Source organism: Lactuca saligna, chromosome 3, assembly GCF_052625555.1.
Source record: "Lactuca saligna cultivar CGN05327 chromosome 3, ASM5262555v1, whole genome shotgun sequence".
NCBI classification, from domain to species: Eukaryota; Viridiplantae; Streptophyta; class Magnoliopsida; order Asterales; family Asteraceae; genus Lactuca; species Lactuca saligna.
This window is the reverse complement of record NC_136419.1, coordinates 141,073,214-141,145,302: the sequence shown is the minus strand read 5'-3', so window position 1 is coordinate 141,145,302 and position 72,089 is coordinate 141,073,214. Positions and strand designations below refer to the sequence as shown.

The 72,089-nt window shown below is 38.8% G+C and overlaps 2 protein-coding genes across 2 annotated transcripts; both read left to right on the top strand.

Annotated features, from left to right (window-relative positions):
- The first annotated feature begins 12,819 nt into the window (after window positions 1–12,819).
- Window positions 12,820–27,147, top strand: LOC145033973 (acetyltransferase At1g77540-like). Its single transcript, XM_078982428.1, has 2 exons — window positions 12,820–13,074; window positions 27,054–27,147. The coding sequence occupies exons 1-2, from the start codon at window positions 12,820–12,822 to the stop codon at window positions 27,123–27,125; spliced, it is 327 nt and encodes a 108-aa protein (XP_078838554.1). The 3' UTR covers window positions 27,126–27,147.
- A 12,737-nt stretch (window positions 27,148–39,884) lies between these two features.
- On the top strand, window positions 39,885–40,508 carry LOC145036032 (uncharacterized). Its single transcript, XM_078984518.1, has one exon. The coding sequence runs from the start codon at window positions 39,885–39,887 to the stop codon at window positions 40,506–40,508; it is 624 nt and encodes a 207-aa protein (XP_078840644.1).
- The last annotated feature ends 31,581 nt before the right edge of the window (window positions 40,509–72,089 follow it).

Genomic DNA, 72,089 nt, shown 5'->3' with positions numbered 1-72,089 from the left:
ATTTCTCCACCTAAATTTGTGCATAGGAGAGAAACGAAAGTAAATCTACAAATTTAAACTATCCTAAAACAAAAATTTGTCTTTGAAGCGAATCAGAATAAGATAAAAATCAGGAGTATAGAGAAGAAAACACAAACGGCAATTCACCAATTGAATCTGCATTCAGAAGGTCTGAGAACAGCACGCGTAATCTCATAACAGATCCGAAAATTCTTCATATTATTAAGCACTAACCCCATGAGTGATCCCTTCCTTTCTTCCCTTCCCGCAAAGGACACATACTCTCAAATAATGTTCTGAGTGTTGTACAATTGAGAGATGTCCCCAATCATATGCCAGGAGCAGCCACTACCAACAAACCGAAGTCTGATGATATGCCTGCATAGCTGCTCCGACACTGAGCGGCATCAGTTAGTCTTTGGAACCCAGTCCATTTTGAAACTGGGTCGACCTTTGTCATCAACGCACGATACTCTCTCCCATGACATATCCTACTTATCACAAACAGAAGATGTAGAAACGTTAGAAGCATTAGGAGATTTGGGAGTTTTCACCTTTGGTACCCATCTATATTCGGGTTTAACCCATTTCTTGTTCGATCCGATGGGTGCCTCGGCACTTGCTTTGGAATTTGAAGCCGATCTTCGAGATGACTTTGACCTAGCCAGTCTTGGCTTCACTGGAGCATCTCTTGGATTGGGCTTCTTGGCAGGCATTTCCTTCTTTCCACTGGGATTCAGATCTTTGCCTTGTGGTTTTGATTCTTGGCCTTGGGAGTTGAATTCTTGGCCTTCATGGCATTCCAGTCGGTATTGTCTGAACGTGACCTTGAGGGATTTCTTTTGGAGTATCTCCCTCTTGGCGCGGTATGCCAGCCTTGTGCATAGTAGGGAACGTATGCATGATTTGGACAGTTTCTGGCAATGTGTCCAGGTGTTCCACAGTGAAAACAAGTCCTCTTCTTCACTGGGAAATTGTTTCTTCCTGCCCCTGGTGGCGTATCTTTGCCTTGTTTCTTATTGTTCCCACATGCACACTTGCGACAGTCACTCTGTTGCGTTGGAATTGGAGGCTTGTATTTCTCAACGACATGTTTATCAGAAGCAGCTGAATTCGAAGCAACAGACTCAGAGCTCAAAGATACATTTGTTTGTTCAGTAGTGCTCTCCTTGTTCTCATCTTCTACTACTTTACCTGCACATGAAGTAGCAACATTAGTATCTTCAATATTAATAACTCCTCCTGACACAAATCTAGCTTGTTTGCCATATTGAAGATGTGGCTCCCTGTCAGTTTCGTCATGTGTCAAAGGGATGGATGTGTAGTTATGATTATAAGGAGGAGGTACACTATCATACCCTAGACCCTTGTTTTGATTTTCTTTGAATTTTAATTGGGTTTCATATAAGGACTCGACTGTCTGACTTGATGCAGTATAATTTTTGAAACTGACATAAGTTTTTCCACACTTAATTTTTAAAGCGTCAAGTTCTTCAGTTACAGCAGCAAGTTGTCTTTTAACATAATCATAATTTTCACACTTGTTGTTGTACTCTTCCTGAAGTTTCCTAAAGTCCTTGGTTTTTGCTTCCAACTCAGCCTTCAGGGGTTTCTGTCCTTTCCTGAGTTGATATCCTTCATATCTCGGGTCCTCAACTACTCTTTTAAATAAATCAATTTGATCCCGAAGAAATTTAATCGTATCTTCACATGATTGAGAACATGAAACATCACATGAATGAGAACATGAAATTCATTGACCGGAAGGTTTACAGAACTCTTTAAAGCGTCAAGCTCTTCAATTACTTCAGCAATACTAAGACGATTGAGATCTTTTGTCTTCTTGATGATAGCTACATTCATATCCCACGATTTTGGAAGTGAATTCAATAGCCTTTCGTTTTCTCAGATTTGGTCAAAAAGATCCCACCAATATTCATCTCAATAGTGAGTGTGGTAAATCGCTGCAACTGAGCTTCCAGGGTTTCTCAAGGGATATAATCGAACTTGTTGAAATTTTGTCTTAAGATATCCTGACGACTCTCTTTCATGTTTTCAACTCCCTCATAGACCTTAAAATCAATTAAAAAGCACAACTAGAAGCTAAGATAAAAATTAAACGTCAAATTTAAAATGGTTTTTTTTAACCTTAAAAAATTTACTGTTTATTGTAAATTCCAAAAATTAATTAATTAAACTTCAAGACAAGTTTACTGCCGAGAGATGTTTACGGCCGTAAACTCCTTGTTTACGGCCCGTGAATTTTTTCGGATTCTGGAACAAAAAATTAAAGACGCAATTTATCTAAAATCGATTATCAGATAATCGATTTACGGCTAATGATTTTCTGTTAAAAGTTTATTTTATTTTTTAAGAATCAAATGCAGTGAAATATGATTATTAAAGCCTTAAATCAGGAACTCGATTTACTGGAGAAGAAAATCGTTTGCGGTGTTTGAGCCTTGAATAGCTTGCGGCTGTGAACTTGGTGTTTACGGCCGTAAGCTAGGACCGTGAACTTCTGAACACACGAAATTCGACTGGAATAAAACCCTTCTTTCGCTGTGAATATCGTTTTGAGCAAAATCGCAACTGTAGGACGTCTTTGACACTGGTCTTTCTTTGATACCAATTGTAAGTCCCTAATTTGCCCGTGTATCAGTCAGATCCGTTTGATGGTGCGGAATCCCAATCAAACAGATGATGTCAGATCAAATAGAAGAGAAGGAGAAGAAGAATAATATGAATCTTGAATGTATTGATAATATGAATTAAGTTCCTTACACAAGATTAACCCACACAAACGTTCCTTTTTCTCTAGCCGTAAACTCCTTAGGGTTCATCACTCTATACTCACACCCTAATACCTATATTTATACTAGGGGAACATGGGCCAGATAACACATGGGCCGTAAATGAGTTTACGGCCGTAAACTAGACCATAAATTCATAAATATTACAGAAAAATACAATTGCCCAGAAAAGTAAAGTATAAACCATATTTTGACCCAACACCTATAATGTTAAATTGATGATTCCTTAGTTTATACGTTAAGGGTTATTTATATATAGGGTCCGGTAGGTAGTAGAGTGGTTGATTTCCGCTTCATTTCCTATTCCGTGTTTGGTTGTGGGCTTAGAGCAGATTCACACAGTCTACTATCTATTCAATATTGGTTATAAATGACATGTATACACTAACTAATCATAGGGGAAACAGGTATGGGCAGGTCACTATTTACAAGTACAGTATGCTATTTTCTAGTACAAAACATACTTTCTAAAAGAGCGTATAACACATGACATGCATATAAGAAGGGTTGCATTACAAACACAACCGTATTACATTACTTTTCCAAGTACGGGTAAACTGAAGTTAGATTTCATTATATCAGAAATATAGCTTTTTCTAGAAGGATATACTTACATTTCAAAAAGGACCATTTACAGTTAACTCTATAAGTACTTAGTGAATGTGTTAGGGTTATATACAATTAAGATCTGACAGGCAGTGGAATGTGTGATTTCCGCCTCATTTCCTGTTTCTTGTTTGGTTGTGGGCTTAGGGAAGAACAACACAGTCGATTTTCTGTTCGATCCGGATAGTATATAACTTGTATACACTAACTATTTGTAGAAGGAACCAGTATGGGTCACATTTCTCACATTATATTACATTAGAAAATATAGGATTTTCTGAAAGAACATACTAAGGATTTCAAGGAACAAAGATCATGCTTTCTAAAACAAAATGCTTATGAACTCACCAACTTTAATGTTGACACTTTCAAAGTCACTTGTATTCTCAGGACACTAGTAGACAGGTACACATGCATGTTCTAGAAGACAGAGCATAGCAGCTTCAAGTCTTATTTTTCTATTTACTTTCGGAGTCAAATATACAATGATTCTAATGAAATGTAAACACTATATTGTTAATACAATGGTTTTTATTGCTTTGATTACTATTATACAATTATTTTGATACTATACATGACGTCCTCCGCCCCTGAACGTTTCCGTCGTTCTGGTTTGGGGTGTGACAGACAAGACAATTACAATACCAAATCCGGGATGATTCAGCTTTGACCCAGAACTAAATGACCATGGCTGACCGGAACTATCCACTGATATCCGCTAATATAAGCCCTATCTACCTTCCAATGCTTAACACCGAAGCCATATGCAGGATTGACTCCCGACCCAACAGTTGGACCGCCCAGGATACCCTAGCACATCCAGCAAAACGACTCCACAGTCGATCAATCCAACCGAGTTATCTCAACCAATCACACTGTATACACAATCACTAAGTTCGCTTTACCCCAAGAGAATATTACAACTGATATGGAACCATCTCATCTCCGACCACCACCATCTACTGCTTGCTAATTCCATGCATGTCATGGTCCTCCTCAAGCTAAACGAACCGATCAACCCAGGTCTAAAACATCAGATGGAAATCATAACCACTTATAATGGAACCCATTGAAAATCCAAAATTCCAACCTGACTATCCTTTACATAGATAGAGTCAAACACAAATACAAGATCCTGGACTGACAAAAAAATTTGGAACCAATCGTATCCAACCTGATACTCAACTCATGATCCGAGATCTGCGAATCTACACGTGCATTACTCTCTAATACTTTCAATTCGCGACACCCTCCCTAAACCAAGATATAACGGTTCCACACCATCGCTGAGACCCCAGTCTTGCCCTTGGTCATGCCACCAGGTTCCCAAGGAATCAAATGGCAAGTCTACCCAAGCCTAAGAACCCCTTCTGCGTCACACACTGACTAGTGAAGGCTACGGCTCCCCGCAGCTTACAACACTCTCTCACTGTCTAGTGAATGCTACGGCTCCCCACAATATTACAACACTCTCTCACTGACTAGTGAATGCTACGGCTCCCCGCAGTATTATGACACTCTCTCCCTTGCCTTGGGATCACCCCATGGTTTTCCCCGACAGTCCCAAGTGATTACTCCCACCTGGATCCATCCACTCTCTTATCACCTCACATCCGCTAGATCATCGAACAATCTCATAATCTCATCATCAAACCATCACCATATCGAGTTCGCTAAACTCATGCGCCGCGATCCAACATAGATAATGCACACACCCATACAGATTAAGTATCACTACTCTTGGCGACAATCCAAAACCCCATCCTCTACTGATCAAAACCCATGCAAAACTAGAACACGCCTTACAATGCTCATTTGAGGTGCATCCTTGTCCTTGCCTGTCACAATTTCCACTTATGACTCCTTCCTGAAATACGAATAACTCAAAGCACTTATACCGTATAAATCCCTTTGGTGCTAGTATCGCAGCTATCTGGTACCCCACAGAGTCTTCCTATAATCTCTAAAATCAAAAGGTCACTCACCCTTCCTTCCAAAATGGAAATCGGGAATAATATAATCCTCGTAATAGAAATTTCCATCACAATCCATCAGCGAATCACTCAACTCAGACTACAATCCTCCACAACGCATCATCCCCACTTCCTTTTTGAGTCATGCGAATCCAACTGGCACCTCACCAGTCAAACTCGTCGAGATCTAAACCCAATTTTCCTTGTAAGGTATACTCCATTTAATCTCGACCGACATGGCCCTCTGCCCTCACAATTTACCATATCCACTCTCAGTTTGAAAAACCACCGCTAGATAACCGGTAAAGATGGTACATAATCTGCTACGAATCATGGTACCCAAACAATGTTATCTTCCCTCAACCTGCTACTTAGAACCTCTTAAATTCTCCTTGTTTCGAGTATAGGTCCTATGATTTTAGTAGTACGGGCTAAATACTACCTACCACATCTACCCATACTTTCCGCAAGGATCGTCCTAGATTTCCTAAGTAGCTGCTCAACATTCCCGATTGACCTATCCCATTCTACATGCTCGCTGCCCAGCGAATACTCACCTCTAAGCAACGTACTCCTAGGACTGCAATTACTTCCAAAGCTCTCCTAGGTTCTCACACTTCTTTGCCATCAGCTGTCGAGGAACTCCCCGCAATGTCAATTAGTTATTCTAGCTAACTCACATCACTCATGAGTTCCACCAAGCACAAAGCAAGCAACATTTGGGCATCGAGCAACCTCCACCATCTCATAGGTCCACTCTAGCATACAACTCCAATTTCTCTATCCTCAGCACAGAAGGCATTACCGAACTCAGGTAATCCTACCTCTCAATTCCTTGGACATCTCTAATCATATATATGTGACACTACCAGCTTACATAACAAGCATAAAGACATCTCTCCTAAGTATGCACACTAGCATGCAATTCTGAGCAGATCTCTAGCCCTAAACTAGCATGCAGTTCTATCATCTCATAATAACAACACATAATCAAGTAAGGGTATTTTGGGAAATCAACGATCGGGCTATGGCTAATTGTACACACCTCTTTGGAACTGCTTTCAAAACTCTTTAATCACATTGAAAAATCGTGTGATGAAAAAATATTCTCTTTTGAAAAGTTATCAACTCCACATTTTGAGTCCAGACATACCCGAGGGTATGCCCGAATCCCTCAAACCAAGGCTCTGATACCAATTTATAACGCCTCAAATTTCAAGAAAAAATTTTCAATTTTAATTCTTAAAATATTTCTCATAAATTCAAGCCATCACATATTATTTAAGTTATTATCAAAACAATATCAAAGTATCTCAAAATCCTCAAATCTCCATAAATCGACGGATGTGTACAATCATGCCTCCACCTTCCTACCATCCTGGGATGTACCTAAAACACATTTTACACAAACATTGTAAGAACGAAGCTTGGTGAGTTCCTCAAATACCTCATACACAAATAATAAGACTCTCATGGCTATGTCTCGATATGGACCCTTCGATCATGTGTCTCAGTGAAGACCCTCCGGTCTCACGGCTCAATATGGACGCTTCGGTCATATGTCTATGTACAGACCCTCCGGTCTCACTGCTCGGTATGGACCCTCAAGTCATAACTTAATATATATACAGAATAAGGCAACAACATAAGTCACAAACACATAAAGCAGATAAGACCTTCCAGTCAGTAATACAAGCAAGACCCGACGGTCAATAATACAAATAAGACACTCCGGTCAACAACATAAATAAGACCATCCGGTCAATAAGACAATAAGATCCTCTAGTCACTCATGCATTACCACACATGTAAGTATAGTGAGAAGACTCACCTCAACCGCTACGTGCGAAATCCTAAACTCCCGCTACCACTGCACATTGGTTCGTAAATTAGCCAAAACAACCCAACACATAATCAAATATTGTGCAAGGCTATACCTCATCACTAAGCCCCAAGGGTGACCTGACTAACCAGGCATACTACCAACCCAACTCATTGGGCCCACCATGGCCCAAGTCTATAAAGGTTCACATAGGCCCACTAACAGCCCAACTTTCCAAATTAGGCCCAACCACCATATGGCCTTGTCCTAAGCCCAATGCTTCTCTTAGTCCAAAAATACTCCAAGATGGTCCAAAGGCCCAACAATAAGTCCAACAAACGGACCAAGGATGCGAAACCAAAATGCCAAAAGCCCACAACGGGACTACGCGGGGCGTACCTCCCCTGGTACGCTCAGCGTACACGCAAGTCCTGATCGGGGAAACTAGACCAGTACGCCGGGCGTATTGGGACTTACGCAGGGCGTAATATTCAGAATAAAAAACTCCATTTGCGACTTAACCACTTCATCCAAAAACATCCAAACCTCAAGGAAGCTTCATTACAAGCTCCTAACGGGTAAAGTTGGCGACTTTATCAGTTTGCATGTCTTAATGGGACCTAACTTCCAAAAATAACCATTATGACTCTCTTTACTCAACTTAACACATGCATGTAAGGTCTAGACGACCAAGATCTCATTTTTTTGAATCTATACCACCAAATACTCATGAATGGACATGTATTATGCTCTGGAGTTCATCAAACTCATAAAGCTTCAAGCTTGGGACATAAAATCCTAGAAATGGACCCAAAACCAAAACTATCACAACAATGAGCAAGTTTCGAACTTTATACCTCTGGAGGATGCACCAACTAGATTAGAACTCATATCCACCAACTAGAAGCACAAGCCTTCCTTCCTTCAAGACTCCTTCTTCACCATAAGCTCCATAAGAACACTCAAATGAGCCATAAACCCTCACACAAGCAAGAGAAATGGGATTAGGGTTTGAGATGGCTTAGATACTGGAAATGGTGGCTAGAAATAAGGCTATCATGTTCCTTAAATAGGGACACTCCAAGACATTAGGGTTTTCGTTCTGGACCTAGTAAGCCCAACATACCCTCTGGTATGCCCGACGTACTAGGCGGTGTTCCCGATCATACAAGGTGTATAAGTACGATGCGCGTACTCAAATGTGCGCCCAGTGTACCCAATTGCTACCCATTTCTCAACAAGGACTAATCTTGCCAAAACTTCAAACTACCATATCTTCTCCGTTATGAGTCTGTTTCCAACGAATCTTATATTTACAGAAAGGTAGCGAGAAGAACTAAGCTTCAAGTAACTCATGACAACCTCAAAAATCCACGAACCAAAACCCAAAATTCATAAAAATCGAGCCAAAGCCTTCTCTGATACTCTTGGACTCTAAAGCACAACCCGAACCCTTTTATCACTCAAGCTACCTTATCCATATCCAAAGTTGGCCTAGACTTTCTCTCTTAAAGCCTCAAAACCTTCTCATACCTGGATTACGGTCCACGAGCCTTAAATCACAAAACGATCCGGAACAAGATGTTACATCATGGCTATTAAACCCACTAACAATCTGATGCAAAGTCAAGATATAGTTCAAATGTAAATTGAAACCCCAATCTATGAGTTCCTGATTCGATTAATCAAACCCAAAAACAATATGGGGAGAAAGAATAAGAGAGGTGGTGTCGGTTTTCTTCTGGTAAACTTCACTTTCTATGACTACTTCCTAGATTGCATTTTTCTGGTGACGAGGAGTGACGGTAGTCTGGTGATGGTTAGTGGAGGTTGTAGAGAAAAGTGTGTATTTTTGCAGCAAAATCATCATTCATGCTTGGTTTTTGTAGAAGATTGAGCTTTAAAGATCAACATTCCTAATTGGTTTTTGTAGCAAAGTCGTCGTAGTTGAAGGCAACCGTTGGAGTTAGGGGCAATTTCACTTAGGCTTGGAAGAATACGATGGTCGATGGTCATGTGATGGTGGTAGGCAGAGGTTTGGTGAGGGTGGATGGGTGGCGACGATCCGTTAGAGAAACAGTTGACAATAGAGATTCATCATTTAGTGTTTTATGTGAGATAAGAAAGAGGAAAATAGTTAACAGGTTTAATGGGTTGGGAGGTTTAGTGGGGTAGGGTAAGGATAAAGGGAGGGTGGTATATCTTTTAATTTTTTAATTAAAAATAGTATATCAATATAAAAGGAATATCAAAAAAGAAATAAACAAGAGTATTGTTGTCATTTCAAGTTTAATAGGGACCAACTACGCAACAAAACCATGTATTAGGGATCGTTCGAAATAAGAAAATAAAGTTGGGACAAAACACGCAAATTACCCCAAACCACAAGGACATTCGTGTAATTTAGTCTTTATTTTATTTTATAACTCTTTGATATTTGTTTTCTATCAACCTTCTATATATTATATTAGAAAACATATATTTGTTTTTGTTTTTCTCATGGTTGTAAAAATCGTTCGGCGGTAGCTCGGCAGTTGACTGGGGTCAAGCGATTAATCGATTTGGCGGTGATTAATCAGGGATTAATCGGAGACCCTAAATTACTAATAAAAATATTTTAAAATTTAATATATCCTAAGAAAATTAGTATTTGAATATTTAAAATTTTGAAATTTTGAAACTTTTAAATATTTGGTATAATATTTGAAATTTTGAATATTTAAAAATTTAAAATTTTCAAATTTTGTTAATTTTTGTGTAATATTTGAAATCTTGAAAATTTGAAAATTTGAAAATTTGAAAATTTGAAAATTTTCCCGCCTAGGAACGCCAAGGACCGCAAAGGACCGCCGAAGACCGTCGAGACCGAGTATAACCAATTTCCACCAAACACCCCTAATCGTAATCAGTTCCAGACCATCAAGCGCCTGGGCGGCCACCTAGACCGATATTTACAACACTGGTTTTTCTAAACCATTTAATAAATATTAGTCAATATAGTTTTATGCTTTATAACTCCAACTTTTTCCGATTAATTCTATTTTAGTTCGTTATATTATTAATTTTAATTGTTTCTTACAATTTACTTATATCTATTAAAATAATTAATGACATTTTATGTAAGAAATATAAATTTTAATAACATAGTATAGGTTGGTCATTGAAGATCCTTTTACGATGAATGAAGTCGCAAATTTGGTGTAGTATCTAGGGGCAATATTGTCTGCGTATTGATTCCATCCGGTGCATGGTACTATCGACGTATTGATTCCGAGAAACATGTATCTTAACCTATTTGTACTCTCTCTCTCTCTCACACACACACATTAACAATCCAAAATACAATCTTTTTTTTACCAATATAAATAGCAAATACCCATCTCCACCTTTAAAAATCATATATTTTCCCATTCTATTTCATCATTCTTCAATTTAATTCATTTTCTCTCTAATTTCATTTGTTTTAAGATTTTCAATTATCGTGTTTGAATTTTATTTGTTGTCTTTTCCATTGTAATAATTTTTGATTTAATAAAAAATATTATGTTTAATTTAATTTTAGTTTTTTTAATTTCAAATTAATAAAAGTTTAATTGAAAAAAGATAAAAATAAAAAATTGAATCAAAGCATGAAAAAAATATTTATATATATTGTAAAATAGGACCGGCAAAATTCAAAAGAAAAGAAAAATAATAATATGACTGTGATATGAGAAATTGATTAGAAGAGATGAAAAAAATATGTTCTTAAAATTATGAAATTTAAAAGCCTAATTTATAGATGTAAACGAAATCTATGTTAAATGTTACTGAAGTTTATTTTATCATTAAAATATATTTATTTCATAATTTATTAATATGAAAATTAATAAAATTATATATTTAAAAAAACGATCATCTAATGATCAAAATTATAGAAATATCGAGGACCGATGGTTGTTTATTTTCGTTTTTTATTTCAAGATTTTCTTCTAGCTATCTCTATAGTTGGGATTGGCCAACATATGTTTCCGGTGGAGTATCGTACCATCCTCAAATATCGACTCATAATTCTAATATTCTTAGCCGATGGGATATGTCCAGTGTGCCGCAAGGCATGTTTGGACTCTTTCGGCTAGCATGCAGTTCATTGCAAAGAACTCTCGGGGTTCAAATACAGGCACGATATGGTTAGAGATATTTTAGTCGACATATGTAAGTGTGTCGGGGTTTCCGCCAAGAAAGAGGCTCTTGTGAATTTCCTGACTGACAAGATAGAAGGAAAGTCAACTCTTAGACCGGTTGACATTTTGATTTTTGGATGGGTTGGAGGGAAACACACATGTGTGGACCTAATAGGGATATCCCCTCTCGTAAGCTTGAAAGTTGGGGGTTTCACGACGGGACAGACTGCATTAAAAGCTGCTACATGCAAGGTTACCAAACATGAGAAACTGTGCATGGAAAATCAACACGTGTTCATACCATTTGCATTTGATACATGGTTGAGCTTCTTAGTAAACTAAACTGGATCATACATAACAATGTTATATCTCCTAGATCTATGAATGTAGTCTTCAAAAGAATTGACTTTACCATATGAAAGGACTTAACGGCACAACTTGTTGCCCGTTTGCCTTCTCATTCGTTGTATGATGATAACTAAATACATCTTATATTAGTGTTTATTCACAAGGTCGTGTATTTTACTAAAAAATAATTCAATAAGGTACTTTTAAATATGCAATTACGACATATATACATAAATAAAAAATGTATTCATTTTAATTTTAAAAGTACATTTGTTTAATAAAATCTCATTATTTATTATTATAAATACATTAGAATGTATTTTTTTTAATAAACATTTATTATTTAGTGTTGAACACTTTAAAATTCTGAATTAATAAAACATAGAAACCGTTGAAAATATAATAATTACCATGTGTTTTATTTTATATATACAAAAAATAAGCTTAGTTAATAAAACAAATAAATAAACAAAACAATAAAATAAAGACTATAAAAGTGGAAAGTGAAATGTAGATTTTGGGAATATATATATATATATATATATATATATATATATATATATATATATATTAAAGATGAGCATTATTTTGAATAGTAAACATTCTCTTTTTTTTTGGGCAAAATGACCCGTAGCTTTTCATATTTTTTGTGGATAGGATTTTTTGCACTAAAGTTTGGTATATTGGCATTTTGGTCCCTTAAATTATTAATAGAAGTGTAAAAATAAGGATGGGCCTTGATACGTGTCATTCACATGTCTCCTCCATCGGTTCTGCCTTATCTTCCCCCATTGAATTTTTAACACCGGATCTCCAATTCTTCTGTTTCAATGTGCCATCCATACCCTTCATGGCCTCTCTCTTCTCCCTGCTTCACACCCCCGGTCACGTTATCTTCCCTCTTGCTCCAACGTTTCTACTGACGCTCATCCCCGACACTTCGCCACCGTCTCCATCGAGCCAACTCGGAGACTGCTCCATAGTTATCAACCCCGGCTTCCAGGTATGTTCACTTTACTCTACTTTATCTCCTCATCCATGTCTCATCTCTTGCTTCCCATCTGTTTCCACCGCTTTCCCTCAATCGATTATATATGGCGACGGGGATCGGCAGCCCAGCGGCGGCGAAGATAGTATGGAACAAGAGACAGAAAATGTTTGAAATAGAGGACAAGCAAGCATACTTGCAGTACGAGTTCAGAAATGGTGGAAAATTGATGAATATAGATCATACCTTCGGTCCATCAAGCAAGAGAGGCTTAGGTTTAGCTTCACATCTCGATGTTGCCGCCTTCAATCACACTCAATCCAACTCCTTATCCGTTATCCCTACCTGCTCTTACATCTCCGTAAGCTTATCTAGCTCCATCCTTCTTCAATTTTGTAGATCAATTTTTCAGGTTTTTTCGATTGTATGAACATTTACCCCCGCGTTTTATCATCATGAGTGTCTTTCCTCTGCGATTATATCAATTTCACTCGAATGAGAAGTTGTGACAATCCGATATTTCGAGACAATGAAATGTAACACCAGTCAAATATAGGTAAAAATTTAACTTTCCTAAAATCTTATTTGGGTTAAATAAAGTGGTAGGAATCGTATCAGGGTTTTCGTGCATATAAAGAAAACTAAATTCCGAGTTATAACGAAGAAGTTATGACCAATCTAAGATTCGCAGCAAAAATCGGCAACACCGATAGACGTAAAACGCGAAGTTTCAATACAATAATTTTTAGCCTTAGGTATCTAAATGAAAGTTTTAGATATCCTAAAACCGTAAGCATATATAAAAAGAATGCCCAAATCTAACTTCATATGAGGAAGTTATGATTTTTTGAAGTTTCAGACATAGTAGTATATACCTAAAAACTCGAAATCGAGATCGAGCGGCTTTTTGCCAACATGACCTAAACGAGAATCGAAGATCTCATCAATGGTATTACAACGGTAAAAAGTCTGGCGAAAACAGATATCGGATGAAGGAGTTATGGAATTTTAACGTACTTTTCTTGTCTCAACCTATTAAAAATACAATATTAAAAATAAAATCAAAATTAGCCGACGGAGTCTTAACAAAAGTTGTAGATCGTAGTCTCACCTACGTGTGGATATAAAGAATATCGAAAACGGAGTTCGTATGAGGAAGATATGATTTTTTGAAGTTTATTAAATAATTAAAATATTTAATTTAATTATAAATACCCGATATTATCCGTAGGAGGAGGAGTCACCGGTCTGATCCGGATTACGCCCAACGTAATACCTTGGTACGCCCAGCGTAATCCGAGGATTCAGACCCTATATAAAGGGTGCGAGGGTTCCGGGGTTATTTGCTCATTTCCTCTATTTCTCGTGTCGAAGCTCTGCGTTTAAACCCTCGGAGCCATCCCGAAGTCCCGGTTGTCATATCTAAGTTTGGAAGGAAGTTTTATGCTCCCGAGATTCCCGAGAATCCCGAGAAATCCGCTTTCTCGAGTAGAAGTTCTGCTCGGTTTTCGTCTCGCTTTCTTCAATCTATCAAGTGAGTTCATACCCTTACAATTATATTTTTCAAATACTTTATAAATGCTTTTATACACTTTTAAGGGGGGGGGGGGGGGGAATACAAGTAAACATACGATTAACCTCGTACGAAAACATCAATCTTTTGCTATACTTGCTGTTAATTAATCAATCATATGGGATTTATAAGTAGTATATAAATGGATTTACTACACGTTTAGCAGTTTTACCAAACATATTACTTTAAATGACCTTCTTAAACGTTTCTAAATGTTTAAAACTCTTTATCAAACTGTCTTACACACTGCAAGTTCCTTTCAAACTCTGTTACAAAGGTGTTTTCAAACAAAGGTTTTCCTTATACTTAAACTGTCTTATCAAACAAAATACTTTCAATCATTTTATAAACTGACATCAAGTCGATCTTTTCTTAGATATTAATCTTTTTCAAAGGTTTTACAAAACTTCTTTTATGCTTTTATATTTTCAAATGCATGCCCATATATGTATAGTTATATAAGTAATGTTTAAAGGACTTAGGGAGGCTAACTCACTCTATTTCCTTTTCCTCGTTGGGATGTGTCTATGGGATATCGGTTATCCATCCGAATGTCGTCTAAATATTAGTTATCTGTCACACCCCAAAACCGGAACGGTGGAAACGTTCTGGGGTGGATGACGTCATGTCAAGTATCACAACATATGCAGTATAGTCATCAAAGTACAACAACCATTGCATTAATAGTAATAGTTTTACATGGTTTACATTACATTACATCATCAAAGTAATACAAGTAATAATATAGGTGCAGCTTGGTACTAAACTGTCTTCGCCAAAAGCTTCTGGGATGTACCTGTCTATTTCTGACCTGAGAATACAAGTTATTTGAAAGCGAGTATCAGTATTTTTACAAATTTTGGTGAGTTCATAAGTATTTAGTGTTGTTTTAATTCAAATAACTTTATACAAGTAGTAGTTTTAGAGTACACAGTGAATTAGAGTCATTTCCAGAAAATCCTATATTTTCTAATTTAAAAGCAGTCTTCTACCAAGACTGCACGGAGTGATGATGTAAATTTGATTTTTCCATTAACACTATCATTATCAAAATAGGGTATTAAGTGTAAAGAAAGTAGTAGAATATCAGGCAAAATAACATATGCCTCAGCAGTGAAGACTGCTGACTAAGACAAAAGAAATCATAGACTCCAGGAGATTATCGAATGAATGACACGCCTGGCTCAGTCTAACGAGAGAAAACACAGACCCCAGCCAATATCAAATGAATGATATGTCTAGCAACGTCTAAAAAAACAGTGAACACAGACCCCAGACAGTATCAAATGAATGAAAAGTCTAGCAAGGTCTAAAACAAAGAGTGAATGTGAACTTGTGTATAACCATGCTGATCGACAATAGAGTATCCGATGACCCTCCAAGTCACACGTAGTGGTAGTGGCAATAGTAGTGGCAGTAGTAGTAGTGGCTTCATGTCACCCATGGGCCTTACCGGTGCAGACTGTAGCTAGTAGTCAGGGCGTGGGAGTGTCAGTCCCGTATAGATCTATACACATGATGTTCGCTCTCCTTCCCGGAGACTCTGGTTACACGAAATTAGCGCAATGAAGTGACGTAGTGAGTAATAGTGTGTCACATTCTAAAGTAAGAGAGAGATAGAGAGAGTGATAGTATAAGAGATAGGGTGAGAGATAGAGTCCCATAATTATTCCTATAATAGTTACTAGTGTCTCTGATCTTATGAATGACGAGTGGGAGGATGCCCTTGCTACCCAAGGGAAGTGAACTGATCGATGTAATCTTATATATCTATACTTGTATACATAATATATAATTAATGATCAAACGACCTTCGGACGGATATCCGATCCCACCAGACCACATCTCAACGAAGAAAAGGAAATAGGGAGAAAAAACCTTCCTAAGTCCTTTAAGCATTATTTATATAACTATACAAGCACAGGCATACATTTAACTAAGTAGAACCATTTCTCAAGTAGAAGTGATAATAAGGTATAATCGTTTACGAAGTAGTAGCATCAATAAAGCAGGAGTGGTTCGTGAAGTAGTAGTATTAATGAAGTATGAGTGTTAATGAGTAGAAACGTATCGTGAAGTAAAGGCGTTAACAAGTAGAAAAGTATCGTGAAGTAGAAGCGTATCGTGAGGTAAAAGCGTACCATGAAGTATAAGTGAATCGTGAAGTAAAAGCGTATCACTAAGTAAAAGTGTTAACAAAGTAGTAGCATTAACTACGAGGAAGTATAACGAAGCGCTAGTATCTAACAAAGTGGGAGTATAAAACGTGGAAGAAAAGTTTGATGAAGTCTTTGGAAAACCTTTATACTTTTAAGAAAATCATTCATAAACAAGTTTTGATTGTAACCTTGATAAAATAGAGAAAACCTTTGTTTAAAATTTTGTTGTAGCAGAGTTTGAAATAAAACATACAGCACGAGTGGTAATTTGAGAAAAGCTTTGGACACATAAAGACGTTTTAAGAAACCATTTACAGTATTATACTTAGTAAAACAGTTAACAGTGTAATGAATCCTTGTGCATGTGGGTTATCAATCACATGTGATTGATATGATAACTGGCATGTTTAACTTGTATGCCCCCCCCCCCCCCCCGCCCATAAAAGCATGTAAAAACATTTAAAAGGTTCATTCAGGGGTATGAACTCACCTGATGTAAGCGGATCCGACGAAGGTGCCGGTTGGGTGCTCGGTGTCAAGTAAGGACGTGGACACACTTAGTGACCTATTAACATATGATAACATACGTTTACATACAATTAGTACATATAATACTAATTAAACAAGTATACGCATCCTAAAGTGCGGAAAACACTTTGATTAAGTGTTTGGAGTGTCCCGGGTAACATCTAAGGGTGTGTATGGCTTAGATAGGGAGTTTACTCTTCAAGAGTAAACTATATATAGAGTTCACGGCACTGGGACTAACTCCCCATGAGTTTACGGCCGTAAACTCATGGTGAGGGTGTTCTAGGATGCCTAAATGTCTCATATCATTTGTAGATTTATGCTAGGTCCAAATATAAGGCACATGAGTGGATTTAAGGCATCTAAATGGACCAAATAGGAGTTTACGGCCGTAAGCTCCTATGTACATATTCCTTTGGTGTTTTAAGGGCTTAAATGATAGAGAATAAAATCCTATGAATTTTTCTAAGTCAAATGGGGAGTTTAGGGCACCATTTGGGCATTTTCTAGGAGTTTACGGCCCATAGAGCTTTCCTAGGGGGGTTTACGGCCATAAACTCCCATGTCCTTGGATTTATTGAAGTTTAATGCCTTTACATCAATGGGATTGCTTCTAGAAATTTTTCCAAGGCCATAGGAAGTGTTTGTGGGCATTTCTAACACATAAAATTAAGTTTACTCCCCATGAAGAGGAGTTTATGGCCCAAGCATGTTCTTGGGCAGTAAACTCATGTTTACTCTCCAAAAACTCGTTTCAAGGTGTTCTAAGTCCGAGTGTGTAAGCCTACAAGTCATATCTAAGCCTTAGGGGCAATTTGGAGGGGTTTTGGGGCATAAAAACCCCATTTAGGGGTGTTCACGGTCCAAGAGAGTTTTTGGGGCGTAAACACATGTATTGGCCCCTAATTCATGTTTTAAACACAAATTTGCATGTTAGTTAAGCTATACAACAAGTTAGGGTAGATTGCTTACTCGTTTGGGGCTCAAAACGGACGATTTTTGGCTCGAAATTAAGTTGTAGAGACAGAGTGTAGAGAGAGAGTAAAAAGGGTGGAAATGAAGTTTAATCTCCCTTATATAAGGGCTTGAGTTGAGGCTCAGTTGAAATCTACCCGATACTGCTGTTAAACAGGGCTTTTGGTCGCACCCGATTTAGTGGTCGTATTTCGACTTGGTTGAAACTAGAACTTTTCAAGGGATTAGTGAGGGTGGTTCTAATTTGTTTTCAACCTTAACAAGTCATTATAAAAGTCTCTCATTAATTAACCAGTCCAAAAGTTAACGGACATTTAAATAAAACGAGGCTTATTAACGGAAAATGCGGTTAAAAATGACGGAATAAATTTCGGGTTGTCACATCATCCCCCCGTTAGAGGGAATTTTGTCCCGAAATTCAGTTTTAGGCAAGGAAGTAGGTATGAATGACCGATTAGAGGCAGGAGGGTACTTCTTATTCGGTTTGTCCTCGCACTCCTAAGTGATCTTTGACATGTGTCTGTCATTCCAACAAACCTTCAACTATGGGATGCGGATTCCGTCTCGTGTAGTTAGCGATTTCCTACAGGTATGTCTACGAAGTTAGGATTCTCAATGGTTTCTATCAAGATGTGTGGGATACGAAGAGTGACATCGGGCAAGCACTTATCAAGTCTAAGAAGTGGATCGATCTAGGATGAAGCTTGTGGAATATCCGAAAGTAGTAGTGGTCTGATGAGGGTTGCACCAATCTCCGTAAAGGATCTTGGATGGTCCAAAGCTCTCGGAAAGGTAGAGCTTTTTAGTACTTTAGAACATAGTGTACTTCTATGGCAAGATCATCACTAGTGTGATCGCCATTCCGAAGTTCCTAACATTCTCTCTCATACTGGAAGTGTAGTCCTTTAGGTTGTTTCTAGATCATCGGATGGATTGCGTGTCTATGGGTACTTGTTTGTTGCAGAGTGTCTATCTCAATCTTGTGCAAAATGAACCTGCACTTCCGATTCTTGAGATATTTCCAATGGAAACCCTCAGGGTCGGGGATATAGGGTTTCACTAAACGAGTGTTGGACTATTCCAGGAGGTGGTTCTACTATTTCTGCGCAAGATAGTATTCGTGGAACACTTAGTAGTCCAATGAATCTCTAATACATTTGTTTATTTCAGTGCGGAAAGCGGTTGCTCTTGTATAACCCATTGACTAACACCTAGACAGGTGTCAAGTCTATAATCTCTTCGGGATCTGGATTATGAGGCTTAACGTGACTACTTTCGCACTTTGATCAAGTATTCTTGGCTATGAAGGTTATCATGTGGTTCTCGGTATTCTAGTGTTTGCTTCGGAGAATGCAGGCTATCGCCTACAAGGCGGCGGTGACTTCCTCCATGCGAGGGGGCGGAGGATCCTAGGCACTACTCGTCTGTAATGGGGTGGACGAAGTGCCTGAGTAGTGCGAACACCTTCTGCAACTACTCTTCTGAAGGTTCTGAGTTTTCTCAGTCTAGGTCAAATCTAGTGAGTATAGGTTCCCATCATTCGGAACTTTAATCTCTTCATCCACTCATCTCAGGGTTTAACCTATTTCAGTTTCTGGATTTCCATGATATCCACTGAGATGCTTAATTTGTGGGATTAAGCGTGAATGGATGGTCGTAGTCAATGTCCTTAGCTCTTACGACAGAGATTTCTTTATCAGCTGAGGGTGTTAGCTACTATGTTGGCTTAATAGGGATGACATCAAACTTCGGATTTGTGGTCATTATAGTAGCTCAAACCGCAGGGGTTCTCTTAACTCTAGTTCCTATTCTATGGGATAGGACGAAGGGTCTTTCTGAGGGATCTACGAGGTATGCTTTTGGTGGTTATCGTCTTCTGGAATGCCTGCAATGTCTTTCACTTCGGTTTCTATCTGTCTAAGAAGGGTTGGTTAACAGCGCACTGTAGTCTTCTCCCAAGGTACTTCGGGAGGTTTGAAATAAGAGTGACGACTGACGGAATCGCATTAGTCTTTATAATTTTTATTTTGCTTAGGTTTGGAAGAACCTTTATTTGCCGAAATGGCTACGGTGAAAGTTCTTTTTACACAACACTAGGGAGTTACACACGGTTGCACTAAGTCAAACCATGATCGATAGAGGCGTCGAAGTTGGCATACATCGACATGATATAGAATGAGGGTCAATAGAGTCATGTGCCGAACGGGCACACCAGTTCTTGGCGTCTCAGGTTTCGTCCCGTGTATCACTGTCGTGGATACTTGGACTGATAGAGTTGATGCGAAACTATAGAGAGTCCTGAATGTTTCTGAATAGAGTGCCTTTTCATGAATGGATTCTTACAAGGCATTTCTATAATCGCGTCACATATACTAGTCATGTATAATGAAGGTGGGGGAGGACTGTTGACTGAGCGACTCCGCTTTAAATCCACAACCAAACGAGGAGCAGGAAATGAGGCGGCCTTCACTCACTCTAGGTCTATCCATCTCAATTATACATGGCCGTAATGTATATCTTTAGCCATTATAGTTTTACCTGATGAAAATTTTTAAATTTTATAACAATGTTGCGACTTTCGCTTTAACGGGGAAGTATTTACATTTAGAATTAGCCTTTTTATGTTTTTGGTTAGTTATCTGAGATCGAGAGACGTACCAAAATTTACCAGGTTCCTTGATGCTTTTCCCTAAGCATTAGAGTCAAACTCCTCTTGAGTCTTTGTTGTTTCCTTTAGTTTGGATAGTTCTTCTTGAAGTGTCCATCCTTACCACATAGGCGGTAAACTGGGTTGTCTGCCACATTGGTGGTTGATGTAATAAACTCAACCAGAATTCTGCAGACACGAGCAGTATGGCCCTTCATATTGCACCTAGCACAAAAGAGTTCTCGACAGCTATCACGATGGTGGTAACCGTACTTGCTGCAGTGGGGAAGGTTTCCTAAGTATGGTCTTCTTGAAGTCGGGAGGGAAGGATTGACAGGGGTATTGACTGCCTCAGCTCGTTCCCCTTCGGGAGGACCTTGAGCCGAGGTACTTCCCTCCCCGTTCTGGAACCTTCTCTTTAGTAAATTTGGCTGAGGTCCTTGGGTGGTTGGGTACGCAGTTGAGGGTTGTTGCTGTCTGTGGCTAGGATCGGGATTCCCGATAGGGCTCTTGCTAACATTGGCGTTGTTAGCATTCAGCTAAGCCCTGACAGCTGCAACGGCTGCCAAGACTGCAGTCTGGAACGTAGCTTCATCGAGTAGGAGCGTAGGTTTCTTGCTATTGGATTGGTTACGTTTGCTCGGATGCATGGTTTTTACTTATACAGAAAGGAACTCAAGCAGATGAGAGACGATGATTAACCCTGGACATATTTGTCCTTATTGTATTAGGCATAAAATTTTCCCGTGCCTCGGGTATTGGTTGTTTGAGTGTCGACCTACATCCCTATGATGTAGTCCTGGTGTACAAGGTAGGAGTGTGAGTATCGGAAAAGCTATAAGATGGGAATCGTTCCTACTACGTTACCTTTATACTGGGAAAGGTTTCACTCTCTGGCATGGAAAGATTCGAGAACAGTTCGGAACGAAGAACGCGTGAAGAAAGGCCCATGAAGACTTATGACCAAACAACCTCAACAGAGGTGTGGGGATCCGCTCTAAGCATGTTACTGGCATCGGGAAATGGCGATTTACCTAACACATAGTTTGAGTAGTGTAACCACTAACTCACTAAATTGTATTATTTTATAGGTGTATTAGCCTGTCGAACATGAGGAAAAGACACTTCACGGGTTCAATGTACTGGCTCCCTCTGTCTACCTCATATTTTTTTTGACCGAGACTGGCGTTGGCTTCCTTCGGGTAGTTACCTAGGGTTCTCTTCTCGTATGGACATATTGAATCTCTACTCCGCCTTCCTTCTGATTCCGACTCCGAGTGTCATCGCTTCATGATGGATGACTAGAAATCTCTGAAGTTTAGGCGAATTTCTCACCATGTCCCTAAAAAGATATAGACACTTGGTGATTTTCAATAGTCTCGTATTGGTTCATTTATTTCCTGACTGGAAATCCTCTCAATGAACCTCTTCTGGGTCTGCATCACCTCTTATGCCGAGTACTGAAGTGGATAGGGTTTTCTACAGGGTTCGTGCGAGAATTGAAATGTCTAAAGAATCCTAAGAGATCATTAACATTTCACTTGAAGATCCATATCGAGTCCTGCTATGATTACACAGGGTATACAAATCATATATATCTTAGATCCGATAGGCCTTCGAATATGTGATCCTACTTTATATCCACATCCAAACAAGGAAAAGGAAGTAGAGCGAAACCACACATTCTCAGCCTATGGGATCCTTATTATATATAACCTTGGGAGTATACCCTCTGTAATTGTAGGTATATCAATAAGGATCTTTTTAGTTCTTCACACAAGGTTAGTTATGGATTCTAAAATACCCCTATGGTATTTTTAATTTCTTGTTTGTTTCTTATCCTTTGAATATGATTCTGGGATTAGTGTGAGTCTTTTAGCATTCCAAAATACTCCTATAGTATTTTTAAACTTTATGTTTGGCTCTAACATTCCTAGTTGGTAAGTTTCAGACCTGTTGCAACACCACTATCACTCCCAAGCACACGTTCATCGCATCTCGAATAAATATAGTTGATCTGGTTACATTTATTACAGCTTACGATTACATAGTTGCCCAGGTTTGACGGTAATGCTCAACATCCGAAAACTTTTATTCTTGTTCTTCTTGTGATACTTGTGTTCGAGTGTTTAGATTCTGGATGTTCTTATACTTTGGTAAAATATGGTTATATTTTAAAGTATAATTCTTGGTCAGAGTGTTTTATCCCTTTGTATTTATAGGTTGTATAACTTTCAGGAATTGATATACTTAGCTCACTATAAATAATGCTCTGATATCAATCTGTCACACCCCAAAACCGGAACGACGGAAACGTTCTGGGGTGGATGACGTCATGTCAAGTATCACAACATATGCAGTATAGTAATCAAAGTACAACAACCATTGCATTAATAGTAATAGTTTTACATGGTTTACATTACATTACATCATCAAAGTAATATAAGTAATAATATAGGTGCAGCTTGGTACTAAACTGTCTTCGCCAAAAGCTCCTAGGATGTACCTGTGTATTTCTGACCTGAGAATACAAGTTATTTGAAAGCGAGTATCAACATTTCTACAAATGCTGGTGAGTTCATAAGTATTCAATGTCGTTTTAATTCAAATAACTTTATACAAGTAGTAGTTTTAGAGTACATAGTGAATTAGAGTCCTAAGTGCTTTAAACATTATTTATATAACTATACAAGCACACGCATACATTTAACTAAGTAGAAGTGCTAATAAGGTATAAGCATTTACGAAGTAGTAGCATCAATAAAGTAGGAGTGGTTCGTGAAGTAGTAGTATTAATGAAGTAGGAGTGTTAATGAGTAGAAACGTATCGTGAAGTAAAAGCGTTAACAAGTAGAAAAGTATCGTGAAGTAGAAGCGTATCGTGAAGTAAAAGCGTACCTTGAAGTATAAGTGAGTCGTGAAGTATAAGTGAATCGTGAAGTAAAAGTGTATCGTGAAGTAAAAGCGTATCACTAAGTAAAAGTGTTAACAAAGTAGTAGCATTAACTACGATGAAGTATAACGAAGCGGTAGTATCTAACAAAGTGGGAGTATAAAACATGGAAGAAAAGTTTGATGAAGTCTTTGGAAAACCTTTATACTTTTAAGAAACTCATTCATAAACAAGTTTTTATTGTAACCTTGATAAAATAGAGAAAACCTTTGTTTAAAATGTTGTTGTAGCAGAGTTTGAAATAAAACATCCAGCACGAGTGGTAATTTGAGAAAAGCTTTGGACACATAAAGACGTCTTAGGAAACCATTTATAGTATCATACTTAGTAAAACAGTTAACAGTGTAATGAATCCTTGTGCATGCGGGTTATCAATCACATGTGATTGATATAATAACTGGCATGTTTAACTTGTATGCCCCCCCCCCCCCCCCCCCCCCATAAAAGCATGTAAAAACATTTAAAAGGTTCATTCAGGGGTATGAACTCACCTGATGTAAGCGGATCCGACGAAGGTGTCGGTTGGGTGCTCGGTGTCAAGTAAGGACTTGGACACACTTAGTGACCTATTAACATATGATGACATATGTTTACATACAATTAGTACATATAATACTAATTAAACAAGTATACACATCCTAAAGTGCGGAAAACACTTTGATTAAGTGTTTGGAGTGTCCCGGGTAACATCTAAGGGTGTGTATGGCTTAGATAGGGAGTTTACTCTTCAAGAGTAAACTCTATATAGAGTTCACGGCCCTGGGACTAACTCCCGATGATTTTACGATCGTAAACTCATGATGAGGGTGTTCAAGGATGCCTAAATGTCTCATATCATTTGTAGATTTATGCTAGGTCCAAATATAAGGCACATGAGTGGATTTAAGGCATCTAAATGGACCAAATAGGAGTTTACGGCCGTAAGCTCCTATGTACATATTCCTTTGGTGTTTTAAGGGCTTAAATGATAGAGAGTAAAATCCTATGAATTTTTCTAAGTCAAATGGGGAGTTTAGGGCACCATTTGGGCATTTTCTAGGAGTTTACGGCCCATGGACCTTTCCTAGGGGGGTTACGGCCGTAAACTCCCATGTCCTTGGATTTATTGAAGTTTAATGCCTTTACATCAATGGGATTGCTTCTAGACATTTTTCCAAGGCATAGGAAGTGTTTGTGGGCATTTCTAACACATAAAATTGAGTTTACTCCCCATGAAGAGGAGTTTACGGCCCAAGCATGTTCTTGGGCAGTAAACTCATGTTTACTCTCCAAAAACTCGTTTCAAGGTGTTCTAAGTCCGAGTGTGTAAGCCTACAAGTCATATCTAAGCCTTAGGGGCAATTTGGAGGGGTTTTGGGGCTTAAAAACCCCATTTAGGGGTGTTCACGGTCCAAGAGAGTTCTTGGGCCATAAACACATGTATTGGCCCCTAATTCATGTTTTAAACACGAATTTTCATTTAGTTAAGCTATACAACAAGTTAGGGTAGATTGCTTACTCGTTTGGGGTTCGAAACGGATGATTTTTGGCTCGAAATTAAGTTGTAGAGAGAGAGTGTAGAGAGAGAGAGAGTAAAAAGGGTGGAAATGAAGTTTACTCTCCCTTATATAGGGTCTTGAGTTGAGGCTCAGTGGAAATCTACCCGATACTGCTGTTAAACAGGGCTTTTTGTCGCACCCGATTTAGTGGTCGTATTTCGACTTGGTTGAAACTAGAACTTTTCAAGGGATTAGTGAGGGTGTTTCTAATTTTTTTTTCAACCTTACCGAGTCATTATAAAATTCCCTCATTAATTAACCAGTCCAAAAGTTAACGGACAGTTAAATCAAAACGGGGCTTATTAACGGAAAAAGGGGTTAAAAATGACCGAATAAATTTTGGGTTGTTACATTATATATCATGTGTACATATGTAGACATAAAAGTTTTCCTTAGTCAGTTCAGTACCTTAGGGTAGCAAAGGCATACTTCAGGTTATACACGTACATTACTAGTAACTATAATAGGTATAGTTCGGAGATATTATTTACCATTCCAAGTACAAGGAATCACACAAGAGTCAGTTCATTCATGAGTCTATACAATACATTACATGCTACATGAATACGTTTACATAGATGTGCTTACATGAATACGTTTACATAGATACGCTTACATGAATCCTCTTACATGGATACTTTTACCTAGATACTATATGATGAGATACTATTACATATTATACATGTAGATTAGATCTATCTATCCTAGTACAAATGGATACTTTGCATGGCTAACCATTCCTATAACCTCTGTTAGCTACAGAGGTAAATGCACATCTACGGATGTCTACGATTGATACCATTATATTTATACTTTAAGGGACTGACTATTCCTACACCTAGCTGTTAGCAACAGATGTAAATGTACATCTTCGGATGACTACAGTTAATACCATTCGGTAATTCCTATGTCGTGTTTATCCTAGTACCAAAGGATAATATTTAAGTTATTAGTTCATTTCCTTTACTTTGTGATACATTCGCACAAACAACGAGGTAGACTAATACTTATATAATTATATTACTACCATTATTTTGTGACACGTTTACATAATCGATGAGGTAGACTATAGTTTTATAACAATAGTTAAACAGGGAGAGGCCGTCACATTTACAGTGATGCGTACTTTCAAAATAGTTAGGCCTTGGTAGAAGACTACTCTTTATACTAATAGAAATCATAGTGATTTGCTAGGGTGTTCAAACGTTTTCAACTAATTTCAAACAGTTCATACTTATACATACTTTTTCCAAATGTTTACAAGTCTTTACTTTCCATTTTTACAAATCAAAGACACATTAATACTTATGAATTCACCAGCTTTATTGTTGATACTCGCTTTCAAAATACTTGTATTCTCAGGTCACAAATAGACAGGTACGACGAAACCTGTGAAGACGGAGAAATCAAGACTCCTCTTTTATTTTGATTGTTCATTATGTTGTCTTATACTATGAAATAACACACTTGTAATTAAAATTATACTATTAATGCAATGGATGTTGTTGTTGCTTGTTTACTACTTTGCATTGTTGTGATACATTACATGATGTCCTCCGCCCCAGAACGTTTCCGCTATTCTCGGTTTTGGGGTGTGACAGAAGCATACTACATACATGTTACGGATGTTCACCAAGAAGTAGGATGGTTTATGCAGTTTACTTATTTTAAACCCCCTTTGATTGATAAGTAACCAATTTTAGACATCAATAATCAACACAGACTAAGAAGATTGAATAGTTAATTCATCAAATGTTTTGTTTTTCGTTCTTGAACTTGAAGGCACTTGGATTTACCAATTATGGATAACAATCATTGATAAAGATTGTGAAGATTCAATTGCTAATTCATCAAATCTTCTTATTCTTTCTTGAACTTGGATTCAATAGTTAGAGATAGAAATCATGATAGAGATTAAGAAGGTTAAATTGTTAATGGAAGCTAATGTGTTGCTTTGTATATGGCAGGAGACATTTGTTCCTATAAATCCATCTTGGAAGTTTGTATTGTACTCTGAAGATCTCAAACCAAGCATTTAAAGGTTAATGTTGTAGTTAGCTTTGTTGCAGAATAATAAGCCAAATGCTAATGGAATGCCATTGGCCATATATGTCCCTTTGTAGCATACTTAAGAGTATAATTTCATACATGTAATATTCATTTTGGGTATGAGTGAAAAACATTAATTTACCAAGATTATTAAAACACCCACTTCCTACACCGATAATCGTCGTTCTTTTCATTCGTCTAACTTCTGTCTTTCGATTGTGTGTTCACCGCTGATTCCTCTATCTACTAATTGATGTTTCGTTGCAGGAGATTTGTCGATGAATAAACTTCAAGGTACTATACCTTTTTTTATTTGATTTTCAGTGCATTGTTCACTCCATTTTTACGTTTTCCCAATTGGTTTGTCCTTTTGAAGAACAGAGAAACCTGTCATATTTCTATTTGGTATAAGCTCTCATTTCCCTAGCTATTACCACTTTCATTTGATTGATTATTTTTTATTGTCTTCTATTTAGGTGTGAGTATGGGTGTTGTGTATATCGCTACCTATTCTTTTTTTTTCTTTTGATGTATACTCAATTTTTCATATTTTGGACTACACTTGCAACAACTGTTGTTTTGCTTCAGCTTTGAACGGTGATTCCAGAATTTGTTAGTAATTGGTTAAATTTTTACTCCAAACATGTTAGCTGTAATTTTCATATGGTAATCATCATTTTTGATTCATGTGCCTATAAACGATTCGAATTTTTTAATATCCCCATAACCTTCAGTTTTTTTTTCTAACTTTTCAGCTAACAAGTTGCTAATCGGGCTTCATATGTGGATAATACGAAGTTTTAATAGATGGTTATTTGATTTGTGCAAAAGGGATATTTACTCCAGATTACACAAAGGTAAGAGTTCAATATTTTAGTTTGCTGTTACAAAGTAATAAACATCAAATTCTTACACACAATCATTTCAATCAAATATTTAATCATCCAAATAAATTTTATTTTTGTTGGTTTATAATCAAGAAAACATTTTGACCTAATTTGTAGTGTTGGTTTGTGAAATCTGGTACTTTTATGAAATGTTGAACATGATTGAAGATGTTATGTTGCTTTATTTGCTTTCCATTGATATGGATTTTTGAAGAACATTGAGTTTTTATACAAAAAGATTCAGAGTTGTATATTTGTTCTTCGGTATTTCAGAAGAATTATACTATCTTGAAGGAAGATGACATGGCATAAATATATTGTTATCTGACCTTCATAAATTTTGTGCATGTTTATTTTAATCCCACAACTGTAAAGATGCGAAGCAATTTGAAGGTAATTTTGTATGTCTCATTGTTCTTAATATCTTAAGATTTTTAGACCAAACTGCCCCTGCATATTGTTTTTAAACTTTAAAAAAATCGTTTTGAACAGTTTTAGACGAAACTGCCACTGCATACTAATATTATAGTTAAAATTTTATTTACTTTAACAGTTTTGGATGAAAATGCCCTTGCATAATGTTTTTCTGCTTACAAAAATCTAAGTTTAATAATTTTAGATGACACATGACTCTTGCGTATTGTTTGTATGGTAAATCTATTTTTGATTTCAACAGTTTTGAACTCAGATTGATGTTGAATATATTTAAGTAGTAAATTGAGTAAATAGCGATCTACTTTGCATTTTGTTTTCATTCCTTTACCAAAAAACAAAGTACATAGTCATTTTTGGCTTTTCCATCTTTAGGTGTTATATGCAATAGATAGCAACCAACTTTGACTTTACACATTTTTTCCATTTTTTAGTAATTTCTTTTATTTTTTTTTTCAAAAACCAAACTACATTGCTATTAGGTGCATTTTCCATTTTTACGAGTAAAATGACCTAAATGGCAACATACTTTCAGTTTATATGTATTTTTTTTCCATTTTTACAAGTGAAATGCCCCAAGTGGATTCTCATTTAGGAATGAAGAACCATGGATACACCACCTGTCGGATTTAATCTCCGATTTCACAACTTCACTATTCTTTAAGGTAACTTCTATACGGAAAATGCACCTAATAGCAATGTACTTTGTGGAAATGCCTCAGAGAGATAACATCATATTATTTTCTATCTGTTTGTATTTTTCTATTTTTACAGGTGAGACTTCCTTTTTAATTCCTGCTTTGTTGCTAATTGCCATTCTTTTTAGTTGCAAGAAAAGGGCATAGCGTTTACTAGATATTTTAAATTGTTTTCTGGTACTCCACAGGTTGCCAATGTTTGATTGGATTGTAATAAAAATTTGAATAAAAAATAATTTTTGGATGACAAAATGAAAAAAATATAAAGATTTTCATATTCCATTAAATTCCTTGTGCGATGCAATTTACCTTTTGATTACTAAATGGACAAATTTTAGATTATATTTGTAACAGCCCAAAATCCAGGTATTCTTCTTTTGGCCTTGCATCTTGGTTAAGTTGTTAATTTAGGCATTTCATGGTATGCGAGTACGCTGGGCGTACAAGGTGTACGATGCGCGTACTCGCGCCTCATTTTGGACGCGTTCACCCTCAGGTACGCGGGGCGTACCCAAGGTTACGCCCGGCGTAACTTATACAGATCTAAAACCCTAATTTCCTTTGGAGGGCTATAAAAGGAATGTGTGGCTGGACTTCTTAGCCACCATCCCTCAGAGTGAAACCCTAAAAAGTGTGTGCATTCGTTCTTTAGCCTTTGTGTGTCTATTCTAAGCTTGGTGGTGCCATTCCAAGGTTGCAAAGGAGAAGAAGAGCTCATTGGAAAGGCTAGAAGTGGTGCTCAAGTGTAGATCTGAGCTTTGCAAGGGTTAAAGCTTCATTATCAGGTAAAAAGTTCGGATCTTGTCACTTGGTTCATGTTATATGCTTAAGGTATCATTTTCTAGGGTTTAAGTCCCAAAGGTGGAGACTTTTGTGCAAATGGCCTCCACAAGCTTAGATACTTCATATTTCTGATCTATTGGAGTTGTAGACTCATAAAAATGGCATCTTGGACGTGGATATTGCACCATGCATGAGATCTAGGTCCTTGAGTTGGAATAGAATGTTGTTATGTGATGTTGGAGCCTTTACAGCCATGCCAAGGGTTAAAGGTCTCGACTTTATGTGTATAGACACACTAAAAGAGTCGGATCTAGAAGTTGGAGTAATGGCTTAACCGATTAAGACCAGAAATGACGAGTGTTGGATTCTGATGGTTACGCTGGGCGTAACTTCCAGTACGCGCAGCGTACTGGGTGGAGACCCCGATCCAGGGGATTGGCGATGTACGCCCCGCGTACATCTAGCAGTGCGCCCCGCGTACACTCAGGGTTGACTTCTGTTGACTTTTAGGGTTTTGGTCAACATGAGGACTTTAGGTCAAGGAAGGGTAAAATGGTCTTTTACCCTCTGAGGAATGATGACAAGAGGTAAAGTTTTAGTGGTGGAAGTCTTTGAGTATTAAATGATATTTTATGTTTAGGTGAGGTTGAGTCGTCGTTGGGATTCGGTGATAGCGAGGATGCGAGATCTTAGACTTTCCACGAGGTGAGTCTTTTCACTATACTGTACCCGGAAGGGTTTGACTGTGTGACTGGAATGTCGGATATGATATGAGATATGTGTATTATGTGTGATAAGTTAATCGTTATATGTGCCATGTATGGTATGCTTGATATGGGCCGGAAGGCGTTGTGATGTGGACCAGAAGGTTGATGTGGGTAGGACCGGAAGGTTTACCTAGTCGGGACGGAAGTCTCCTGAGACACATGGATCGGAAGGTCAGGGCCTGGAAAGGCGTATGTGCGTAAGTTGTATTTTGGGGAACTCACTAAGCATTTATGCTTACAGTTGTTGTGTTATGTGTTTCAAGTACTAGCGAGGACCGTGGGAAGGCGCCGGCGTGATCGTACACATTGTCGGGGAAAAACTATTTTATGATCATTGGGATGTATTCTATTTTGATAATATTGTTCATGTTTGAATTTGAAATATTAATCGATGTTTTTGGATGTTTACAAAAATGAAAATTTGATTTTAATATTTACGTCGTTACAATATTTTAGACAAAAATATTCACTACCTTAATTTTTATTTCGTTGATTTCAGTCAAGGATGTCCCGTTTTGCAAACACATGGTGAATAAAACAAAAGAAAAAGATCAAAGAGTTCATCAACCAGAAGGTTAATTCCAAACCTTCAACCCAGCCTTAAGAGTTGAAAAAAAATGGTTTTTAGTAGTTGATGCTACAGCATAATCAAGAAACATGGGTTTGTTACTTGTAAAGAAACTCAGAAAAATCCCTTCTTGCAAATAGTAAATTACATAGAAATTAATATGGATTCATTGTATTTCGAGTTTATAGTTTATGGTGTAGTAATTTGTGACATTTGGTTCTATAAACAGGTCCTAATTGCAAAGTTTTTTTTTGGTTAAAATCAAATGCAAAAATTTTTCGATAAAAAGTTCTATAAACTGCCCCTACATATTGTTCTTATAATTAGAAAATTTTTATTCTAACATTTTTGGACCAAAATGACCCTGCATATTTTTTCTATACGTAAAAAAAAATTTGATTTTAAGTTTTTTGAACCAAACTGCCCCTATATATTAGTTTTTTAAAAATTTGTTGCATCCGACCCCCACAACGCGGAAGCTCCCCACCTAGTTTTAGAAAATAAAGAGCACTAAATGAAAATTGATAAAATGTATTAAAAACCAAATTGAAGGTCTTGACTCTTGACAAATGAAGTAACGTTCGTGTGAATGAAGTAACGTTTCGTTATATAGAATTTTAATAAGGTAATTCTAACCACACGACTTGAATTCCAAATGCACAAATTTTTTATTGAATCGATATATATCACTGGAAATTTTGACAATTTTTAATATATTAAACTAAAAAAATGTTACTTTTCAATTTTCATTAAATGCCCTTATATTTATATTTGATTTTAAAATCATTTGAGGTTTATTTATTTATTTTTATTTTATTATTATTATTATTTTTAACAAATAGGTATCACGTTCAAAAACATAAAATAAATAAATAAATAAAGGTATCATATATTCAATGTTTTTCTTTTTGTAACTACCGCCAAAAAAAAAAGTCCATGTATGACTTTTGGGTGATACACATGAAACGTGCTCACATTTTTTCTAGGATACATGGGTGGTCCATATAAAAATAGAGTCGGATAGAGTAACCTACCACAATATTATGTTATTAAACAAATCAAATAATACATGTTAATGCTTTATAAACCCAATCAAATATTTTAAATATTTATTTTATTTTGAGATCTACAAAATTTATTATTAGAATCTCTTAACTTTTTTTTTTCTTTCTGTTTATTAGAAAAGTTGACTACTAATCGGTCTAAGACTCTAAGTGACTAGCAACTAATTTGACGGGCTATCAAACGATGACTTGTCACGTGATATTATCTGAATTATTTAATTTATAAACCATGTATTTTATAGACCCAAATAATTATTTAACATATGCACTTCATTCTATCATATTTTTTATTAAAACTATATTGACAAAACTGTAAAATCGGTGCCTATGGTTTTCAAAAAATATTAGATAAAATCCAAAAAGTTTTCAATTTATATAAAATCTCTAAAATCAAAAACTTTTGGTGGTTTTAATCAGTGTTGCAGAAATCGGCACTGACGGTCGATTAATCGGCGATTAATCGTTTGACGGCTTCGAACTGATTACGATTAGGGTGTTTGGCGGAAATTGCTCAAAATCGGTCAAACTCGGGCTTGACGGTCATTGGCTTCCTTGGCGATCCTCATAGTCATACGCGGGAAATATTTAAAAAATTCAAAAAAAAAAAATTCAAATATTATACCAAAATTTTAAAATTTTTAAGCTTACAAATTTTAAAATATTATACTAAAATTTTAAAATTTTCAAAATTTTAAAATTTAAAATTTCCAAATACGTAATTTATTTAGGAAATATTAATTTTTTTAAATAATTTTATTAATAATTTATGGTCCCCGATTAATCCCCACTGAGTCTGATTAATCGTTTATCGTCACTCAACCGTCGAACAATTTTTACAACATTGGTTTTAATCATTGAAAGACTTGAAATCACTTTTATGCCCTTTTAATTTTTCTTTATTTAATTTAATTGATTTATAAATTTAAAAAAAAAAAAAAGAAATGAAAGAAATACGCCCTACAACACCCAAACTCATCATATATCTCTCTCTCTCTCTAAAAATTCATTAGCGTCAATTACTCTTCATTCTCACCTACCTTTCCCATCGAGAAGCCCTAACGTCGCCGTCTTGATGTCGCTGCCGACTGCCTAGATTTCTTGTCGCCCCTCAACACCGATAAGTATTTTCTCATCACCTCTATTCCCCATCTCCTTCTTGAACCAATGGATTCACGTCTTGAAGATTGAAACCTGCCATCACAAAACCCCGAAGGTAGAACCCCATTGTAACATCCATAAAAATCATGCAAAATTAAAACCTTTTAAATCATTCAAAAACCAACAGTTATTACAAATTTATTTTCAAAATGGTTTTATATCAGAATATCCCAGAAACAAAGTCATAAAATACAAGGAGGTGCACGATCACGCCTTTGCCTTCCTGCAATCATCCGAAGTACCTGAAACAAAATCCAAAACTGTAAGCCCGAAGCTTATTGATTTCCCCCAAAACATCGATACCTATAGCACATATACAAATTAAAGCATGTAATGACTCCACAACTCTACAAACTGGATTATCGGCGAGCCTACAGTTTGAGTCTGACTTGTCTTTCGGGCCCACAACTTACATCTGGCTTGCCCACAACATAAGTCTGGATTGATCTCGAGCCAACAACTTATGATTGGCTTGATCCCTCAGTCCTTGGACTGGAATACGAAAGATTAGCCCATAGTACGAGTCTGGCATGCCCCGCCAGCCTTCGACTCATATCTGGAATGCTCAGGAGTCCTCAGTATGAGTCTAGCTTGCCCTGCCCGACCCTCAGCTCATATCTGGCATACTCCAGGGTTTTTGGCTACCGCACTAAGCAGTACAACCTAAACCCATCCCACACAACATGTCGACATATAATAGCTAAATGCACATACAGATAATCAGACAGTAACGCATGTAATCCTATTAATCTACCAAACTGGCATAGCAAACTAGCATGCATAACTAAATCTTACTCAACATATCACCAACTACTAGGATATCAGATCCAATGGGCCGACCTTGGTGCCTTCAACCCCTAAGTATAGTAAGGACAACTCACCTCGTAAGTCGCTCGAGTTGATAAATGTCAAACTCCCCAAATACAACTCCAAACTCAACTACCTATATCCACCAATGATTCACTTTCATAAATTCCCAAATCACTAAAATACCACTAGAAGTCAAACTGGTCAACCCTTGGTCAAAGTCAAAGTCAACAGTGTTACAACCAGGAAATTCGATTCCTTGTAAACATTTAACAATGATAACAAATGTGAACCAACAATGTGAAAGCATGTAGGATGCTTATTCAATAACAATAGAATTTCAATCAAACACTTCATACTGCAAAAAGTCAACAAATAATTGAAAACCCTAGAAATCCCGGTTTAAGTCCATCCTGGACTAGGATTTCCTTATTGGGCCCAATAGGCCAATAAGCTTCCAATTTGACTATCTTTGGCTTAGAACTCTTAAATGGGCTCTAATTGGACCCACTTTCATTTATTTTAACATTTTGGGTCATATTGGGCCTAGAATGAAATAAAATACTTTAATGGGCCTTAATGGACCATAACAAATCCAATTAACCTAAATGGGCCATAAAATTTATTCTCTTTGACAAATTGGGCTGTGAGGCACCCTAGGAGCCTAATGGGCCGAAAAAAAAACAATCAATATGGTCACATGATTTGGATTTAAGCACCAAAGGCTCAACAATTCTTTTTTTTTCTTCCTTTCTCTCAGCCCATATATATATATATATATATATATATATATATATATATATATATATATATATATATATATACATATATATATATATATATATATATATATATATATATATATATATATATATACTAGCAGCGTACCCGCGCAAAGCGGCGAGGTGTGTAAATTTTTTCGGTGATATGTTTCCTTTACAAAAATGTTATGTTACAAAAGAAAGTACATGTCGAAGACAAAATAATCAAACTATGGTGTTATTTGGGAGATGAAGTCATTTTTTATTTCTAGACGGTGGGCTTTATAGCTGACGAGGGAACAAAGAGGTATCTGCGATTGGAGGGATATTTAAATTAACATGCTAAATTTAAGGATATCGAAAAGGGTTCAAAATTTGAATGAATCCGGGATTTGAGGGAACCATATCAAATTGCTGAGAAATATAAGGAGATTTGATGATAAATATTTGAATTCAAAATGTGGTTAAAATTTAATATTATTTTATTAATGGCTAGTTGTACTATCAGCTTCATCATTTGGACGTCTTAAAAAAATATTATTATTATAATCAATCTATTTTTAGAAATAGTTAGATTTCTTTTATAAGATAGTAAAGATATATATATATATATATATATATATATATATATATATATATATATATATATATATATATATATATATATATATAAAGAGAAAAGAAATGGAAGTTGAATTTTGCTATGCCACCTCATTATTTTCTCTTGGATTTCTATGCATGTAACCCATATTTCCATGTAACCATCACTTCATTTAATCTCTCTTCCCCTCTCTCTTCTTCTCTCGGTCGAAACAAGACAAACACACACACACATCTCACTTGAACACTCTCAAAGAAACTCTCTCTTTTCTTCACCAAGTTTTCGAGATTAGGAAGCTTTTCAAGGAGATTACCCCACAAATTCATCATCTAAGGTAAGATCATGCTTAAATCTATGATCTAACTCACTTCTTTTCATCAAAAATCACCTCTTAATCCATTCAAATTCATGATCTTGCATCTTAGAACCCTCTAAGTTCGAGGTCCATCCAAGAAACTTGCTAGGGCCGAAAATAGCAACAAACTCTTCTCTTTTCTTCTTCAAATCGAAAACAACAAGCAAAGGTGAGTTTCATACCCCTTTCTTTTCGGTTTTTATAAGTTTTATAGGGGATAATACAAGAAAATGTGCAGATCTATGTGTATATGTATGGTATGTGTGATTTGATGCATGTATGTGTGTGATTTCATGTGTTTTGTGATGAATATGTTACCAAAAAGGGTGTAAACCCGAGATCTATGACGTGAGAAAGGAAACAAACATAATCTAAGCTATCATTCACTAAACAAGTCAAGAATAATAACTTATAAGGTCATGATGAACATGTTCTAACATAAAACCCATTTTTGGGTTTAAATTGTCAAAAATACAAAACTAAGGGTACAAATCAACAAGTCACGGTTTCTTGAAGGTTAAAAGGGTCAAAACAGTTCCTATAAATATTTTTCTAAACATTAGAAATTACAAGGGACTTAAAATGTAAATTTTTAGCTTAATGGGCTAATTTTGGGCTTTTCGGCCCAATAAGCCTCAAAATGCAAGAAATGATAAATTTTAGGGGCTGAAATGTGACTTTCTGTAAAACAAGGGGTAATTAGCATGACAAAATCATTTTATGGGTCAAAAATGCTTTTCACTATCAAAAGGGACCAAAAATGTAAAGTTTTTAGATTTTGGGCCAAAAGTGTAAAAGTTGCAAAAAAATGAGTTCCTAACCGTGAAACACTATTTTAAAGGGGCTGAAGCTGTCAACAAAATAAGTTTTGTGTTAAAATCGTGTTTTCATCAAATTAATAATACAAAAGTGTCAAGAAAAGGGTTTTAAGGACTAAAAATGAAATTATTTTATATAAAAAGGACCAAAAGTGTTATTTTTATAAAAGAAGGGTAGTGAAAAAGGTCAAATTCCACTTTCAAACAATTTAATTCATTAATACAAAATACAAGATCCATGACTACCGACGAAACGGAAAACAAATACACTCTCAATAACAAATATCGTTACAAAACGAATTGATTCAGTCTCGAATTAATAACAGAACAAAATCGTTAAACCAAAGCGATTCAATAAACACACGATAACTATGATGAGCTAACATACAAACTTTGGGCTTGGAAGTTTCAAATCATGTTTGTTGGGCCTTGCTAGCCCATTAACATGATCTTTGGACCCAAAGGGAATATGCTTACGTGTTATTGGGCCTCCTATGACCCAATTCCATGTAAAAGGACTTTCAATAGCTCTAATGTGCTATTGGGACCTAGTGGCCCATTAGTACTACTAGTGAGGTCGAGAAGTCAAATGCGAGTTGGGCCAAGTGTCTTTCGCATTCCCAATAGCCTTAAATAACTCACGGAAATAACGGGACTTCGTACTCCCCTTTCTCCTCGGTTGTTGGGCTTATGAGAAATCCAGTAAACAGATTCAGGGCGTTAAGCAAGAGTAATCATGGTGGTTGGATTAAGTGATTAGTAACGGGCGACGCCTTTAAGGATTGTTTGTAACCTGTAGTTATAAACTAGTCATCTTTATGCGAGATTATAACGACTCACAAACCCTAATTAATCCAACGCTACCCGAGAAATCAAAATCATTCGTCGTAACTGTTGGATTAGTGTCTAAGCCCGTAACCATATTTGGTAAATAATTAACCCGGTTATGCATGATCCTTTTGGGTTGCCTTCACTAAAGCAACTTGAATGGAGAAATAAATAGAGAAAGAGGTTATTATGATTTATTAATATGTTATAAGAATAATATATTAAAGGAGAAATCATATTTGTTTAATTAATATTAGTCAATAATTAATTATGAATTAATTTTGTCATCAAGTGTAATTAATTAAACTAGAGGAGCTGAATTGTAATTATGTGATAGTTGCAAAATAAGGCAATGGTTATCCTTGGAGAAGGGTGGACGAATTCAAGGGATTGGATATCCTTGAAATCGTCCATATGGTCCAAGAGATAAGGGTTATCAAGGCTTATCTTATGGTTGCGTGGTGGGCAAATAACTAGATAAGGATAAGGACTGAAACCCTAATCCTAACCCTATATAAAGACCCCTAGGCCTTGAGAAATCGGACCACCTATTCCTAAGAGATCCCTAGGCCGATTTCTACATCTCCTCTTCTCTCTCTCTATAGCCTCTCCAATTGCTTGTGGTGTTTGTGAGCCATTAGAGGCACTACACTTGTGGTGCTTGCTTTCAAGACTTAGGGTTTGAAGATTTGAGTCGTTATTACAATATAACAACAAGAGGTATGTAATCTAACCTTATATGTGAATTTCAAAAATAGCAACGTACTTTAGGGTTTTATTGATGTGTTCATAAAGTTGTATATCTAATAGTGAAAACATAGATCCAAATCTAGGGTTGCATGCACACATAGGATTGTTTGTATAAAACCCATTAGTGGTATCAGAGCCTTTGGTTAACTTGTTTTCAATTAGTATTATTCAATTGTATGAACTTGACAAATTAGGGTTTATTGCCTATAAACCCTAGGAGGCTAAAGATATCGAGATTAGGGTTTCCTAACCCTAATTTGCGAAAATCTTGATGGGTTTTTTTTTTTTTTTTTGAATCCTTTCCTTTTATCTCAAGATTTCGAGTTCTAGGGTTTGCAAACCCTTAGATTTCGAGATTTGCCTCCTTCCCCAAGATAAGATCCTAAATTTGAGGGATTTGGATAATCTCATATCTTGTAATTATCTCTTAATTGTTAAATATGGTAATTAAAGATTTTGAATTATCCCCTCCCATTATTTTTGAAATTTAGAGGGATAAAAGGGATTAGGATAATTTGATTTATTAATTGGTAATTATCCTTTAAGATTTAATAATCCCTTAATAATTTGAATTAATAATCTAATTGGAAATAATTATTAAATCAAGAGTTTTAATGTTTAAAATTTTAATTTGAATTGTATTAAATTTCGAAAATTTTAAATTGAAGATTAAAAGCCTAGTATTTTGAAATGTTTAAAATACAACCTATACTATTATATTATTACAAGCTTAATATATATATATATATATATATATATATATATATATATATATATATATATATATATATATATATATATATATATTGAAGGGCCATGAAATGGTTTGGGCTAGGCTTTGTGTGTAAATTGTTTTGATTATGTGTCTGTATCTTAATTTCTAATGTTTATGATGTTTAGGGCGTTTACGGCCGTAAACTTGTTTACGGCCGTAAACATGTTTACGGCAGTAAACCCTGTTTGCGGTCTAGTTTAGTATAAATAGTATCAGTGTTAGTCTTTTGGGGGTGTTGCCACTCTGTTTACGGTCTCTATTGATTTGTATCTGACGATTTTGATATTCAATCGTGTGCAAGCTCTTTTGGTTTATCTTTTTGTGTTATTTCAGTCATATGTTTGTTTGATTACTAGTTTTAGATCCTTATTTGGACCTAACAATTGGTATCAGAGCAGTAAACTGGTATCAAACTCATCTGATCGAGATTTTGGACGTTCAAGGAGTTTACTGTTGACCGTAAACACCATTCGAGAAACCATAATCAGTTAAAACACCATCACCGTAAACATTTTCAAAGAACAATAAACTATAAATACTCAAACACCATAAATTGGTTTGACCGTAAACTCCAAAACAACAAACACTCACCGTAAACTCAGTTTACGGCCGCAAACATAGTTTACGGCCGCAAACTCTTGATTTGCCATACCAACCGTAAACTCTTTTGGAACTGTTAAAACACTTTAATTTTAAAATGGATTCTCAAGCTCACTTTCATGAACTTGATGTTGTTATGGAAACTACTACTCGCATTCTGATGTTGATGTCTGCTGAAGGATTTCCCGAATGGAAATATAGAATTGAGAAGTACATCAAGATGAAAGATTTCAAGATCTGGAGAAGCATACTTAGAGGTCCAGTTAGGGTGACCATGACTGTTGGAGGTCAGTTGATTGACAAGGCCATTGAAAACTACACTGATGAAGAATTTGAACTGGTCGAAGAACAGGAAAGAGCTTTAGCTACATTAACCATGGCACTATCTCCTGACATTGCTCAAGACTTTCGCGAATACACTTCAGCCAAGGCTCTTTGGGAAGCTCTTATTGAGGTCTATGAAGGGAATGAAGATATGAAAGAAAGTAGGCAGGACATGCTAAGACAAAAGTTTAACATGTTCAACTACATTCCAGGAGAAACTCTTGAGGCTCAACTGCAAAGATTCACTGCTCTCACAACTGACATTAACATTTCTGGGATTTTCTTAACCAAGTCAAAAATCAACAAGAAACTGTTGAATGCACTTCCTCGATCATGGGACATGAATGTGGCTGTGATTAAGAAAACCAAGGATTTGAATCGTCTCACTCTTGCATAAATTATGGCTGTCATCAAAGCCTGTGACATTGATGACAAACAGAGAGAAATCAATCATATGAATTCATATTCTACTTCAAACCTTGGTACTACATCCAACAATGCTGCTCTGTCATCCTTCATGACTCACTCAAGTCACGCTTTCCTAATTCAACAACCTCAGAGTCAAACCCTCAATGCCACAACATTGATTCCACCACATCAAGTTCCAAGTGTATCAGTTCAACAAACCGTACCGGTTTCCAATGTGTCAACCAAAGCCTCATCTTCCAACACCAAAGAATCCGATGAAAATCTGGCTCTAGTCACTAGGCTAGTCAACTGTTACAATGCCTTTGTAGCTGGAGATCTTCCACCGCAACTATCTTTTGCTGACCTGGACCAGATACATCCTGAAGACGTGGAGGAAATGGACATCAATTGGCAAATTGCTATGGCTGTCTTCAGAGCCAAACAGTTCGCCAAGAAAACAGGGAAAACAACTGGGCTATGAATGCTGACAAAAAGATGGGTTTCAACAAAAGCATGCTGAGATGTTTCAACTGTCACGAGCCAGGTCACTTTGCTCGTGATTGTCCAAAGCTAGATCGTAGAGTCAACAACAACCGACAGGTGGTTGCAATGGGAAATAACCGTATGGGAGCTACAACTAATGGAGAGACAGCTATGGCTGCTCAATCATTTGACTGGGAGGATCAGATTCAAGCTTTAAACATCTCAGGGCCAGAGAATGCTCACTTGGTTCAAATTTTTGATGCTGCTTCAAAGAACAACGATGCTGATCCAGAAGCTGAAATGATGGAGTTGCAGCTTGCCCTGATGGTTTCCACCTCCTCCGAATCCAAGAAAAATGAGGTAATCCTACCTTCTTGTTCTTTTGCTTGCAAGGAATATGTTACACTTCATCAAAATGAAGTTCAAACCTTACGTAGGCAAGTAGAAGATCTTAAATATGAGGGTTATCAACTTAGGAAGGGACAGAAACCACTTAAAGCTCAACTAGAGGTCAAAATAAAAGACTTTAGAAAAATACAAACAGAATTCAGTGAAAAATTTGAAATTTATGATTATACTAAGAGACAACTAGATAGTGTGACCAAAGAACTTGATGAATTGAAAATTAAAACTGGAAAAAATAATGTTAGTTTCAAAAATTACTCTGCTTCCAGTAAAACAGTTGAGTCTTTATGCGAAACACAAATGAAATTCAAAGAAAATGAAAGTAAAAGCCTAGGGTATGATTGTGTTCCACCACCTTTTAATCATAATTACACATCATTCCCTTTGACACAAAACGAAACTGACAGGGAGTCACATCTTCGATATGGCAAACCAACCAGTTTTGTTTCAAGAGGTTTTATTAACATTGAAAGTACTAATGTTTCTACTTCCTCTGCAGATCCACTCTTAGATCAGGTCAAGTGTGAAGCTGGAGAATCTATCTCTGTTATTAATTCTAATTTTTCTAGTGTGAACAAATTTGAGTGTGTTAAGATTGAAAAAGTTCCTTGTGTTAGCACATTGTCTGATACTGTTGAATTTAACTTTTTTGATATGTTTGATGAACTGTTTGGTAATTCTGATGATTGTGAATTTCATGAAGAATCATCAACTCCACAAATCAAAACGACTGAGACACCTTCACTTATCTCACAATCTTCCTCTCATGCATGTTCTCCTGAGAAAAGTAAGAGTGTCTGTAAAGAAAATAAACTTGAAAAATGCAATATCAATTCAAACAATAAACAGATTTGCTTTAATTGTGATGTTGGTGGACATATAGCTCGGAATTGTCAAAACAGAATGTTTATGCATTATTTGTCATTAATAAGTGAAAATGAGTCTCGAGGAAGGTCTTTAACTAGAAAATCCTCAAGGTCTCATTCTCAAAATAATAATGGGAAGGGAGATAAAAACAAAACAAGGGCTAGTTTACACAAGAATAAGAATGTTGTCAAAAATAATAAGCATTTTCAAAAATCGAACAAGGCTGCTTCAAAATCGGTTTCTTCAAAAGGTAGCACTGGATCCTCTAACATCACTGGTAGAAAATCCAAATGCTCATACCAATCTGTTAAGAAACCCATTTCAAATCCAGCTGACTTTTTGACAAAACCTAATTTTCAATGGAAGCCCAAATCTCTTTCCAGTTCATCCCTGATGTTTTCTGAAGAAAATACAAATAAAGATCAGAATTTGAAAAAGATTAAAAGGGATTCAAAGAAACCATGTAGGAAACCCAGGTTTGTGATGACCTGGGTTCCTAAATCTAAATAATTCCGCTCATTTTGCAGGGGAAGTTGCGGAGGAATATCGTCCGTCCATGGTACGTCGATAGCGGCTGCTCCCGGCATATAATTGGAGACATCTCCCAGTTGAGAGAAATTCAAACTTTTAATGGGGGTTATGTTTCCTTTGCGGCCGGAGATGGTGGAAAAATCACACAGCGTGGAATTGTTTCAAATGGAGTGCTGAGCTTCGAAAATGTCAACTTTGCACACGAGTTAAAGCACAGTTTGTTGAGTGTCTCTCATATATGTGACAAAGGCTATTCAACCCATTTTACTGATAAGGAGTGTTTGATTCTCAAGCCTGGCATCGTCATTCCAGAGGAATGGATTCTAGTTAAATCGAAAAGGGACGGAAATGCATACATCATTGACATGAACAATAACCTACCTGATCAAGTCACTTGTCTATTCTCAAAGGTTTCCGAACACAATGCTATGCTATGGCATCGAAGACTTGGTCATGCTAATACGAAAAACCTGAATCGTCTTGCGAAAAACGAAATGGTCCGAGGCCTTCGTGTCAGAGACTTTATTACTTTTGAAAAATATGTTTCATGTGCCCAAGGCAAACATCATCGGAAACCACATTTTCCCAAGCAAACCAACTCAATTAGTCATGTTCTCCAATTATTGCATATGGACTTGTTTGGTCCGGTCAACGTCCTGAGCATCAACACAAGCTCATACTGTCTTGTTGTGATTGATGACTACTCTAGATTTACTTGGGTCTTCTTCTTATCCAACAAAGCAGGGGTTGCTGATCTGATAAAAAGGTTTGTTGTGATGATTGAGAAGCAAACCAGCAATCAAGTGAAGACGCTTCGAACTGATAACAGAACTGAATTCAAGAATGCTACTCTTGATCATTTTTGCGCGGAAAAGGGGATTGTGCGGCAATATAGCTCTGCTCACACACCACAACAAAATGGTGTTGTTGAAAGAAGGAATAGAACATTGAAAGACGCCGCAAGGACAATGCTTTGTGATTCCAAACTTCCTGTCTTCTTTTGGGCCGAGGCGATCAACACTGCTTGCTACGTGCAAAATCGTGTCTTAATCAACAAAGCTCAGATGAAGACACCATACGAAATTCTTTATGGACACAAACCATCTGTAGGCCATTTCCGTGTATTTGGATGCCCTTGCACCCTTCTTCACTTAGATTCCAACCCTAAATTTAATGCCAAAGCTGATGACTGTTACTTTGTGGGATATGTTGCGCACACTACATACAGGGTTTACAACAAAAGAACAAAGCAGATTGTTGAATCTTATGATGTCCGCTGGCTGGAGGAGAATGAAACTGATGCTTGAGTGGGTCCCGATTGGTTGTTTGATTACACATCCTTATTCAGATCTCTCAACGTGTTCTCAAATAATTCAAGTGGATCTTCCTCTGGTCTGAAGAATGTTCCTGTAATTGAAGATGAAGATAAAGAAGTTGTCTACAGACCCCCAACGGTTGAAAGGGAATCCTCTGCATCACTTGAGGGGGAGTTCTCTGTTCACTTTGAGGGGGAGTTCTCTGAACAACCAATTAGTCCTGTGTCTGAAATTCCATCGGAAACTCCTAATGCTGATGCTACACCTCTAATACCCATTGAGAGAGAGTTCATGACTACAGATGCTTCCGCTGACAATCCAACATTTATGGAACTCCTCTTTCCTGAAGAAATAGCAAACAAGTTTGTAGCAGATTCTTCTAATCGGACTCAACCAGCAGATGATGGAGGTTTCAATATTCACACTCTTCCTGTTTCTATCAATGAGATCAACCAAGATATACCCTCCCGGATTCAACGCGATCATCCGATCGAAAATGTCATTGGCCGGCTGGATGATGGAGACAAGACTAGGAGTCAGAGTGGGGATGTGAATGAATGTCTTTACTCTTGCTTTATCTCTCAAATAGAACCCAAAAACATTGAATTGGCTCTAAATGATTCCAGCTGGGTAGACGTAATGCATGAAGAGCTAAATCAGTTTAAAAAGCATGGGGTTTGGAAACTGGTTGAGTTACCGAAGGGCAAACGGTCTCTCGATACACGTTGGGTATATCGGAATAAGCAAGATGATTCTGGTGTAATCATTCGTAATAAAGCACGATTAGTAGTTCGTGGGTTCCGTCAGATCGAGGGTCTTGATTATACTGAGGTGTATGCTCCCGTGGCTCGTCTAGAGGCTATTCGAATTTTCCTCGCGTATGCCTCTTACAAGAATTTCACGGTCTACCAGATGGATGTCGAGACTACCTTCTTGTACGGCAAGGTCAAGGAAGAAATTTATGTTGATCAACCCCCGGGGTTTGTTGAATCAAAGTTTCCTAATCGTGTCTACAAGTTGGACAAGGCATTGTATGGGTTACATCAAGCTCCTCGAGCGTGGTATGCAACTCTAACGAAGCACTTGCTCGAACATGGCTACTCTCACGGTACCATTGATCAAACTTTATTCATTAAGCATATGGGTGATGATCAAATATTGGTTCAAATCTATGTTGACGACATCATCTTCGGGTCCACATGTCCAAAGCTGTGCAAAGAGTTTGAAAGCGTGATGAAGAAGAAGTTTGAGATGAGTTCACTAGGTGAAATGACAATGTTTCTGGGGCTTCAAGTCAATTAGGATTCAACCAGAATCCTGCAGCATCAAGCAAAGTATGTTGACGATATTCTTTAGAAGTTTGGATTTTCAGACATGAAGCCTGCTTCAACTCCCATGGCTGAAAGACCCCTGCTGACTCTAGATACTGATGGTGAATCCGTAGATCAAACACACTACAGATCGATGATTGGTTCCTTGATGTATCTCACTGCAAGTCATCCTGAAATCATGTTTGCAGTGTGTCAATGCGCTCGCTATCAGGCTAATCCTAAACTTTCACATCTTATTACTGTCAAAAGGATTTTTCGGTATATGAAAGGCAGTCCACAACTGGGTCTTTGGTATCCGAAAAAACATGAATTTGATTTATATGCTTTTGCTGACAGTAATTATGGAGGCTGCGAGCTTGATAGGAAATCAACATCAGAAGGGTGTTAGTTCCTTGGTGATAGACTGGTATCGTGGCAATGCAAGAAACAGCATACAATATCTACTTCTACAGCAGAAGCGGAATATGTTGCTGCATCGGCGTGTTGCTCTCAAGTTATCTGGATCCAACATCAGCTGTTGGGTTACGGTTTGAATTATCTAGAAACCCCAATTCATTGTGATAATGAGGCAGCTATTTAAATAACTAAAAATCCAGTCCAACATTCCAAGACCAAGCACATTGACATCAAAATTCATTTCATTAGAGATTGTTATGAGCGCTCGCTCATTCGGCTAGAACAGGTTCCCACTGCTAATAATGTGGCGGATCTATTCACCAAGCCGTTTAACAAAGCTCAATTCGATGTGCTTGTGGAATTTTTGAAAATGATTCGTTTTGAGGATTAATTTTTGTTTTAGGATAGTTTAAATTTGCGCATTTCCTTTTGTTTCTTTCCTATGCACAAATTTAGGGGGAGAAATAAAACCAAAACAAAAAAAAAATCCAAAAACATTAGAAAAACAGAAAATCCAAAAACATAAAAAATTCAGAAAAATACAAAAATATGAACTGTGTTTGAGGGAACTGGTTTGGGAAGTGATATGACAATGTGATAACAGGCAACCTGAGTCTGCATAACGTACCCGAAGTTGAAGGGTCTATGCTCTGTTTTGATGCGTCGGTAGGCATGAAATTTTTTAAAATAGACTTGACTAGGCAGAGTTGAACTTAGGAAATTTATAGACTCGACAAATCTAGACCTAGTTAGATCCGTTCAGCCTGACAATATGATGCTCGGATAGGTTGATCAGGGAGATATATATGGGAATCCAATCGTCACATTAAATGAAACCGTACTTGGAACCGTGGGTTAACATTTCCTTGATGTGCGGATTCTGTCCTTAATTCCGGTTTTGATGGAGCGACTGGTAAATTCCGATAAATTAGGTCTGTAGAATATCATTTTCTTTCTTTCCGTCTGTTAGTCATATGTTGCACCCTTTACGTGATTGGAAGAGATCCGACCTAGATTGAAACATATGCAACTCTATTTCTCTGCATGTTATATCTATGAAATACCTCTTATTTGTTAGCCATATGCTGTCTCCTTTGCGTGACTAACAATCCGACCTGGTACACAGCATCTGCAACCTTCTTTTTCTCAACTCCTCTGAAGTAATAAGTAGTAATATTCTGAATCTATCTTCTCTCCTAATGATAGTCTGCTCATCCGATGTAAGGAGTACTCTGGAAGTTCTTGATGGCTGGAGCATATCAGGAAGCGGGAAACACATTCCAGTACACTTAAAATTGAACACATACAGATTGTCTATAGATCTCGCTGCTCAATTTAGGTGGACAATAATATCCCTGGTCGTCGTCAGCTGAATGGTCCTTAAGATATAGTATCTAAGTAATTAGGATCAGATATAAATTTTAGGATCTTAAGTTCACCTGTCTTGTAACAAATAGTATGTCCTAAATAAGTCACAATTTTTCGTGTTTAAGTGGGCAACAATACCGGCGATCGACCAGACAAAGATGTGAATATGGAAGGTACTGATAAGTGGATAATGATTGTCTAAAAACTATGATCCCAACACGTTTTTATTTACTCGTATTATTTTGTTAGATTTTATTTTATTTTATTTTTTTATTTTTTTTATTGAAGTCAAATAGTATTGATTTTTTCTTTAAATTTTATTTTTATTGTTATTTTCTATTTTTATTTTTTTGTTATTTTTTTATTTTTTATTTTTATCTCATTTTTATTTTAAATCCTCAAAAGGTTTTATTTTTGAAAATTCCGAATGAATTTGGATTTGCGTAAAAACCATGTTTGCGGCAGCTGAAAAGTCAAAGGCATATATATATATATATATATATATATATATATATATATATATATTGATCTTTACCGTAGTAAACTACTTTTATTGCCCTTTCACTATACCGTAAACTGCCCATTCTCTCTTTAGTCTTCGAAAATCAAGTGCATTTTTCTCAAAAAGGATTTAGTCCACGTCAAAGGTATTCACAGGGAGTAAACTCTTAGACCGTAAACTCGGGGAGTAAACTCATACACCGTAAACCTGTAAGGAGTAAATCCTTAGACCGTAAACCCATAGACCGTAAACTCATAGGAGTAAACTCATAGGCAGTAAACTCGATCATGAACATGATACCGTAAACCTGGTTTTTGGACTTACGACCGTAAACTCGGTTTATGGTCCCTTCATCAACTTTGACCATAAACCATGTTTACGATTCATTGACCTAATTTGAGAATAATCTTTGTAAATTGTCCATTGACTATTCACTGATTTCTTTTACTTGGTTTGTTTAATACAGGAAAAATGGCATATCTCAAAACTGCCGAGATGCACAACATTGCAATTGTTTTGGATTATCCACCAGCAGCTCACAGAGATTTCATGTCTATGATGTATCGTCTCCACGAGTGCTGCCTAGCCTATGCAATTTCTGTGAATCCAGTCATTTATGAAAGCCGCATTCAAGAGTTCTGGAAAACTGCCAAATTGACTGAAAAGAATAAGGAAATGATTATTGAGGCAACTATGCAAAACTGCAAGGTCAAAATCTCAGAGCAATACATCAGAAGCACTTTGATGATCCTTGATGAGTCAGACTATCCAACCGAGGCTGCAGCTGAAGAAGTATCCTGGATTCTTGAGAGAATGGGATACGAGGGATCTTATCCCCCCACTGTGAAGAAGCTCCTACCTCCTTACTGGCGCTTTTTGGCTCACGTGTTCATTAGCTGTGTGTTAGGAAGGAGATCGGGAGCTAATGAAATTTCTATCAGGAACACTGGAGCCTTTGTCTCTCTTGCAGCTGGAAACAAATACAATTTTTCAAAGTATATCTTTGATGAATTTCTTGTGAACATTGGGGCACTGACTCGAGGATATAGAGATGCCTTCCTGATGTATCCTCGATTTATTCAGACTTTTATTGATGATCAGTTTCCTGATATCATTAAACCAGGTGATAAGCTGGACACAAAGTCCTTGGGTCCTCATACCGTTGGGCTTATTAAACACAACCGGAAGGGCAAAGTAGTGTTTCAAGGTCTGCATCCCTTGGTGAAATTTGGTGCCTTTGCTGAAATCAATGAGTCTTCTAATTCTCTAGAATCTTTTGAGAAGACTGCATCTGAGCCAACCTCTTCCGGGAAAGTGTCCTCTGAATTTATAATCAATGTTTCAGATCACGAGGACGATGAGACTCCAGCCACTGAAACTCAAGTAAATGTTGAACATGATCTACAGACTGCTAGGCTCCAAATGATCAAAATGAAGAGTCAAGAAAAGATGACAAAGCAGAAAAGAATGTTGTTCTCACGGGATTTGATCAAGATGATATCCCGATGAATTTTGATAGCAATGACACGTTGGCTGATGTAGACCTTGACAAACTGCTTGACAATGTTGATGATGTAGTTCCTGTAACTACTGAGGCAAGCGTAGAAGAAGACGTTTCCGTATCTGCTCCTTTATCTTCCAATCCAGAGGCAGAAATAGCAACTCCTATGGTGACAGTGTCAGGGATTCCTCCCCTTGACACTGGATTACCTACATCATCGCCAATGGAAAGAGATATCTCCACCACCCATGCAACCTCTCCTCCAATACGTCGAGGACTTGTTTTGAGACTCGCATCCAGAAGCTCTACAGCACAAAGTGCTACAGCTCCCCCAACAATCACACCTGCCCTAGTTTCAACTGAACCTATAAGTGAAGGTCCCAACACAGTATTTGTTGCTGGTGGTTCTTCAAGTCATGCAATTCTTTCTTCCCCAAGAGTAAGCAAAGAAGATGCCTCAGTCAGAATAGCTCATCTGTTGGCTGAGGAACAATTCTCGACACCACCTTCCCGTGGCAAGGGAATTCACATTGGAGATGAAAGTCAAAGAGATTTTTCTCCTTCACTCCAAAGCCAGATTGATGCTATCAAACAAAAGAACATTAAACTAGACCAGAGGAACATTGAGCTGGTAATCAAAGTCGCTGATCTTCAATCAGAGAACACCAAGCTCAGCATCCAATTATCTGAACTTAAATAAGAAAATGATCTGAAAACAAAGCAAATCTCTAATCTTCAAACTCAATATGGAAGTTTAGCTGCAAATTTTCTTGAATTGCAAAAGAAACTTGAGGACAGGTTTGGTGATGATTTCAAATCAACTGTTGATGCATCTCACATCGATTCCCCAGCTCCAGGTTCTCCAATAATTGATATCACCACAGATGATGCTCCCGTAGATGATGTTGCTGCCTCTTCTCAACCAATCCGATCTTCCATCATTGTTGATCGCTTTGATGTGGATCCTGAACTGGCGTCACGGGCGGCAAAGGCCAAAGGTACCAAAAGAAAGAAATCTGCTGCTCCTGAGTCAACTGAGAAAAATAAATGGTTGTTGAAAAGAAACGTAGACTTCAAGTCTCCATGGGATAGACCTCATGTCACGTTCACTGACCTAAGCACTCAAACCTTCAGAGACGTTTATGGTGATTGGTCAGGGATCGTGTCATGGGGTTTTCACGATATTTAGAAGATGTTCATTGTGAGAAGGAAGATTGGAAACAAAGAACTATACAAGGATGCTCATGACTTCAACTCTTTCACTAAGGTTGACCTCATTGAGCTATCCAAAGCTCCCTTTTCAAATCCTTCAGAAAATCCAACTGCCAGCCAATTCAAATCATTTCTGGAAGATCAAGTAGCCAAAGGCTTTCCTTCAATGAAGACTGCTGAATCCTTCGTTGAAGTGCATAAACGTGTTTTTGATCCATCCACAAGTGAACCTATTCGTGCAGTGATGTGGCCTGCCACCGCTCAAGTCAAACACATTCTGGTCCCTCAAAACTATCCTGATGGAACTCTACATTTGATGCTTTATTGGGTGTATGATGATTCATTAGATGCTGTTGTTATCAAGCTGAAAGAAGACTGTATTCGCTTGTATGACAAGAGGGACCTTCTTCAGTTCGGTGAAAGGGATATTCATCAGCTCTCAACACATCAAATTGTTGTTGCTGATGATCTTTTTGAGCCTGCGGCAAAAGAATACACAAAGATGGTGGCCACTATTATCGATAAAAGAATATGGAACGGAGCGATGGGGAAATGTGATGTGATGATGGTTGACAAGGATTGATCCCAAGCCTGCTCCAAACCAACGGGGAGATTGAAGGGCCATGAAATGGTTTGGGCTAGGCTTTGTGTGTAAATTGTTTTGATTATGTGTTTGTATATTAATTTCTAATGTTTATGATGTTTAGGGCGTTTACGGCCGTAAACATGTTTATGGCAGTAAACCCTGTTTGCGGTCCAGTTTAGTATAAATAGTGTCAGTGTTAGTCTTTTGGGGGTGTTGCTACTCTGTTTACGGTCTCTATTGAGTTGCACCTGACGATTTTGATATTCAATCGTGTGCAAGCTCTTTTGGTTTATCTTTTTGTGTTATTTCAGTCATATGTTTGTTTGATTACTAGTTTTAGATCCTTATTTGGACCTAACATATATATATATATATATATATATATATATATATATATATATATATATATGTATAATTAAAATGCTAGTCTTACCTTTAGTAGGCCTCATTCACGAAGCCGGTCTGTAACAACGCAAATTTTCAAATAAAATTTTCATTTTAAATAAAATGAATTCATTCAACCAATAATATTTATTTCATGTTTCAAAACAAATACATATGTAAAATCCCCAAGATCTCAAATAGCAGCAGTGTGTATGCATCATGCCGGCGCCTTCCCACGGTCCTCGCTAGTACCTGAAACACATACATAACAACTTGTAAGCATAAATGCTTAGTGAGTTCCCCAGTATACCACTGACACATATACGCCTTTCCAGGCCCGGACCTTCCGGTCCACAGTACAATGCCTTCCGGCCCTTATGATAATCGCCTTCCGGCCCATAAAATAATTGCCTTCCGGCCCATAAGATAATTGCCTTCCGGCCCATAAGATAATTGCCTTCCGGCCCATAAGATAATTGCCTTCCGGCCCATAAACATATATAACACATAATGCATTTACTCTAACACATATATCACATATATCATAAATCATAACTGACCTTCCTGTCACATAATACATTGCCTTCCGGCCCATAGAAACATACATAGCATGCATAGCAACTATTCCTTTCAATTATAGCACATATAAAAGACATAACATATCCGACCTTCCGGTCACACAGTCAAACCCTTCCGGGTACAGTATAGTGAGAAGACTCACCTCGTGGTAATGTAAGCTATCAACTCTTGAAACTACTCGCGCTCGATCCGCCGATCTGCAGACTCCCTATAATACCATATACCCTTATTAATACTCTTATCATTCAAGACAACTGACCCTAAGAATTACATGCATGTCAACTCTGGTCAACGGTCAACTTGACCGGACTCGTCGAGTGCAAAGGCGACTCGGCGAGTCTAGACGTCCTCCCCAATTTTCCCTGTTGTTCTCCTTTCTACTCGTCGAGTATCCCTCTTGACTCAACGAGGTCCTCGTGGAAGAATCGCGGGGCCACCCCGACTCCACTCGCCGAGTCTGAAGAACAACTCGGTGAGTCCCAGTGAATCTTCAAGCTACTCGCCGAGTCTGCTCATCCGACTCGGCGAGTCCATGCCATGCAGTCGATCAACTGCTTCCTGAAATACGTATGATCCCGAAATACACACTCATGGGACTATCTGGACCTCTAAACATCCTATTACTGGGGTATAAACACTTGGGTAACAACATAATAATCCCTCTAATCATCAAATGGGTTCTATGAACCCTAACTTCATATACACATCAATCACAGAAGAACGAAATCCGAGATATTACCTGATTGATGCACTTTCTGTGTCCCCAATCCTCAGAACATGATTCTCTTGCTGTTCATTTAGCTAAACCTTCCTCTTCCTTGCACACAACTCTTCCAAACCCAACAATGGTCTTCAATCCTTGTTCCAGATGCACACAATCGTCCTAGGGTTCTTCTCAATAAGCAAAAACGAACAATGACGGCCTAAGAGGCGTTATAAACGATCCCAAAACCAAACGACTAGGGTTTCTGCTGAACAGCGTCGACTCGTCGAGTCCAGTCGCAAATCTGCGACCAAGTATGTGGTCCTACTCGGCGAGTCAGGCACCAACTCGCCGAGTCCCTTCCTAAAATGTCCCCCAAAAATAATTTTAAAACAATACCTGAAATTCCGGGCTGTTACAACTCTCCCCCACTAGAACTAGACTTCGCCCTCGAAGTCTCACTCTGCGAATAACTCCGGATGTTGCTTCCGCATTTCACGCTCCGGCTCCCAAGTCATCTCCGATCGCTTCCGGTGTTGCCACTGAACCAACACCAGAGGTACTTCCTTGTTCCGCAGAACCTTGATCTTTCGATCCCTAATAGCTACTAGTCTCTCGGCGTAATTCAGGCTCGCATCCACCTGAATATCCTCTAACGGAACCACCGCCGATTCATCGGCTATACACTTCCTCAACTCTGATACGTGAAAGGTATTGTGAATATGTCCCAACTCTGCTGGCAACTCCAATCGATAAGCTACCCGACCTACCCTTGCAATTACCCGAAATGGACCTATGAACCGGGGCCCCAACTTGCCCCTTTTTCTGAACCGGATCACTCCCTTCCAAGGAGAAACCTTCAGGAGAACGAAGTCGCCGACCTGGAATTCCAGCTCGGACCAGCGCCTGTCTGCATAACTCTTCTGTCGGCTTTGGGCGGTCAATAATCTCTGCCTAACCTGCTGAATCTGCTCTGTCGTCTGGAGTACGATCTCTGTACTGCCCATCACCCTCTGACCCACCTCTCCCTAGCAAATGGGGGTCCGACACCTCCTACCATACAACAACTCAAAAGGTGGCATACCAATGCTCGAATGATGGCTGTTGTTGTAGGAAAACTCTGCCAAGGATAAATACGCATCCCAGCTACCCCCGAAGTCCAACACACACGCTCGAAGCATGTCCTCCAATGTCTGAATCGTCCGCTCGCTCTGACCGTCGGTCTGGGGATGGTATGCGGTACTAAAATGCAGTTTAGTACCCAACTCCTCATGAAATTTCTTCCAGAACCTGGAAGTGAAACGTACATCACGGTCTGAAACAATCGAGATCAGCACTCCATGCCGAGATACTACCTCTCTCACGTATAACTCCGCCAACTTCTCCGCTGATGAACTCTCACTAATGGCAAGGAAGTGTGCACTCTTCGTCAATCTATCCACAATCACCCAAATTGCATCGACTCCCCTAGCAGTTCTTGGCAATTTGGTGATGAAATCCATAGAAATCTGCTCCCACTTCCACTCAGGAATCTCCAAGGGCTGCAACTTACCATGCGGTCTCTGGTGTTCGGCTTTAACCCTACGGCAAGTCAAACACCTTTCAACGAACCATGCGACGTCTCTCTTCATACAAGGCCACCAATATTCCTTCCTCAAGTCCAAATACATCTTCGTAGCACCGGGATGGATCGAGAATTTCGATCTATGAGCCTCCTCCATCAAAATAGTACGCGTACCGCCCACGAATGGTACCCAAATCCGACCCTGAAACGTCAAAAGTCCTCGTCCATCCTTAACGAACTCTGAAATTAACCCAACGACTCTCTCTTTCTTCTGCATCTCGGATCTCACAGCCTCGGCCTGCGCCCCACGAATAGCATCCAATATCGGGGTCATCACTGTCAGTCTCAAACATACGTCTCGCAATGGAGTGCTTTCCGCTCTACGACTCAATGCATCGGCTACCACATTAGCCTTGCCTGGGTGGTATAGGATCTCACAGTCATAATCCTTAACCACGTCTAACCATCTCCTCTGACGCATATTTAGGTTGGGTTGATCCATCAAATACTTCAAACTCTTATGGTCCGTGTATATAGTACAACGAACTTCGTACAGGTAGTGACGTCATATCTTGAGAGCGAACACCACTGCCCCCAACTCTAAATCATGTGTGGGATATCTCGCCTCATGAGGCTTCAGCTGCCTCGACGCATAAGCTATCACATGACCTCTCTGCATCAACACCGCACCCAGTCCCGAAATCGATGCGTTGCAATATACGACAAAATCCTCCATCCCTTCCGGGAGAGCTAACACCGGGGCTTCGCACAACCTCTGACGAAGTGTCTCGAAGGAAATCTGCTGCTCGGGTCCCCATAAGAATGTAACACCCTTCCGGGTCAACCTGGTGAGCGGTACTGCGATCTTGGAGAAGTCCCTAATAAACCTCCGATAGTACCCCGCCAACCCAAGGAAACTCCTGATCTCGGAAGGTGACTTCGGTGCCTCCCAACTCATCACTGCTTCCACCTTGGCCGGATCGACCAATATCCCTGCCTGATTAACCACATGCCCAAGAAATTGGACCTCCCGCAACCAGAAGTCACATTTGGAGAATTTTGCATATAACTTCTCCGACCTTAGTACCTCAAGAACCTCCCTCAAATGACTCTCATGCTGCTCTCTAGTTCGCGAATATACTAGGATGTCGTCGATAAATACAATCACAGACCGATCCAGCATCGGCCTGCATACCCTGTTCATGAGGTCCATGAACACTGCCGGGGCATTGGTGAGCCCAAAAGGCATCACCACGAACTCGTAATGCCCATACCGCATCCTGAATGCTGTCTTCTGGACGTCCTCATCCCGCACTCTTACCTGATGGTACCCTGATCTCAGATCGATCTTGGAAAACCAAGATGCCCCTTGCAACTGATCGAATAGATCATCGATCCTCGGTAACGGATAGCGGTTCTTGACCGTCACCTTGTTCAACTCCCGGTAATCAATACACATCCGGTGTGAACCATCCTTCTTCTTGACGAATAGAATCGGTGCTCCCCACGGCGAGCTACTCGGCCGAATAAATCCCTTCCCCAGCAACTCCTGGAGTTGCAAGGACAACTCTTGCATCTCTGGAGGTGCAAGACGATAAGGCACCTTCGCAATGGGCGCAGCCCCCAGAATCATATCGATACCAAACTCCACTTACCTCGCAGGAGGTACTCCCGGAAAATCCTCGGGAAAGACATCTGGAAACTCGCGCACCACTGGTACCTCCTCCACTGTCCTCGGTCTCTCGAAAGCCTCCCGCGTATCCATCACATACGCCACAAAACCTTTACATCCCTGCTGTAGGCACTGCCTCGCCCTAGCGGCCGAACAAAAAGCTGATCCCGAACGGGTACCCTCGCCGTACACCGTAAGAACTCCCCCACTAGGGTCTCGTATAGTCACCAGCTGGCGCTCATAGTCGATGACAGCGCTGAATCGGCTCAACCAGTCCATGCCCACGATGACACATACATCACCCATCGCAATAGGAATTAGGTCAATCGGGAACGCAACCCCAAAAATCTCTAGCACGCATCCCCGAAGAACCTCCGTAGCACAAACCACCCTCTCGGCCGCTATAGAAACGCTCAGAGGCCGACTTAACGGCTCACGACTAATGCTGATATGCTGACTAAAAGCTAAAGATACAAAGGATCTACTCGCACCCGAATCAAATAACACAAGAGCAGGCATAGAGTTCACAATAAAAGTACCTACACATTTATTAACATAAGCATAACATTTCAACTTTAAATAAATACGCGAATTACAGTATACCTGCCACAACATCGGGTGCAGCGCGGACCTCCTCCGCAGTCAGCTGAAAGGCTCTCCCGCGAGCCCTCGGAGCCTCGACCTTCGCCGGTCGTGTCTCGGTAGCCCTGGTAGTAGGTGTAGATCCCTGACGAAGCTGCGGGCACTCGGCCTTCCGATGGCCTGTCTGGTTGCAATGAAAGCAAACCATAAACCCCTTAGGACAATCCCTGGCAATGTGTCCTTCCTTGCCACACTTGTAGCAACCACCCGCTCTACACGCCCCCTCATGACTCTTTCCGCACTTTCCGCAAGTGCGGCCCTTCGAACCTCCCGTCCTCGCATCAGTGGATTTGAACCGCTTGGCTGCCGGCTGAGACTGAGCCGGTCGCCGGTCCACCTGCCGAGACTCGGCCTCCTCCCTGGCCTGGGTCTCCAACTCGATCTCGCGCTTCCTGGCATTCGCCTGAAGCTCAGTGAAAGTACGATAGGTGGAGTTTGACACAAACTCCCGGATATCCCTCCTCAACACGCCCAAGTACCGGCTCATCCGTGACTGCTCTGTAGACACCAACTCGGGGCAGAACATCGCCCTCTCATGAAATTTCCGTGTAACCACCGCAACGGAATCAGTACCCTGCTTAAGGGTCAAGAACTCCTGGATCAATCATTCCCTCTCCACTGGGGGAACGTACTCGTCCCTGAACATCTCAGTAAACCTCTCCCATGTCACCGCTGAAATCTCCGCCTGAGTGAAGTTCGCCGTCACGAACTTCCACCAATCCTTCGCTCCCAGACGGAGCTGGTTCAAGGCGAACCGTACCCTCAGGTGCTCCTGGCATGAACAAGTGTAGAAGCACCCCTCAATATCGGCGATCCACCTCATCGCAGCAATCGGATCCTGCGTCCCATCGAACTCAGGGGGTTTCGTGTTGCTGAATTCTTGGAATAGCAACGAATCACCCCCTTGCGGCCTAGCAGCGGCCACAGCTGCGGTAGCGGCAACGACTGCAGCTTCAGTCAGTGCGGCGTACCGCTCCTCAAACTCCTCCATCAGGGTGGTTGTAATGGACCCAAACATCTCCGGGATCTCAGCCCGAACCGCCGCAGCTACCTCCTCCTGAATCATCTGACGAATCTCCTCGTCACTCATATTGCTCGAACTCGCTCCATGGCGTGTCGTAACCATGATGTCTCTGAAATACAACATAAGATTATCAGAGACTCCATGAAGTACAATTGTACTCGATAACGCAACCCTACTCAGTCTCCGATATCCAGGGATTCTTACTTGGGTCTTCCACCGACCCGGTGTCTTCGGTAGTACGGGCCCAATACCACCGACCACACCGTGTCAGTATTCGTCCCAAATCTTCCTCCCCAAACCCCGAATAGTGAGTACTCTACTTCTCGTATGCACTATCTACCTGCACGCTACCGAATATCTCATACAAGCAATCTCCGTAGACTAAGGCATCACAAAACAGGCCATTCTAGTCCTATCATGTATACCTAGTCTTCTAACATGCATAACAATTCATAATTCAGTGCATAACATAACATTGTAAGGTATTCTGGGGATCTTTACCGTTCGGGCGCTGGCTGATCGTACACACTGCGTCTTTCTTATTTACCACTTTACCATTTATAAAAGTTTATGTATTTATTTTTTTTTAAAAGATTTTTCCTCAAATCCTCGGTTTGAGTTCAGTTACACCCGAAGGTACACCCGAATCCCTCAAACCAAGGCTCTGATACCAATTGTAACAACGCAAATTTTCAAATAAAATTTTCATTTTAAATAAAATGAATTCATTCAACCAATAATATTTATTTCATGTTTCAAAACAAATACATATGTAAAATCCCCAAGATCTCAAATAGCAGCAGTGTGTATGCATCATGCCGGCGCCTTCCCACGGTCCTCGCTAGTACCTGAAACACATACATAACAACTTGTAAGCATAAATGCTTAGTGAGTTCCCCAGTATACCACTGACACATATACGCCTTTCCAGGCCCGGACCTTCCGGTCCACAGTACAATGCCTTCCGGCCCTTATGATAATCGCCTTCCGGCCCATAAGATAATTGCCTTCCGGCCCATAAGATAATTGCCTTCCGGCCCATAAACATATATAACACATAATGCATTTACTCTAACACATATATCATAAATCATAACTGACCTTCCTGTCACATAATACATTGCCTTCCGGCCCATAGAAACATACATAGCATGCATAGCAACTATTCCTTTCAATTATAGCACATATAAAAGACATAACATATCCGACCTTCCGGACACACAGTCAAACCCTTCCGGGTACAGTATAGTGAGAAGACTCACCTCGTGGTAATGTAAGCTATCAACTCTTGAAACTACTCGCGCTCGATCCGCCGATCTGCAGACTCCCTATAATACCATATACCCTTATTAATACTCTTATCATTCAAGACAACTGACCCTAAGAATTACATGCATGTCAACTCTGGTCAACGGTCAACTTGACCGGACTCGTCGAGTGCAAAGGCGACTCGGCGAGTCTAGACGTCCTCCCCAATTTTCCCTGTTGTTCTCCTTTCTACTCGTCGAGTATCCCTCTTGACTCGACGAGGTCCTCGTGGAAGAATCGCGGGGCCACCCCGACTCCACTCGCCGAGTCTGAAGAACAACTCAGCGAGTCCCAGTGAATCTTCAAGCTACTCGCCGAGTCTGCTCATCTGACTCGGCGAGTCCATGCCATGCAGTCGATCAACTGCTTCCTGAAATACGTATGATCCCGAAATACACACTCATGGGACTATCTGGACCTCTAAACATCCTATTACTGGGGTATAAACACTTGGGTAACAACATAATAATCCCTCTAATCATCAAATGGGTTCTATGAACCCTAACTTCATATACACATCAATCACAGAAGAACGAAATCCGAGATATTACCTGATTGATGCACTTTCTGTGTCCCCAATCCTCAGAACGTGATTCTCTTGCTGTTCCTGTAGCTAAACCTTCCTCTTCCTTGCACACAACTCTTCCAAACCCAACAATGGTCTTCAATCCTTGTTCCAGATGCACACAATCGTCCTAGGGTTCTTCTCAATAAGCAAAAACGAACAATGACGGCCTAAGAGGCGTTATAAACGATCCCAAAACCAAACGGCTAGGGTTTCTGCTGAACAGCGTCGACTCGCCGAGTCCCTAATGGACTCGTCGAGTCCAGTCGCGAATCTGCGACCAAGTCTGTGGTCCTACTCGGCGAGTCAGGCACCAACTCGCCGAGTCCCTTCCTAAAATGTCCCCCAAAAATAATTTTAAAACAATACCTGAAATTCCGGGCTGTTACAACTCTCCCCCACTAGAACTAGACTTCGCCCTCGAAGTCTCACTCTGCGAATAACTCCGGATGTTGCTCCCGCATTTCACGCTCCGGCTCCCAAGTCATCTCCGATCCCTTCCGGTGTTGCCACTGAACCAACACCAGAGGTACTTCCTTGTTCCGCAGAACCTTGATCTTCCGATCCCTAATAGCTACTAGTCTCTCGGCGTAATTCAGGCTCGCATCCACCTGAATATCCTCTAACGGAACCACCGCCGATTCATCGGCTATACACTTCCTCAACTGTGATACGTGAAAGGTATTGTGAATCTGTCCCAACTCTGCTGGCAACTCCAATCGATAAGCTACCCGACCTACCCTTGCAATTACCCGAAATGGACCTATGAACCGGGGCCCCAACTTGCCCCTCTTTCTGAACCGGATCACTCCCTTCCAAGGAGAAACCTTCAGGAGAACGAAGTCGCCGACCTGGAATTCCAGCTCGGACCGGCGCCTGTCTGCATAACTCTTCTGTCGGCTTTGGGCGGTCAATAATCTCTGCCTAACCTGCTGAATCTGCTCTGTCGTCTGGAGTACGATCTCTGTACTGCCCATCACCCTCTGACCCACCTCTCCCCAGCAAATGGGGGTCCGACACCTCCTACCATACAACAACTCAAAAGGTGGCATACCAATGCTCGAATGATGGCTGTTGTTGTAGGAAAACTCTGCCAAGGATAAATACGCATCCCAGCTACCCCCGAAGTCCAACACACACGCTCGAAGCATGTCCTCCAATGTCTGAATCGTCCGCTCGCTCTGACCGTCGGTCTGGGGATGGTATGCGGTACTAAAATGCAGTTTAGTACCCAACTCCTCATGAAATTTCTTCCAGAACCTGGAAGTGAAACGTACATCACGGTCTGAAACAATCGAGATCAGCACTCCATGCCGAGATACTACCTCTCTCACGTATAACTCCGCCAACTTCTCCGCTGATGAACTCTCACTAATGGCAAGGAAGTGTGCACTCTTCATCAATCTATCCACAATCACCCAAATTGCATCGACTCCCCTAGCAGTTCTTGGCAATTTGGTGATGAAATCCATAGAAATCTGCTCCCACTTCCACTCAGGAATCTCCAAGGGCTGCAACTTACCATGCGGTCTCTGGTGTTCGGCTTTAACCCTACGGCAAGTCAAACACCTTTCAACGAACCATGCGACGTCTCTCTTCATACAAGGCCACCAATATTCCTTCCTCAAGTCCAAATACATCTTCGTAGCACCGGGATGGATCGAGAATTTCGATCTATGAGCCTCCTCCATCAAAATAGTACGTGTACCGCCCACGAATGGTACCCAAATCCGACCCTGAAACGTCAAAAGTCCTCGTCCATCCTTAACGAACTCTGAAATTAACCCAACGACTCTCTCTTTCTTCTGCATCTCGGATCTCACAGCCTCGGCCTGCGCCCCACGAATAGCATCCAATATCGGGGTCATCACTGTTAGTCTCAAACATACGTCTCGCAATGGAGTGCTTTCCGCTCTACGACTCAATGCATCGGCTACCACATTAGCCTTGCCTGGGTGGTATAGGATCTCACAGTCATAATCCTTAACCACGTCTAACCATCTCCTCTGACGCATATTTAGGTTGGGTTGATCCATCAAATACTTCAAACTCTTATGGTCCGTGTATATAGTACAACGAACTCCGTACAGGTAGTGACGCCATATCTTGAGAGCGAACACCACTGCCCCCAACTCTAAATCATGTGTGGGATATCTCGCCTCATGAGGCTTCAGCTGCCTCGACGCATAAGCTATCACATGACCTCTCTGCATCAACACCGCACCCAATCCCGAAATCGATGCGTCGCAATATACGACAAAATCCTCCATCCCTTCCGGGAGAGCTAACACCGGGGCTTCGCACAACCTCTGACGAAGTGTCTCGAAGGAAATCTGCTGCTCGGGTCCCCATGAGAATGTAACACCCTTCCGGGTCAACCTGGTGAGCGGTACTGCGATCTTGGAGAAGTCCCTAATAAACCTCCGATAGTACCCCGCCAACCCAAGGAAACTCCTGATCTCGGAAGGTGACTTCGGTGCCTCCCAACTCATCACTGCTTCCACCTTGGCCGGATCGACCAATATCCCTGCCTGATTAACCACATGCCCAAGAAATTGGACCTCCCGCAACCAGAAGTCACATTTGGAGAATTTTGCATATAACTTCTCCGACCTTAGTACCTCAAGAACCTCCCTCAAATGACTCTCATGCTGCTCTCTAGTTCGCGAATATACTAGGATGTCGTCGATAAATACAATCACAGACCGATCCAGCATCGGCCTGCATACCCTGTTCATGAGGTCCATGAACACTGTCGGGGCATTGGTGAGCCCAAAAGGCATCACCACAAACTCGTAATGCCCATACCGCGTCCTGAATGCTGTCTTCTGGACGTCCTCATCCCGCACTCTTACCTGATGGTACCCTGATCTCAGATCGATCTTGGAAAACCAAGATGCCCCTTGCAACTGATCGAATAGATCATCGATCCTCAGTAACGGATAGCGGTTCTTGACCGTCACCTTGTTCAACTCCCGGTAATCAATACACATCCGGTGTGAACCATCCTTCTTCTTGACGAATAGAATCGGTGCTCCCCACGGCGAGCTACTCGGCCGAATAAATCCCTTCCCCAGCAACTCCTGGAGTTGTGAGGACAACTCTTGCATCTCTGGAGGTGCAAGACGATAAGGCACCTTCGCACTCCCATGAAATTACTCTTTGCACTCTTGCTAAGAAGTTAGTGGAGTGTGTGTGGTTTACCGACACACTAATTGGTTCTAATAAAAGGTGGTAAAGGGTGATTCATTGTGTGTCATAGTTCGATGGAGCGTGTGTGGTTTACCGGCACATTGAATAGGTGATTGTAACAATGAAGGCACCATGTAGATTTGCATGGTTATTCACACCCACTTTGTGATCCTCGGCATCCCAGTCACAAACAAGAGGGGCATATCGAGAGTTAAACATGCCATTGAAAGGTTTAATGAATCTCCAAGAAAATCTAGGAATTCTCAATACATTTAAAACCTAAGCTTATATTTTTCATGGTGAAGAATTAGTGAATCATCATTCACTTACCTTGCGTGTTGGATTACGGCATCCCTTTTCTAATATGAAAATAATGTTGTTGGATCCTAGCCCTAATTTTTCATTTTGGGTGTTTAATCAGGGATTCAATTCTAATCAAACTTTGTCCTTTCTATTTGTAAATGTCTAACACAAACAACGCTACTGCTAGCTTATTCACGCTAATGATCCTTTGTCAAAAAGTGACTTTTGATGGATCGAACTTTAGCGAATGGATAAGATACATTCGCACTATCGTGCGTTACGAGGACAAAGAGTATGTTGTCGATGAGAAGCTCGAGAAGATCGATCCTTAAATTGCTACTCCCAAAGAGATGGTTGTCTTTGAGACCCATGAGCGTGATGCAACTAAAGTCCATTGCATCATGATAGCCACAATGAACTTCGAATTCCAAAAGTCCTATGAGGACATGTATCCCTACGAGATGCATATAGACTTGATGGAGAGATATCACCAAAGCGCGAGGCAATAGCGCTATGAAATTATTACGAATATGATCACTGCTAAAATGGGAAGTGGAGAGTCTCTAACCGTGCACTTGCAAAAGATGCAAAGGTATGTTGATCGTCTTCGCAAGTTGAATGTCAACTTTGGGCAAGATTTGGCTATCGAAATTGTTCTTCACTCCTTGCCCTCGTGCTACAACCAATTTAGGATGACGTACCACATGAACAAGGAAGAGGTCACCTTAAGCAAACTCCAAGGGCTCCTAAGGACTGCTGAGAGCAACCTAAAGGATAAGTCTATTGCACCAACTCCAAATCCACCCGCTGCTACTGTTTTGGCAATTGGGCAAAGAAGGGGCAAGAAGAGGAAGGCTCCATCAAAGAGCCACCATAAGGGAAAGCCCTTCCTTTTCTAGTGGGACCAAGGTTGATCCTGCTAAGCCCAACTCTAACCCAAAGGAGGTAGAGTGCCATCATTGCCACAAAATAGGGCATTGGAAGAGAAGCTACCCAGAATATCGGCAAGCCATCATGGATGGAAAGATCAAGCCATCTTATGCAGGTATATACACTATTAAATCTAATGATTCATCTTATGCTATTTCTTGGGTTCTTGATACAGGATGTGGTTACCACATTTTTTCTGATTTGCAGGGACTAAGAAGAAATAGGGATGTGGAGCATGGAAGGATAAATCTAATCATGGGAAACAGAAGATCGTCGCCTGTCACCAAGATTAGAGTGTATTCTTTAGTGCTTAGTAGTGGATTAGGTTTAGATTTAAATAATTGTTGCCACTCGCCAGATATGGCAAGAAACATCATTTCTTTTCATGGTTTGTTTAGACAAGGATTTAGATATTCATTTAATAATGAGAATGGTTCTATTTATGCTTATCTAAATGGTGTTTTATACTTTGAAGCAATGACTTGTAATGGAATTTATGAAACTGTTATGGTTGTAGATAACCTAGGAAATGATGTGTTGTGTATGGATTCTTCCAATAGTATGGATAACGCATCTTTATGGCATTGTCGTCTTGGACATGTTAACAAGAAGCGCATAACCTAACTCCGAAAGTATGGAGTGTTGGAGTCATTCGGCCTTAAGGAAGATGACACGTGCGAATCTTGTTTACTTGGAAAGATGACCAAGTCACCCTTCAATGGCACTTGTGAGAGGGGTGAGGGTTTATTGGATCTCATACATACCGGTGTATGTAGACCCTTTAGATCCACCACAAAGGATGGAAACCGCTTCTATGTGACTTTTACCGATGACTATAGTAGATATGGGTATATTTACTTAATTAAGCACAAGTCAGAAATGTTTGAAAAGTTCAAAGAATTCAAACAAGAAGTGGAGAATCAATTGGGCAGGAAAATCAAGATGCTTCGATCCGATCGAGGAGGAGAGTACCTAAGTCTTAAATTCCACGACTATCTCAAGGAATGCGGAATAGTTTCGCAATTGATGCCACCTAGGACACCACAATTGAATGGTGTGGTAGAAAGGCGTAATCGAACCCTGTTAGACACGGTTCGTTCTATGATGAGTCGTGCTTCACTACCTATCTCATTTTGGGGGTATGCCTTAGAGACTGCTGCCCATATCCTTAACCGAGTCCCTACAAAGAAGGTTGCCAAAACACCTCACGAGATGTGGACAATGAAAGCTCCCTCGTTGACACATATCAAGGTTTGGGGTTGTGAAGTTTTCGTAAGACGAGATACTCACGACAAGCTCGAACCTCGTAGTAAGCAATGTATTTTCATCGGCAACCCGCATAGATCCTTTGGATATCTTTTATGTAGACCGAGTGACAATGTTGCCTTTGTTGCGAGAAGAGGGGTTTTCCGAGAGCGGGAACTCATAAGCCAAGGAGATATTGGGAGGCAAATCGATCTTGAAGAGATTCAAGAATCGACCGATGAAGGAACCTCTAACCCTGGCGCTCAACCCGAGGAGGAAACTCCGGTTGAACCAATTGACCAATCCTTACCTCTTAGACGTTCCGAAAGAGTTAGAGTTCAACCGCAGTTGTATGGTTTTCATATTACTACCGAAGGGGACATGTATATTAGTGATAGTACCCTAGTAAATCTAGATGAACCTAACAGCTATAAGGAAGCCATGGCAGGCCCGGAGTCTACTAAATGGAAAGAGGCGATGGACAACGAGATTCAGTCCATGTATGACAACCAAGTTTAGAATTTGGTTGACAATGTGCCCGGACATAGGATGGTTGGGTGCAAATGGATCTTCAAGAAGAAGACTGACATGGATAGGAATGTGCATACGTATAAAGCGCGATTGGTGGAAAAGGTCTTTACTCAAACTCCCGGAGTTGACTATGATGAGACCTTTTCACCAGTTGCTAAGATAAAATCAATTAGGGTGATGCTAGCCATTGTTGCATTTCATGATTATGAGATTTGGCAGATGGATATCAAGACTGCTTTCCTTAATGGGAAGTTGGATGAGAATGTTTACATGACTCAGCCAGAGGGTTTTTTCGATACGAAGCATCCCGATAGAGTGTGCAAGCTTGAGAAGTCCATTTATGGACTTAAGCAAGCATCTCGCAGATGGAACCTTTGCTTTGATGAGAAAGTCAAAGAGTTTGGATTTGTATGAAGCGAAGATGAATCATGTGTATATGTCAAGGTCAGTGGGAGTATAGTTAGCTTCCTCATTTTGTATGTTGATGACATACTGCTCATAGGAAACAACATCCCGACTCTGCAGGAGGTTAAGTCCTGGCTCGGGAAGTGCTTCACTATGAAGCACCTCGAAGAGGCTTCCTATATTTTGGGAATAAGGATAGTGAGAGAACGAAGTAAGAGACTAATAGGACTTAGTCAAAACACTTACTTGGATAAAGTGCTAAAACATTTTAGTATGGAGAACTCAAAGAAGGGAGAACTACCTATACAGAGTAATGCCAAGTTGAGTAAGACTCAAAGTCCGAGTACCGAAGCGAAGATAGCAGAGATGAGCCGAGTACCCTACGATTCCGCAAGTGGCTCGATCATGTATGCTATGACTTGTACTCGACCTGATGTGGCCTTTGCCTTTATCATGGTCAGTAGATATCAAGGGAACCCAAGCAAAGCTCATTGGATTGCGGTCAAGAATATCCTTAAGTACCTTCGGAGGACCAAGGAATGGTTTTTAGTACTCGAAGGGAGTGATGACTTAAAGGTGCGAGGATATAGTGACGTAAGTTTCCAGACAGATAGAGACAACTACCATTCGCCGTCAGGCTGGATCTTTACCCTAAATGGAGGAGCAGTGACATGGAAAAGTTCCAAGCAGGAAACTGTAGCTGATTCAATGTGTGAATCAGAGTACATTGCAGCGAGCGAAGCCTCCAAGGAGGCAATATGGTTGAATAACTTTATTGGTGACCTTGGAGTTGTGCCTGCCATAAAAGAGCCTATGGAAATTTTCTGTGATAATGAAGGAGCGGTTGCCTTGACCAAGGAACCGAGGGATCATGGTAGATCTCGGCATATCGATAGAAAGTATCATTTTATTATACATCGAGTAGAAGAAGACACCTCGTGGTTAAGAGGATATCATCAGAAGATAACTCAGCAGATCCGCTTACGAAGGGACTGAGTAGGGTTAAGCACTTGCAGCACGCTAGGAGCATTGGGCTGAATGATGATATTAGTTTAGATTAGATAGTTTTAGAAACATATAATGTATAAATGTAATTGACATTTGATGATTAAATAAAGGAGTATTGTTTATAAGTAAGGTTACTGTCTTATGTTAATTGTTTAACTGTTTTTTCAAATTTGCATATTTTGACTTCCTGAATAATTAAGTTATTAAGAATAATTGAATTATTCGAATGATCCACAATCGTTCATATGTTGGAAGTAGGTATGAGTGAAGATTGTCATGAATTGGTATGTAGAGTGTCTATAAGGTATTATACATAGAAAAGGTTTGCTGCAACATTCATGAGTGCTTATGAACAAGTTTTAAGCATTAGAATAAACCCGCACTTGCTGGAATCATTTTATGGGATATGACAAAAAGTGATCGCAAGACTATAATATCATATGGTCTTAAAACCAAGATATATGGTTTATTGTTTACTAATTAGTTGTACATTGATAATGCAAAACCGCATCAGTAAATTGATGTCATAAAACACATTCTTGTGTATAGTTGGTTAATAAATAGTAAATGCATATAAGTCGAAGTTTATCTGTTACTTCTATCCTAAGAGGGTAAAAGCGATATTACTGCCGCTCGATGATTTGATTTGACTTATGTGTTGGGCCCGGTCAGGACTGAATTGATGTGTTCAAGTAAGTTCTATGTCAAATGAGTTTGAGATTGAGAAACTAACTGCTGGACAATAAGTTCCATGAAATTGTCCGCACAATATCTAAACAGAGGACTGTACGATCTCTTATCTAAATGACAGATTACTGATAAGATCAGAGTATGACAGCGTCTTTGAGAGCTACGATTGCTAATCGAGTTGTATGTTATATTTGTGGTTAGTAGACTTATCCAAGTGGGAGAATGTTGGATTAGTGTCTAAGCTCGTAACCATATTTGGTAAATACTTGACCCGGTTATGCATGGTCCTTTTGGGTTTCCTTCACCAAATCAACTTGAATGGAGAAATAAATACAGAAATAGGTTATTATGATTTATTAATATGTTATAAGAATAATATATTAAAGTAGAAATCATATTTGTTTAATTAATATTGGTCAATAATTAATTATGAATTAATTTTGTGATCAAGTGTAATTAATTAAACTAGAGGGGCTGAATTGTAATTATGTGATAGTTGCAAAATAAGGCAATGGTTATCCTTGGAGAAGGGTGGACGAATTCAAGGGATTGAATATCCTTGAAATCGTCCATATGGTCCAAGAGATAAGGGTTATCAAGACTTATCTTATGGTTGCTTGGTGGGCAAGTAACTGGATAACGATAAGGACTGAAACCCTAATCCTAACCCTATATAAAGACCCCTAGACCTTGAGAAATCAGACCACCTATTCCTAAGAGATACCTAGGCTGATTTCTACCTCTCCTCTTCTCACTCGATAGCCTCTCCAATTGCTTGTGGTGTTTGTGAGCCATTAGAGGCACTACACTTGTGGTGCTTGCTTTCAAGACTTAGGGTTTGAAGATTTGAGTTGTTATTACAATATAACAACAAGAGGTATGTAATCTAACCTTATATGTGAATTTCAAAAATAGAAACATATTTTAGGGATTTATTCATGTGTTCGTAAAGTTGTATATCTAATAGTGAAAACATAGATCCAAATCTAGGGTTGCATGCACACATAGGATTGTTTGTATAAAACCCATCAGTAATGGTAAAACAATAGAGAAATCACTATATTTTATGTATTGGGAAAACATCGGGTTTTCCTGGGATGTTCAACATTTTCACTTGCGTGACTTATACAAAAGGTTCAACAATTATACATGTTTTGAAAATCAACAAGCACATATTCATGGATCTTCACACTTTTTATAAACAATGATCTATTCAGAACATATCAGATTTTCTGGGTTTTACAAACTACACCAAATCATTTTACCACAATGTTACTTATGAACTCACCAACATTTCATATGTTGACGTTTTTCAAAATAACTTGTATTCTCAGGTAACAGGTAAACCGAAGAATAAGTACCAAGTAATGTCATGGTGTTTTGGTTAGATTATCTATCAGACAATTTATGTTATGAAATTGTAATGTCTAAAACAATGCATGGGATGTAAACAATATCAGTTGTAATATTTCAAAGCATGGTGATGAATTATGTTATGATTCATGTATATTGATTGTGATGGTATTCAATTTAAGTCACAAGAGCCCTCAGACGTTTCCGCCGTCTGGTTTGGGGGTGTGACAAACGGTCAAGGTCAACAATCCATGTTAACCCAACTCGTCGAGTGTAGCCCACTGGCTCACCGAGTCCTTCCAAAACTTGAGAAATCATGAAAACCCAAGTTGAATCGCTGAGTTTCCAGACAACTCGTCGAGTCCATGCGGTGTCCAAATGTCGGGAAAAACATAACTGACTCGTTGAGTCGTCTCATTGTCCCGCCGAGTTCATGCAGAAACCAACAATGGCCAATCTTCATCTAACTCGTCGAGTTGACCATGCAAATCATCGAGTCCCTTCAGTCCATTTCTCATTCAGACATTTTTAAGCTTCCCCAAATCTCTAAATTACAGATCTTGCCTCCTAGGGCATGGTTTTGCATGTAAAGTTGCAAACTTTACATGCATGCAAGGTCTTTAATGCCATAACCAAGCTAAGGGAGAGGTTTAAACGAAAAAGGAGGGCCAAAGCTTGATAAATTCAATAACTTTATAACCATAAGGACTTAGAGGAGTCCAGATCTGAAGTTACAACTTCAGATCATGCCTAATACCCGAAATGATCCACAAATATGCTAAAAATGGCCTTAAACACTAGAATAAGGAGATCTAACACTAGAATGATCAAGGTAACAGGTTGTTACCTTCAAACGGAAGCCAAAATGATTTAGATGTTGGATCTACAAGCTCCTTCCCATTCCAAGCTTCTCAACCTTCAAACTTCTTCAACAAATGCACCAAAACACTCTCTTAGCCTCACAAGCACAACAAATTAGTAAATAATGGCTATGGTTTACTTTTCTAGGTAATGAGGTGATAAGGGAGGCCAAAGGATGCAGGTTAAGTCCTTTAAATATGGTGCAAACCCTACAAAATAGGGTTTTCCCATTCAGCTCCTACTCGTCGAGTTGGGGTCTTCCAACTCGTGGAGTAGACCTCATAAATTACGCGGCCTGATTTGCTTCTACATGACGAGTTGGGGCATCCAACTCGTCGAGTAGGTCCAAGAATGGGACTAATAAGCTTTAAATTTTTATACTTGGGAGTCGGGGTGTTACACCCATTGTCGAACATCTACAAGTTTTTTTTCCATTTCCTCTTCAAGAATATACCTCCCAACCCCATTGTTGGTATCCTCACATCATTTGTCTAGCCTCTTGATAATCGAACCCCACTGCAGGTTTCCTAAACACAGCTCTGATGAAACCTCCTTCCTTTCAGGAGGTTAAGTTAAACTTTGAATTATGTATCACCTTTCTGGAGAAGTTGGTCAGGATCAGTGAAACTCTAATTTCTATAGAGAACTGATATGTTCACATTGGATCAAAAGAAAAAGAAAGTCGATGTGTGTAATAGAGAAAAAGATGAGAGTTTGTATTTGAAATCAGATGTAATGTGTTTTCGGTTTTGTAGATTCCAAATTTGGAACTAGATAACAGATTTTAGGTGGGATAGGGTGTAATTTTACTTTTTATTTTTTTCTAATTATTTAAATACTAAAATAAATAAATTTATTGGAAAAAAATGAAAAGGGCAAAGTTGACATTTCAAGTCTTTCAAGGACTAAAAACACAAAAATTTGTGATTTCGGACCTTCCATGCAAATTCAAAACGTTTTGGATGCTATCCAAAGATTTTTGAAAACCACATGGACCAATTTTGCATTTTTGCCCTATATTTAAACTATATTTGGCATGTCAAAACAAATGGCTATTTTATTTTTCAAGTTTTGTTCAGTTTTCATTTTTAATGAGCCAAAAAATAATAATTTATAAGCTGGTGTTTTTATTTTTCTAAAAAATCTATGGGATATCTCCAGAAAAGTCCGATATTTTGGGTAAATTTTTAATAAACTCCTAAATTTTATTTTTTGAATAAAAAAGTCCTGACTTTTTCTTCTTTTGAATAGAAAAGCCCAAGAAACCGGCTAACTTATTCACTTTAGCCCTTTTTGACCTATTCAAAAGGTCATAGGACCAAATTGTTAATTTTTCGAAAATAACAGGACTTTTTTTGTAGATTTCGTCAAAATTCTTATATGATGCATCAACATATATATATATATATATATATATATATATATATATATATATATATATATATATATATATATATATATATATATATATATATATACATATATATATATATATATACATCAATTTTTACATATTTGTGTATTTTTTATGTTTTTATATGTTTACATTTATGTATTTTTATGTTTTTTAAATATATAAATGTATTTTTTTTACTTATTTATATGTATTTTAGACCATTTTAATTTTTTTTATGTATTTTTATGTGTAATTTTTTTTATGTATTATGTATTTTTACGTATTTATGTATTTTTAAGCTTTTTATATATATGTTTATATATTTTAAATGTATCAACGTATTTTTTACGTATTTACATCTATTTTTAAGTATTTTACATATTTTTTATGTATTACGTATTTATGTATTTCTTTAAGTGTTTTATATAGATGTTTTTGTATATTTATGTTTTTTAAATGTATAGATGTATTATTTTAAGTATTTATATGTATTTTTTTTAAACTATTTTACATATTTTTTGTGTTTTTTATGTATTATGTATTTATATGTATTTTTGCGTATTTATGTATTCTTTTATTTTTCTTATATAGATGTTTTTGTAATTTTATGTATATTAAATGTTTAATTGTATTATTTTTACGTGTTTATATATTTTTATATAAAAATAATACACTTTAACATTTAATGTATATAAAAATACTTAAACATCTATATAA

Excerpts from the sequence above, each read along its gene's own strand:
- LOC145033973 (XM_078982428.1), top strand. The coding sequence starts at position 12,820 with ATGGCGACGGGGATCGGCAGCCCAGCGGCGGCGAAGATAGTATGGAAC. Across the intron at positions 13,075-27,053 it reads CTACCTGCTCTTACATCTCC|GAGACATTTGTTCCTATAAA; the intron begins GTAAGCTTATCT and ends TGTATATGGCAG.
- LOC145036032 (XM_078984518.1), top strand. The coding sequence starts at position 39,885 with ATGGATTCTCAAGCTCACTTTCATGAACTTGATGTTGTTATGGAAACT.